Genomic DNA, 72,089 nt, shown 5'->3' with positions numbered 1-72,089 from the left:
GATAATGCCGGATTTTTGATTTAAAAATAAATACAATTTACTTATCAAACTTCGGAAATTCATATCTTCTTCATACGAACTCCGTTTTCGACGTTCTTTATATCTACGGAAAGGTGAGACTACGCTCTACAACTTTCGTTTAGACTCCGTCGGCTAATTTTAAATTTATTTTTATTATTTATTTTTAATAGGACGCGACAGAAAAACTTCGTTATAAATTCATAACTTCTTCGTTTGACGTCCGTTCTCGCCTAACTTTTCATCGCTTCGATACCAACAATGAGATCTTCGATTCTCATTTAGATTGCTTTGGCTAAAAACCGCTCGATCTCAAATCGAGTATTTCAGGCTGCACACCGTTAAGTCGAAACTTCGATAAATCATAACTTCCTCATACGAAGTCAGATTTGGGCGTTCTATATATATTCGGAAACCTCGTTTCAACTACTACAACATTAACCAAAGATATTAAGTTTATTTTACACTTAAATTTTGACGCTTATTTTTATTCTTAATTAATCAGACCACATAATTAACCAATTAAGCACAAAACACATAATACTCAAATAATACATTCTTATTATTTCAAAATGGGTTACAAAGGTTAACCTAGACTATTACATTGCTAAAAACGGCAAGCCCGGAAACATAGGCGTTACAATTCTCTCCACCTTAGAATGATTCCGTCCCCGGAATCACACATCAACAAACAAATGCGGATAGCGACCCATCATGTCACTCTCCGTCTCCCAGGTGAGATTCGGCCCATTCGTGTGTTTCCATCGGACAAGCACTAACCCAACCATCTTGCGTCGCAATTTCTTAGTCTTTCGGTCAACAATTGCCTCTGGTTCCTCAATCAACCTTTTGTTCTCATCAATTCTCAATTCAGAGATTGGAATTATGTCGGGAACTTCTCCCGTGAACTTCCTCAAATAACACACATGAAAAGTGTTATGAATTCCATTCAGTTCTTCTGGTAATTCGAGCTTGTAAGCTTGGTTCCCAATCCTCTGAAGAACTTTAAACGGTCCAATAAACCTTGGACTCAACTTTCCCCTTTTACCAAATCTTATAAGTCCCTTCCACGGCGAGACTTTAAGCAAAACCGAATCCCCAACCTCAAAAGTTATCGGTCTCCGCTTCTTGTCAGCATAGCTCTTTTGGCGATCCTGAGCTGCTAACATTCTTTCCCTAATTATTTTCAACTTTTCAGCAGTTTGATGAACCATCTCCGGTCCCATAAACTGCTTTTCCCCAGCCTCAAGCCAACAAGACGGCGTACGACACTTCTGTCCATACAAAGCTTGGTAAGGTGCCATCTTAATGCTCGAGTGGAAACTATTATTATAGGAAAATTCTACCAATGGTAAATGTTCATCCCAATTACCTAGGAATTCCATAGTACATGCTCTCAGCATATCTTCAAGTGTTTGTATCGTTCGTTCGCTCTGACCATCAGTCTGCGGATGGTAAGTTGTACTTAAACACAACTTGGTACCCAATTCCTCTTGTAGACTTTTCCAAAACCTCGATGTGAAACGGCTATCACGATCCGACACAATTGTTAACGGAACACCGTGAAGCCTCACAATTTCCTTCACATAAGAATTCGCAAGCTTCTCCATAGACCATTTCTCCTTGGCCGCTATGAAATGCGCACTCTAAGTGAATCGATCAACGACCACCCAAATCATGTCGTGACCATTCTTTGTTCTGGGCAGTTTAGTGACAAAATCCATAGCAATGTCTTCCCACTTACCCATAGGCACAGGCAAAGGTTCTAAACTCTCGTACGGTTTCTGATGTTGTGTCTTGACTCTCGCACAAGTCATACACTCGGCCACATACTTTGCAACATCAAGCTTCATCGTCGGCCACCAGTAGTAGGGTTTCAGGTCCCTATACATTTTAGTGCTACCCGGATGAATCGAGTACATGGTCTTGTGAGCTTCTTCCATCAGAAGATCTCTGACTCCTCCTGTCTTAGGTATCCAAATCCGATCTTGGAACACCTTCAGTCCATGACTGTTTACACCGAACACCAACGTTTTGCCCAAACGTTCCTCCTTTCGGTCATTCTTCTCAGAAGCTTCGCTCTGAGCTTTCTTTATACTTTCCAAAATAGTCGAGACAACTTCAATTCTCAACACTCTTGGCCTTTTCCTTTCAGGATTGACTTTTCGACTGAGAGCATCAGCAACAACATTAGCTTTACCGGGGTGGTAAAGTATCTCGCAGTCGTAGTCCTTAAGTAATTCTAGCCAGCGTCGTTGCCTCATATTCAACTCCTTCTGATTAAAGAGATATTGGAGACTCTTATGATCAGTGAAAAGTCTGCACTTCGTGCCATAGAGGTAATGCCTCCATATTTTCAGAGCGAAAACTACCACTGCCAACTCCAAATCATGAGTCGGGTAGTTCTTTTCATGCTCTTTCAGTTGTCGAGACGCATATGCTATCACCTTTTCTCTTTGGGTCAAAACACAACCCAATCCAACCCCAGACGCATCGCTATAGACAGCGAAGTCTTCAACTCCATCGGGTAGAGAAAGTATCGGTGCCTCGCATAGCTTCTTCTTTAGCTTCTCGAATGCTTCCTTATGCTTCTCACTCCAAGCATAAGTAGCTCCTTTGTGGGTCAAAGCTGTCAACGGAGTAGCGATCGAAGAAAAGCCTTGTATAAACCTTCGGTAATACCCGGCTAATCCTAAAAAGCTTCGGATCTCCGTGGGACTTTTCGGTTGTTCCCACTTCGTTACAGCTTCAATCTTTGCTGGATCAACCATTATTCCTTCTTGGTTGACCACGTGACCCAAGAATTGGACTTCACGAATCCAAAAATCACATTTTGAGAACTTTGCATACAGCTTCTCCTTCTTCAAAACTTCTAACACTTCTCGCAAGTGTCTGCCATGCTCTTCCTGGCTTTTCGAGTAAATCAGAATGCCGTATATGAACACTATCACGGATTTATCAAGGAAAGGATTGCAAACCCTATTCATCAAATCCATGAATGCTGCCGGAGCATTGGTTAGTCCAAACGACATAACCAAGAACTCGTAGTGTTCATATCTAGTTCTGAATGCAGTCTTCTCGATATCTTGCTCTCTTACTTTTAGCTGATGATATCCTGACCTTAGATCGATCTTCGAGAAATAGCTCGAACCTTGCAATTGATCAAACAGGTCATCAATCCTCGGCAACGGATATCTATTCTTTATTGTTGCCTTGTTCAGCTCTCGGTAATCAATGCACATTCTCATACTTCCATCTTTCTTCTTTACGAATAACACCGGAGCTCCCCAAGGTGATGAACTAGGTCTAATGAAAACTTTGTCTAATAACTCCTGAAGTTGCATCATTAGCTCCTTCATCTCCGTCGGTGCTAATCGATAAGGTGCTTTTGCTATTGGCGTCGTTCCTGGCAACAAGTCAATATGGAATTCCACTTGTCGATCTGGTGGTAATCCAGGAAGATCTTCGGGAAATACTTCCGGATAATCACACACCACTGGAATATTCTGCATCACCTTCTTTTCTTTCTTAGCATCGATCACGAATGCTAAATATGATGTACACCCCTTGGTCAAACATTTTCTGGCTTTCATCAATGAAATGATTCTAGAATTCACTCTGCGTTTATCTCCATACACCATAAACGAATCTTTCCCAGGCGGGTTTACTTTGACTATTTTCTTCTTGCATAAGATTTCGGCGTCGTTGGCGCTAAGACAATCCATTCCCAAAACGATGTCGAAACCATTAAGTTCGATAGGCAATAATTCCTCGTGGAACTTATTCCCATTCAGATCAATTAAGATGTTTTTCATGCGATAGCTAACAGGTACAAACTTGCCCCTAGCAACTTCGACTAATAAGGCATTATCTAGTCTAACAACAGGCAAAGCTAGCTTTCTACCAAATTCATGCGATATAAAGGAGTAATTGGCTCCAGAATCAAATAAAATTTGGGCAGGCAATTCGTTAACGAGAAAGGTACCTGAAGCGACATCAGCTTCATCTTTCGCAGCTTCCAGTGTCATCTGGAATGCTCTCGCCTTTGGCTTTGGCGGAAGGTTAGGTCTAGCTGCCACCTTCTTCTTCGGGCAGTCCCTCGACATATGACCCTCCTCACCACAACCATAGCAAACTTTCTTTGTGAGGGTACACTCATTGGCATAGTGCCCTGGCTTTCCATACTTGTAGCATGTGTTTGCCACCTCACATTTTCCATGATGCTTCTTCTTACATTTGTCGCACCATTTCGCTTCACCTCCACTTCCCCTCGAACCAGACTTCGAGAACTTGTTTTTCTTGTTGGACCCTGAAGTTCCATCGAACTTTCTCTTTTAACCAACATCAATTCTTTCCAGACCCTTTTCCTTCTGCTGGGCCTCCACATTCTTAGCTGCACGAACAGCCGTTTTCAGAGTGGTTGCCATTTTGACTGTCGGACCAAAGTCGGCAGGCAGTCCATTAGCAAACCTCTCAATCTTGGAGAGTTCCGTTGGCACTAGGTACGGAAACAACTTCATCTTCTCAGTAAATGCAGTAGCATAGTCATCTATGCTCATCTTCCCCTTCTTTAAGTTTTGAAACTCATTGTTCAGATCAATCAGATCTATCTCTGAACAATACTGCACCCTTAACTGTTCCAAGAACTCCTCCCATGACATTTTCAGGGCTTCTCCTCGTGGCATAGTATCTGCCAACAACTTCCACCAACTCAAGACTCCAGTCTTCAGTTGTCTAACCGCAAAGACGGTCTTCTGTTTGTTGCTACAGTCGCAACTTTCAAATACCATCTCCATCTCGGAGATCCAATCCATTATCTCAACAGGCTTCGGGCTCCCAGAAAGACTTGGCGGTTTGGCGCCCAAGAAGTTCTTGTACATTCGCCCATCCTTGTTGTTTCTTCTTTCTGGATTGTTCCTTCGTTCTTCTTGAGTCCCAACTTGACTCATCATGCGACTATTGTTCCCTTCCTCCGATTGCTCGGGAATCAATTCGGGTTCCTCAATAGGTATGATAGGTTCATCCCTATTATTATGCAACATTTGTCGCATCTCCGCCCTTTGTTCGGCTAGCATAGCCCGAATCATGGCTTGCACCGCAGCCATTGTTATTGGTTCTTGTGTTGCTGCTACAACAGGTATTTGCTCAATCACTGGCGGTTGATTTCTGTTTTCATCCGCGTTTCCAACGCCACTCCTCGTTCACACCATTTTTGATCTACACACCGAATAAGGTGAAATTAGATCCTCATTCACGATAGATATTCAATTCATCCTTATTACTCCGAAATGTTTACATGCTAGTTCTAATATCGTAGACGCACGCTTAGAATCCTACTCACATAAGGTTTCCAGATCCGGTCGGCAACAAACCATAGATCCGAACAAATAATATCATATATGGCAACATATAACATTTAGCACATAAAGCATTTTAGGCAACTTTCCTAAAATAAACTAGTGCTCGTGTCTAAAATTCAACAGACACACATCTCAACATTCCATTTAGCATTCTAAGTTTAAGTCTAGAAATCCTACAAATTCCTAATTCGCTTAAACTAATGCTCTGATACCAACTGTGACATCCCCAAAATCACGGCCAGAAAAGACCGATTTTCATTTATGCTTTTAAATAATTTCAGAGTAAATCCTTTTGATTTGAAAGAGTTGCGGAATTTGTTCCCAAAACAAAACATGATAAAATAATATTTATCAAAGCATTTCATCAAGAGATGCATTTCATTATATATTCAAAACTCGGTATGTCATGTTCTAATACAGACCATGAAGCATAAACGATAAACATTACAAGTCATTCAACAAATATATACATATACAGACTTGTAAACAAAACAACAAGATGATCCATCCATCTTACGCCCTTGTGCCACTTCCTGTAATACAAATAAAACTGAGTGGGTCAGGCTTGGGAGCCTGGTGAGCATATAGGGTTTTCAACCCACAATAAATAAGTTATATTTAATTTCACCAACCAATCACTATCCCGATTACCCATTCCCGTTATCCTCACTTTACGTCCCTAAAACAACAACTATCTCAAGGGACCTAATCTAGGATTTTCATCGGGACGGACATCACTGCGAAGGGGTTTCCTCAACAATAGATATCCTAAAGGCAACCATGAGGGGGATAGAGTACACCGGTGAACACATCGTTCACAACACCTACAGGTTACGAACCTGCTAGCGTTCCACTGGACTGTCTAGAAAGAGTCCGTGGTCGTTATCCATACTCCGCTGAATAACTAGATCAACAACAACAACAACATCGAGGCCTCTCATCTGTTTATTACACACCAACTATCTACCCATGTTCTACCCAACATATTAGTAGATAAGAATATATTTTCATACATAGTTTAAAACCTGTATATCATTTTCATTCAATATATATTCCACATAACAGATGAGGCATACCACATAACACGTATTCCATAGAAAACAATTCAGATCTATGAGACAGAATAAAGTGAATATCCATTCACGCATACAATCACCAAATATACACATAACAAGTATATCATACAAAATACTTCATAGTTACTCGTTTAGAAGAAAGTAACTATACCCTCACACATATAAACCACAATTTACTTAATACACTCAAACCGCACTTGTATTATTATCGTGTTTCTGAAAGGTAGTATACACTCACTTGATCAGAAGATGATCGGACAGCACTACGACTTGCAGAAGTAGTAATCCACAGCAGATCTGGAAGATCTCCACAAAAATCGAGCTTCTCGCGGGCAGAGCTTCGGCTCAGGAACCGCACTTCTCGGGATCTTCGGGATCTCGGGACTTGCCTCGGGGCTAGAGAATAATACCGGGGCTTCGGGGTATTTCTGGCACGCAAAACGATGCAAAACGGGAGAGAGAAGAGAAGAAATTGGCAAAATAGTCGGCTGCCTTCGGATCCCTTTTATAGAGGCTGGAACCTCGGAGTACGCGGGGCGTACTGCAGTACGCAGCGCGTACTGCTTCCCAAATCGTCACTGCATGCGTCATCCGAAGTGTCGACACTCTCGGAGTACGCGGGGCGTACGTCGGATCGGACTGGTGACTCCCCCTTCGGATAATGCCGGATTTTTGATTTAAAAATAAATACAATTTATTTATCAAACTTCGGAAATTCATATCTTCTTCATACGAACTCCGTTTTCGACGTTCTTTATATCCACGGAAAGGTGAGACTACGCTCTACAACTTTCGTTTAGACTCCGTCGGCTAATTTTAACGTTATTTTTATTATTTATTTTTAATAGGCCGCGACAGAAAAACTTCGTTATAAATTCATAACTTCTTCGTTTGATGTCCGTTCTCGCCTAACTTTTCATCGCTTCGATACCAACAATGAGATCTTCGATTCTCATTTAGATTGCTTCGGCTAAAAACCGCTCGATCTCAAATCGAGTATTTCAGGCTGCACACCGCTAACTCGAAACTTCGATAAATTATAACTTCCTCATACGAAGTCAGATTTGGTCGTTCTATATATATTCGGAAACCTCGTTTCAACTACTACAACATTAACCAAATATATTAAGTTTATTTTACACTTAAATTTTGACGCTTATTTTTATTCTTAATTATTCAGACCACATAATTAAGCAATTAAGCACAAAACACATAATACTCAAATAATACATTCTTATTATTTGAAAATGGGTTACAAAGGTTAACCTAGACTATTACATTGCTAAAAACGGCAAGCCCGGAAACATAGGCGTTACACTGTGTACCATCAAACGCCGGGGCCTTCGTTTTATTGAAGTCCCGGTATTGGAAAGCCCTGTCGGCTCCTCCTCCAACCCCTGCCGCGGTTACAGCCAAAGTGGCTGCAGCGGCAGCTGTCTCTGCTAGAGTTGTATATCGCTCATCAAAATACTCAACCATCGCGGTCTTAGTCGACCCAAACATCTCTGGCAGTTGCGCTCGGAACGTGACAACAATGTCGTCGTGCATGATCTCCCTGATCCTGGCATCCAACTCCTCGGTCCCTATCTGAACCACGGGCTCAGGTGCTACCGGCACCTCCAACCCTCTGTCTCCCGACCCTGATCCTGATCCGGATCCCGAAGCAATACGTCTCGTCACCACCATACTAGAATATATATACATACAAGTCATCAGATGAATAACATAATGTCGAGAGACCAAAACCCCAAAAACCCCAGGGGTTGTGATTTCCTTGCTACGCGTATGGGTCCTGTGCTTTCAGTAGTACGGGTCCCATACTACCTTCCACACCTACCCATATTTATCTCAAGTATCATCACAACGCCCTAACAATATCATCAACATAGGAATGCGCCCAACCCTCACTTCTAGGGGAATACCAAATATCTCGCATCTAGCCTCACCACTTATCACAACTCTCACATCCATGAAACTTCCATCATCCCCTACAGCGACGGTGCACGCTAGCTGCACATAACACTGGACCCCATAGACTTTCGAATATCTAATCCTACACTAAGGTCGAATCATACATTCTCAGGCTATAAGATCTTGATTATACACAGTCATGATGCATACACCAAACATCTACAGATATCATGTCAATTCTATATACAAGAAACCCTAGGCTAATAGGCATCATATAATCAGGCAAGGCTATCATGCGATTCCTGAAGATCCCTAGCCTAGCACTAGCATGCTGTTATAACATATCAGAATATCAAATAACCGTATGGTATTTTGGGGTTCACTTACAGGCTCTGGCTGATCGTACCCTCAGCATCCTCCACCCTTATTTTGAAAACCATTTTAAAACTTATGTTCCGAAAATCTCCTTGATTTGAGACTGGATTCACACGAGTGTTCCTCCAGTTCACTCAAACCAAGGCTCTGATACCAACCTGTAACATCCATAAATTTTACGCCAAATTTAAACTTTTTCAATCATAAATAAAAACCGTAAAGCATCGTTTACAAAATGTTTTCAAATCAATTTCCATCAGAGTGTCCCAAAAATCATAACATAAGGATGAGGAGCGGTACGGTCACGCCTTCGCCTTTCCATGGACTCCTGAAGTACCTAAAACAATAAACTGAAAACTGTAAGCCCGATGGCTTAGTGAGCTACCCCCAAAATACCAATGCCACACTGGCAATACCATAACAGTAATAATCAATCAATCATCATGCATACTGGGCCATCGGCCTGACTGGACCGCCCTACCGGGCCTACAGTCTGTCTGAATCTATCCCGATCCTCCGGCATGACTGGTCCGCCACGTGGGCCTACAGTCTCCCCGGACCACTCATAGGGTATGTTGGCCTTCAGCACAAAGCAGGACCGCCTCAACTCAACCAACAAGCAAATAACCATGTGCGCATAGCTATCATATACTGGCATATACAAACATCAAGCATATCTATCTCACTAATCATAATCATAGAATTCTCCTGTAACTAGAGTACCAACCTATCAGGTCACTAACACACCAATCCCTACGGATCATAAAAGCATAACATACTGTCTACCTCGATTCCGACTGTAACGACCCAAATTTCACGTCCAAAAATTTCGTTTTAAAAACATTACTTTAGAAAAACATTAATAGTTAAAAACATTGTTTGATCAAACCATAACAAAACGTAAGCCATGTCTAAAAGTCAAATCATACAATCATCAAAATATCAGAGTATGAATCCCAGAGAATCTCATAAGTGCGGAAACCCGTGTATGTGCATGATGTGCCGCTACCGCGCCGGCTCCTTCCCCTTCGACTGAGAGGTACCTGAAACCAAAACTATAAACTGTAAGCACAAAGCTTAGTGAGTTCCCCCATCGTGCCACATACCATACAAACAAATAACACGCATACTGCCATGCTATTCTAGGGTGCCTGACTACCCGGTACGGCCATTCTGGGGTGCCGACTACCCGTGTCAAGCCATTCTGGGGTGCTGACTACCCATGTCAAGACATTATGGGGTGCTGACTACCCATCGGTCCTAACAACCGATCCTCGGGGACTAGTCCCCTCCTACTACCACTATCGCATATAACATAACAAGCCAGCATGCAAACATATCATCACGTACTGTCAGACATTTCTGGGGTGTCTGACTACCCTCCGGTCCTAACAACCGAATTCTACTATTATCACATATAACATATCATGCTAGCATATAACATATCAGGTAGTAGCAACATAGATGATATCACAAAGACAATCATCTAACATACGACTCCTACTGGTGGGTCGGCATTGTGGCCGTAGACCCACCGCTACTGGAAGGTAACTCACCTCGAATAGGCTGCTGGTCTGTGTGGGAATTGACTGTCTACTGCTGCTGCTGCTAACATCCCCCGGCTATAATTTCCACAAGACGATCAGTCAAACATCGCTAGATGTTCTTAGGGTGAAATGACCCTTTTACCCCTTACCAAGTCAAAACCAGGTCAAAGTCAACTTCCAGTTGACTGGACTCACCGAGTCCTGCGAGCAACTCGCCGAGTCCATCCCTCACTGATCCGGTCCCACTCACCAGGTCCCTCTTTTCACTCACTGAGTCGCCCTTGACTCGCTACCCGGGACTTTGGGGCCGACTCGAGTCCCAACTCGCCGAGTCCTGCGAGCAACTCGCCGAGTTCCTCGAGCAGATCCCCTGCTCGCTTCCAATCCACACCAAAACGCCCCATTCGAGGGTTTGGGGGTTTCGGGACTACGTTATACAGTTAATTTTGTGCACAGGTACGAAGGGTTGAGCCTTCGATGCTTAAACCCCTCGTGTTCTGTGGATGTTCATATTACTCGCCGAGTTTGAAGAACTACTCGGCGAGTTCCAGGCAATCTTCATAGGTCTCGCCGAGTTTGTTCATCCAACTCGCCGAGTCGACGACCATCTTCATAGAACTCGCCGAGTTCCACTTTGGGACTCGCCGAGTCCTTCGACCCATTTCCTGAGTAGGCCAGATCTGGGACATGCAACACTTCCAGACCACATATCCATGGTCCTAGGGCTCATTTACCACGTAAAGTTGTAAACTTTACGTGCATACATGGCCCTATGAGCTCAAACATGCACTTCCAAGCTATACAAGAGATCCTATACTCAACGGGGACTTCCACTACCTCAACCACAGAGACTTTATGCTACTATGAAGTCCAAAAGGTTCAAATCTGAAGTCCTTGCAGAACATTAGCCATAAACACATAGAGATTTAGGTTCTTAGGGCTTAAAACCTCTTTTCTTAGGGATAAAAAGGGGACTAACGAGCTAAAGATCAAGTTAGGGTCTTTTCTACCTGAATAGAAGCCCTTCACAGAGTAGATTCCGGATCTTCTTCCCTTCTTACACTCTTCAATCTTCTCCTTCTTCTCCCAAGCCCCAAACCACCTTCAAAATGCTAACAATCACCCACAAGGACACAAAGGAGGCTAGGGTTTCGTTCTACAGGTCTCTAGGAGTGCTAAGGGAAGTGGAGGCTGGGTTAGATCGATTAAATAGGGTGCAAACACCCGGGTTAGGGTTTAAGTCCAAACAGGGTCTACTCGCCGAGTCTATCGGACCTACTCGTCAAGTAGACCGAGTAGATCCCACGTCTAGTCCCGCTTCTACTCGGCGAGTCAGTCCTTCAACTCGCCGAGTCCAAGGCTAATTATGCAAAATAAAGAGATTTAATAACCAAGAATACATACCAGGAATCAGGTGCTACACCGACCTAACAAATCATAACCACATGCAACATACCATAATAATAACAATTAAAGGGTCGGCCTTGGTGCCGTAGACCCTATCGATATAGTGAGGATAACTCACCTCGCAGATGTCGACATGAAAGGTAAACTCCAATTCTTGGATCACTTGACACATGTTCCACCACCTCCAGAAGATGATGACTGAGATAAGAGCTGATTTCCACACTCCACTTGCTCCAATACCCTTCTCCTCTAAGCCTTCTCACTCCAAAATCCTCTTTTCAAGCTTCAATCACACAATGGTACACACACACGTATTAGGGTCTTAAGGGCTCTCAAATACTGCAAGGTGGCCAAAGGAGGCTGAGGCTCCTTTAAATAGGGGTGCAAACCCTGGGATTTAGGGTTTCATCTGCCAGCTCCTACTCGTCGAGTCCCAAAGTGAACTTGTTGAGTAGGTCACTTAACACGCAGTCCCACCCCGCTGCTACTCGACGAGTAGGTCGACCGACTCATCGAGTACGGCTTAATCCAATAATTCTTATGTGATTAATACCTGAGAATCGGGGCGTTACACCAGTTCTTCCTACCATACATAATAACATATTGTGTGCCAGGAGCCACCCCCTTTTCTTTCATGCATAATGCCTAGGGCTAACCCCAAGGTCTTCATACCATTCATAATAACATATTGTGTGTCAGGAGCCGCCCTCTGGTCTTTCATGCATAATGCCTAGGGCTAACCCCTAGGTCTTCCTACCATTCATAATAACATACTGTGTGCCAGGAGTCGCCCCCTGGTCTTTCATGCATAATGCTTAGGCCTAACCCCCAGGTCTTCCTACCATTCATAAACTAAATAGGTCGGCATTGGTGCCTTAGACCCATACAAACAGTGAGGAGACTCACCTCTCATTATTGAAGACTAGCTGAACACTTCTGGCTGCTAACCAGCAACTCCTGAACTGTTGATCCTTCGGCTCCCCGAACTATCAATACCCAAAATAACACTTAGACTACAATACCCTCAAAAGTCAAACCAGGTCAAAGTCAACGTTACGAGTTGACTCAACTCGCCGAGTTGACCCACCAATTCGTCGAGTCCCACAATCCACACATAACTCTCGACTTCGGTCCTACTCGCCGAGTCTTCCTTGAGCTCGTCAAGTTCATCTTCAAACACGTCGGGACCCTTGTTCAACTGACTCATCGAGTTCACCTTTGAACTCGTCGATTCCATCTTCATAAGTTAGGGATATTGCCTTAGACTCGCCGAGTTCGTTCCTTGAACTCGTCGAGTACGATGATCTTCAAGTTTATAATGAACCCAACTGGTTGAGTCCTCTACCAACTCAACACACACCCGCTATCAGAAGGGTTTTGGGCAAAAAATGGCCTGGCTCGCCGAGTCCTAAGAGCAACTCGTCGAGTCCTCCTAACTCCAATTATATTCAAACGATTTCATTCAAACACAAGGCATCCATGACCCAGATCTAACCTTCTAAGGTCGAAATAACACGCAAAGCCTATGCCTTTACATCCATGCATGGCCCTTTTCGCTCAAAAGGCCATAATAACCTCTTTAAAGCTTGCATGAGGGTTCCAATGGCATAAAGCTTGCACCTTTATGCCTTAACCACTCTTAGGGACCCCATATCTGAAAGGATCATTTCTTGGGACATCCTTTTCCCATAGATCAAGCTCCATGGACCAAAACTCTCATAAAGTGGACATAAATAGATTTAAGAAGCTATAAGTCAAGATGAAGACTTGATTACCAAAAAATGATGGAAATAAGATGGTGTTGTTGGATCTACAAGTTCTTCCTTGAACCTTCAATCTCCTTCTTCTTCTTCTTCTAGCCTCCAAGAACACCAAAACACTCAAGAATGGCTCACACACTCACCAAATGATCTAGGGTTTTGTGGGTTAAGTTCTGGACAATGAGGGTTGGGAATGGAACCACGACGAGGAGAATAAGATGCTTAAATAGGGTGCCAAGTCCCGATTTTAGGGTTTCCCAAACCCTGACCAACTTGTCGATTCGGTCCTCCGACTCGTCGAGTAGGTCACTTAACCCGCGAACCGGAACGCGCTCTTACTCGTCGAGTCACCCCACCTACTCGACGAGTCGCCTTTTGATTTTGAGGTTTTCCTTTCCTTTCTAGGTCTTCTGAATTCGGCGTGTTGCACTTTACCATAACGAGATTTGCGATCCATTTTGGGAACATTACTTCCATGAGGATATCGGCGTTCACCATATCGGCCACCTCTGTGTTTAACCGAATTACTTTCGGGCGTGACATTAAGGTTGTGTTCTATAACCTGTCGATCAACGCCTATTAGATCGGATGGTTTCCAAGCGAAAACGGTGGAATATTGCTTTAGGAGTACTACCAGTCATGCCCTGGTCTCGTCTGATAGGTGAGCGCCGATTTGCAGAAGATGTTCTGGATATTCCATGTTTATCTGGTGTTATTCAGTGGAAAATTCCTCCGTGGACTTCTTTGGTACGCATACAAGCTTCAGGGCGGCTATGATCTGGTGGTAATGTTGTGCCCTAGTGTTTGTGGCAAGGACCATCGATGATCCCTGGTGTGTGTGATGAATTTAACGATGCCATGGATCATCGATGGTACGAGGTGTAGTAAGGAGATTGTCGATCGTCCGAGCAGAATATTGTGTTCTGTTGGGTACAGGATCATAGAGAATTTGATTTTTCTTGTGATTTGATCCCTCTCAACATGACTGACCATCATTAAGGGCAGCCGAATTGTGCCTAATGGCCACAAACTGTGTCCGGTGAACCCTATCAATGGCCCACCGGTTGGGGGCTGTAGCCCCTCCTTCCACACATCTGGTAATTGTCTAAAACAATGCTCGTAGAGTATATCAGAGCAACTACCGTTGTCGATATATATTCGATGGATCTTCATGTTATGAATAAATCCAGATATCAGGAGCAGATCTTGCGGATCCTAGTTCAATGGTCTGGGATCGCTGCTTGAAAAACTGATATTGAATAGATTTCTCGAGAGTACCTCTATTCCGTCCCATGCTTGCTGAGTTGTGTTTCTATTACGAGGATTAGAGATAGTAAGTACTTCCATGTCGTTATGTGGAGGTCCTTGCAGCAAATCGGAATGCAATATCGTCGTCTGAGGCGATGAACCATCCGACGATAACTACCGGAAACTGCTCTGGAGTACTAGCCTCGTAACCGATGAGATCTGTGCCATGAGCACCTGGATTAGGATCTGTGACTTATACTCGTTGTGATGTCCTCTGGTTATCATCACCGGTATTTGAAATAGATCTCCTACTGCAGGTGTAGGTGTTGTCGGGCTTAGATCCCCCTTTTGCAGAGAACCAGCGTCGTTTATTGGTTGTATCACTCTGAGGATACGTCTGGATGGCGCCAAATGTTGTAACATGTTCAATAGGGGTTTGGATGCCAGATGATGGATCTATCTTAGGAGTTTTCCTGAGAACACAACACAAAGAAGAATCGTTAAAGGACGTCCGGTTGTTCTCCCGGGGTGTCGCTCCGACGAACAAGTTAGTTTTCTGAGGGAAGTAATTTTAGGGTAATATTCGTGTGAGAGAAGATGGATCCCTTCCTTGAGGCAGAAGAGATCCTTTTATACCTGCTTCTAACGGATCGGGGGGACCTCGTCCGATGAGCATGAGACGTGGCCTCCTCTGACTGGGAGGATCACGCCCACGTTAACTAACTGCCTGGTGACGTCAGTTATGGGTGTCTCCTAAGCTTTCTGTCATGTCCTGATTGGTCGTGATTGAATGAGAAGATCCCAGGGGATATTCATCCCTTGTGAAGGGAAACGAAATGCCACCACGGCGTTAAGCTGCCTTGGCCAAGACCGGGCCTTAGCCAAAGTCTTGACGAGATAATGTCTCGTTTATGATTTACATTACATTTAATTTCATGGTAACTTTAACACCAACCTATTAAAGAAACCTGTTTGTGTTGGTTATTATATGCTAGCGTTTTACTTATTATAAGTCAAATACACACCTGTTTATGATGTTTTGGATGGGTCAAAGTGAAAGGACAATCACTTTTTTGGCCGCACTGAACGACAATTTATAGGATCAATTATGTTTAAATACATAGCATTCCATGTTGAGATATTCTAACAAGGATGGACCCATACCTCAAGATCTGGAAATCTGCACAGCCCAAGGACAAGTACTTTTTTGTCAATTATAATTTTTCCCTTACACTCCAATTTACTCCTTATTGAGGGCCCACCATTGTTTTGACCAGATGTACCAACCACACCTTCATATTTGACCTGTAACTTGATTTTGTCATTCTTTGCAAAATAGAGGGCCCTCATATATTGGACCGCATGTAAAGTCATGAAAGTTTTTACATCTTTTTTGTCTTGAAAACTTGTACCACTCTAAAATGCTTCTTGTGAACCTCCCCATGTGAGCATTTACTTAACATGCTCAACTCTTTAAGCATCCTCTTTCTTTCATCTTAATAAAACCCTTCAAACTCATATACGTTGGTGTCTACAACTTCAATCTCGCCATCAATATTTGGAGCTCATACCTTTAAAGTGTTATCTTCATGTATCCCATGCTCATCATCATCCACATGCAGCTGAAATTCACATATATCCACATCTACATCATAATAGAGGTTTGAATCATCTACATTGAAATCACTATCATCACTATCCTTGCCATCCTCACCAGTTCCATATCCACTACCATCATTATCCTCATTATCCTCATTATCCCTTTCTCCTTGAAGATAATAATATGCATCAAATTAAGCCAAAACGGAATGATCTTCTAAGAATGACTCATAATCATCTACCACATTACTTTGGATCCCATCATCATCTTCAAACCTTGGACCTTCTATATTCTTGAAGTTATATTCTACATGATAGTTTGGCTCTTGCTCATCTTCCATACCTTGGTCGACTTATGTTATCATTAGAACACCTTTTTCCACATATGTTGTCTTAGGAACACCTCTTATCCACATACGTTGTCATTGAAACACCTTGGTCCACTTGGCTTGTCATTTGGTCACCTTGATACATTTCTAATATACTATGTACACCTCTAACTTTTGCCTCAATATCAACATTAATTACATGACTTTCTTAGGTAGCATTTGATATTATATATGGTACAATACAGTTATCATATCTTACAGCTTCATCAACATCAGTTACTTGTGATTGTGTTACTAAAATTTCTTCACTTACAGGTTCATTCAAATCTAGTTTTCTACTACAAGAACCTATTTCTATTTTAGATGGTTTTCTTCTCCTAAACTCCGGTGAAACAGTTTCAGGTTCCAATTCCTCAATCACAACCTTGGATGGAGACTTAAAATATGTAAAAACCCTTTTCTTTCCAATTTAAATATACACACTGATTTGTCTATGTTTAGGGACATATGTGACCATTTTTAGAACATCTTGGTTATTCTCTAAAGGCATTGACCCATAATCGAATGGGACATCATGGATACAGTAATGGTAGTACAATGTATGTTCATTTTGGTATACTAACTCTTTAACCATAGCATCAAGGTCATGTACTGAAAAAAGGTATGTATCAATGAATTTAACATATGAGACAATGCCATCTACATATTTTCTACTTGAGGGCTTGGTGAACAATCCACTATAATGTATCTTTAAACGTGAAGTAGTTGGGAAATCCTACTGCAATCACAAATAAGAAGGGGTAAACACATTGTGAGTCTTTGATGAACACATTATAAGGAAAAAAAATAGCTTCTTTGATGTAAAAGTGTATCGTATTCAGCTTCTAAGTCAGTCTTTTTTTTTTTGCTATTTTCATCGACATTTCAAACACAGATAACTATTTTCCTTCGTTTGATTGAAACCCTAAAAAGCTTAAAGTTGCTCCGTTAATCGGAAGTTGGGAGGATGAAGGAAAAGTAGATTTCTTGGGAGAGGGACAATGTTGATAGGACGGAGAGGAAGAAGAGAGTACGTGGGGCAAAATGATCAACATCATTAAATGATGGGAGCTTAAGTGAAATGACAAAAGTACCCTCACATGTTTTGCACGTGATGGCAGTTAACGACTATAATTTGACCGAGTAGCACAAATGAGCGTCCATTAAAAGTTTTCAAACCACATGATCATCGCTGAAGACAAAAAAATAAATAAAAATAAGGACCGAACTCGGTTTTTTGGGAACTGTAGGGACCATTTATGAAGATTTTCCTGAATTATATTATTGGTTATATTTAATATTGAAGATTAAAGATAGATAATGTAAAACTAATTAGCTAATATTCTATTTTAAAAAAATTATAATGTTAACTATGGTGAATGTTTGTGAAAATAATTTTTTTGTTAAATAAAAGTTAGTTGAAACCTTATATAACAAAAGTAATAATTGTTTGAAAAATCAACCATTAAATAGAGACCACCTTTAGGTTGGTAGGAGTAAAACTCACTCAATCCGCTAAAACATCAGTTCCACATCAGCTTTTTCATCTCCTCTTTTCTCCATCTTTCCCAATTACAACACATGGAAAGAGTATATTTCTTAACCCACTCAATTAAAAATATACAAAAAAACATATGGTATAAGCATTTATATACGTACCTAAAACATGAGAGAGTAGAGAGTGAATCTAAAGAGAGGAAGATATTAACGGGTTATGTAACCCGCAAATGAGGCCAAAACCTCAACTCGCTGATGTTAGGTATAATGCTCTCCGAGCTACCACCGCTGCCACTACTGCCACCTCATCTCTTTGTACCTCGTCCATCGTTAGAAATAGAAAATAAGTTTTGCTGTGCTATTAATAAGTGTACCTCACACCACCTTTTCACAATTAACCACTTACTTTCAACAAGCCATGATTTTTTTTATTGTGCAACCATAACCTTTCTCATATCATCCCACTACTTTCCCAAAACTCCTGATTCTTACTTTAACAAGAGAATTTCACTGCACCACACCATTCCCTCTAGTCTTACTTGCATTGCATTGCAATCACATGAAAACCCTCTCAAATTCATTAAACCTTTACCTATTATTCATGATCTTACTTGAGATCATGAACTCATGACAACATTTTGTCCCGAGATCACGTATCATTAACTGCGGATATGTAAGAACATTGGAAATTGGCTATCTTCCGAACTCTGAATTTGTGTTAATCGCTAAACCACCACCTGTTTTGCCGATGAATTTCAATGAACAGAAGCATCATCTTATATACACTCATCGTCGATGGAATTTCTAGCTGTTCTTTACAAATATTATTTTAAAACAATTGTAACAAGTCTAATTGCGTAGCTTGTTTGTGTAAAACTTAGATAGATATACATAGAAATCACTTATACCAATTTCTATCTAGGTTGAAGATACGTAACAGATAAGTGATTTGATGAACTCCATTCAGGATTACTAGATGAACAATCTGCTTCTTGTGGTCTTCTTCTTTCTGTATAAAAACCCGGTTGTTTAGGTTCAGGTAACGGAATTTGACTACCTAACATAACAACCACCAAAGGCATATCTGGTCTATCTTCAGGATACTTTTGCACACATAGTAAACCAATATGAATTGCTCTGTTCACTTGTGTTTGCACATATGAACCCTTAATAGTGTCATCCATCAGTTCCAATTGCTTCCCATTTTTATACAGCCTCCATGCCTGACCAACATATGTCATGTTAATACATAAAAAAAATTGAAATATTTAAAGACTTTTACGTGTTGAAATTTGAAACTTACGTGTCCTAAAAGATTAAGATCATGATTTGCATGACGAAATCCTCTATTTTTCTTTCCGTTTATTATCTCTAACACCAATACACCAAAGCTGAAGACATCAGATTTAGTGGAGTAAATCCCATCAATGGTGTACTCTGGTGCCATGTAGCCACTACAAGAAATAAAATGTACAAAAATCAATTAGTTTTTTATTATGTGTAATTAAAGATTAAAGGTTTATCGGTTTATATAAGTTCTTACTATGTTCCCATTACTCTTCTTGTATTTGCTTCTGTTTTACTTCCTTCCATACTTCTTGCCAAACCAAAGTCTGAAATTCTTGGATTCATATCTTTATCTAACAATATGTTGCTAGCTTTTAAATCCCTATGAATGATTCTTAATCTAGAATCTTGATGAAGATACAGAAGACCCCTTGCAATTCCAGTTATAATAGTGTAGCGTTTTGACCAATCAAGTGTCTTTCTTTTTCTTTCATCTGTTCAAATATTATCAGCCATATTAATATTTATATAGTGACGTTAATAGATAATGTTAAGAATAGTGGTGAGGATTAAAGAGAAACACACCAAAAATAAAAGAGTTCAAGCTTTTATTGGGCATGTATTCATAGATCAACATCCTTTCATCTTCTTCAATGCAACATCCTAAAAGCCTCACAAGGTTTCGGTGTTGAAGTTTAGCAATACATTTAACTTCATTCTGAAACTCGTCTAGTCCTTGTTTTGATTTTCTTGAGTGTCTCTTTACAGCAATTTCTATCCCTTCCAATGTTCCCTGTAAATCATGATAATTTTTATATAGTAATTCTAAAGAGATTTTGTAGAAATCAAATCATTTATAAACTGTGGATTTGGTAGAGTTTCTTAACGAGTAAGGAGTTGTTTCTTTTAACTAAATGGGCTTAATAAGTTAAGCACTTAATATGTAGACATTAACCGTTTACCTATTTCTCTCTTTTTTTCCCCTCCAAACTACTTCGACGTTAAAAATGATGAATATTGTTAAAAAAAATTGAATATAAGAAGTAAAATTGTCATTTAGTCTATTTCAGATTCAGACAGTTTATTCAGTTTAGAAAAGAAACAAACCTTGTAGACAGGCCCATAACCACCTTCTCCGAGCTTACACTCATCTGAAAAGTTGTTTGTTGCATTGGCTATTGTGTTGAATCCAAACACCGGCAATTCCCAATCTTCCCTCTCGTTATCAATAGCAAAGTTGATTTCACGAACAAGATTAGTTATTCCTGTGGAGATAAATTATTATAATTTTTACCGAGAAAAGAAAAAGTTAAAGGTTTTGAATAGGGTTAATGTCATTAAATAGTTACCAAGTTTTATTTTTGTTTCATTTGTGAAAAAAAATGATAAAATATAACTTGTTTGCAAGTTTGACTATAGATTTGAGACGTGTCAACAAATTTGAAATGATTTCATTAAATAGTAGTAACTAATTTTCAGTTTTGTTCCACCTAGGCACCTCTATTTTTTAAAAGGTTTGACCACTAATGTTTATTTTCTTGTTCAATTGTTATAAAATAATCTTCCATTGTGAAAATTGTGTACCACAATATAATCAATAAAATGGGGTTTAATATATAAGATGGACAAAATGACCCTAAATCCAACATGATAGACGTTAGATAGAGAGCATTATGAAAAATTCCACCACCATATAAAAAACATAAACAATAATGATTTTTATTATTATTATCAAATTTTCATCTATTTTCAACCATACACTCTAAGCATTCCATAATGGGTTGATTATTAAACTTCAACACATCTCTACTATTACAAAAATCTTTTCTCAATATATTTAATTATTATATTTACATTTTTCTACCCTTTTATATTTATACTTTTATAAAACAAAAAAATTAAATTTAATTATAAAAAATAGAAGTTTATAGTAAACCTCTAAAGGAATTACCTTTCTTCTTCTGCCTCCTCTTGTAGAAAACAAACAGGCAAAATCCGAGTATCACAGCAAATCCCACGAGCACCGGAATCACTATAATCCTAACTTTCCTCTTCGCTTCAGCATTCCTATCTGTCACATAATGAAATTTAAAATTTCAATAAAAAAAATATTAAAACTCAACCAATAAAAAAAAAATCAAATTCCAAATTCCAATCTTACGTAATTCCGAAGCAGCCATTCTCACAAAAACATCTTGCCCATTTTCACCATAAACCCTAATATCCATCAACTTATCAAACCAAATCAAACACCCACTTCCTGTTCTAACATCGATACTCGAATACGCTGTACAATTACAATCCCTCAAACAAATCCTCTCACATTCTTCAAGATTCATACTCACATTATACCGAGTTTTTCTCGTGTCCGGCAACTTCACTCCGGTCATCCTCACAAACCCATCGCCGCCGTCGGCACAGCCCAGCTCAGCTTTCCTCACACACCCATTTGACCAATCTGCTCTTTGCCATTCATCCGGGAACCTCGGAACAAACCCTCGCATACACCCACAAGCTTGATTCTCACGAATGTTGCAAACACCATAAGGACCACACAATCCATATCGATCACAATTATCCATTTGTGCAGTCAAATAAAGATCCCATACTTGCCTTCTTTCGATCCATATGAGTCGCTGAATCGCACCACTTGGATTCAAAATCATTCGGGAAATTGTGAAATTGTTGACAAGCTCGTATTTGTAATAAAGTTCCCTTGAATTCAGCTCGAATCCGAATGTGTAGATATCATTCTGTTGCAAATTTGGCATCCCGCTGAATCGTAATCCGTTCCATGGACCAGAATTGAATCTCACTTCTGAACCTGCTCTTAGAAGAATCTGCGGGTACCCTTCGGGATCGAACCCGTTTGTGTATTCACCTGCTGAAGGATCGGTTTCGGTTTTCCATGCTACGAGGTTCTTGTTTATTCCTCTTACAAAATCAATCCCGAATTTCATACTTGGAAGAAAGGTATTTCCGGGATAATCGAAGCTTTGCCATATGTAACTATCCGGATTTGTATCGCCGGAGTTTCTTATCATAAGGTTTCCGGTGTCGAGAAGTTTTGCTACCGGATTATTTCCGGTTTCCGACGAGTTTGACGACCAGATTACGTTTTTTGTGCGATTAAGGAGTGTGAGAGTTCCGTTATCGCTGAGAAACAATACGCCGGAGGTGTCGTTGAGTGGGGTTTCTCGATTGGCTACCCATACGACTGTCGTGACGCTTATTTTGTTGTACCATATTCCGAAATACCGATTACTTGAAGTGTTTGTGGGACTGAAAAATCCCATTCTGAAGGTTTCCTCGTCGGAGATGATGGTTTGGCCGTCGGTGAGGTTGCGGTTGACAGTGATGGTGCTTGATGATGAGGTGGCGAAGAGAGTTGAAACGGTGGCGATAAACAGGAAGAAAGAAAAGGCTGCCATATTGATAGATGGGTGATGAAATGATGATGATTCGTTTTTTTGACAATTACAAATACTTGGTTTTGTAGTTTAAATAGTTGACTTTATAGGATTTGGATTACCATAAATACCCCTCGTGACTAAGTTCATTTTTAAAATTAGCTTTTGCGTTTTTATTTGAAGGAGAGTTTGCATATGGGGCCAAAATAGACTTTTAAACATCCTCGGATCTTCTGGTTTTGGAGGCAAAGACAACCCTAGCCAACTGGTTTTAACTTGAATTAGACTCCATAGGTTATACAATTTTTAAGTTACGACAATAAAACGATAATGGAACATGGCTGAGTTGTGATATACAAAATTGAGAATAGGAATTGAATAACGTGTTTGATTATGATTTAATATGTGTTTAATGGAGAATGGGTGATTATGATTAAATGCTATAAACCTTGTTAAAATGCTAATGGAGTTGAGTATTAGTTGATATGCAACACTTAAATATTTGGTTTTTTTTGTAATGATTAATATTAGGTATTTAATAGTTCGTGGGCTTTAAAAGTAAAGTTTTATATGTATTTAACAATGATGTGTGATGTGTTAATGATGATGTAGCATGTTTATAGAATTCTACATTCTATCGAGTTCAATGGATTATAAACGTCTTAAGTGGCTATATAAGTATATGGTAATAAGTGATAAGTAAATATAAGCGAAAAAACCATATTATTTATTGGAATTTATAAGCAATGGGGATGTTTATCATGATTTGAAAAATGTTGGTTAAAATAATATATGTTTGGTTATGTAATAATTCAGTCTCCTAGTTTCATATTATAGGTAGATGACAGAATGATCGTAAAAATTGGAGTTTTGTGAATAATGAACATACAGAAGTGGAGTGTAGTAAACCCACGTCTCATTGTCTATTTTTTTTTTTTAATCTTGACGCGTTCCCAAAGGCCAAAAAATGAAAAAGGTTTACAAATATGAACATGAGAATTTAAAAGTGAGGCTTTGAATAATTCAAACCAATTTCAACCATTGAGCTTTTCTCATCAATTTAAATCCATTTGACTTTTCAGAGTAACGTTCCACCGTTTGACTCTCCATATCAAACCAATACAATACAATATCTGTAAAGATTTTCAAATCGATTTTACATTTTAAATCAAAAATTTGTCCTTGAAAGTCTATTATGGTGTCTCTCTTTTCATATGTAACATAGTTTATGGATTAAATTCATTATGTAAAAAAGTAGAGTATTTTAAACTAATAGGTAACAACATTTTTACCTCAACCCAGAACATTGTACTCTTAAGTCTAGGGCATTTTGGTCTTTTTCAAGAGTAGTGGATGACTTATGGTGAAGGGCACTAGACTGTTCTTTGGCATTTGTGGTTATGAGATTATGACCGACTTTTTTTGCATGTGGCTATATATCGGCTTGAATTTTTAAATAGACTTTTGATGACGACATATGTATACATGCAAGATGTTATGTACTTTTCAACTTAATAACGCGAACTTCAATACGTGTACATGAAATCATGTACAGCTTGATATAAAATTTTTGTATCATTTTGTATTTGTAGTAAAAAAAACTTAAATTTGTTATATCAATGCATCTATTAAAATAATCACTGTGATATAACTTTAATTTGAAATTATGAAAGAAAATTGTATGGAAAAATAGTGTGATGCTTGGTGGTGTTTCAGACTAGGGTATGTTCGGTATCCAAATTTTGAAAGCATTTTGATAATTTTTGTATCATTTTGTATTTGTAGTAAAAAAAACTTAAATTTGTTATATCAATGCATCTATTAAAATAATCATTGTGATATAACTTTAATTTGAAATTATGAAAGAAAATTATATGGAAAAAATAGTGTAATGCTTGGTGGTGTTTTAGACTAGCGTATGTTCGGTATCCAAATTTTGAAAGCATTTTGATTTTTTATTTTTATATAAATAAAAAGCTCAAATTTGGGAGAGAAAAAGTTTGTACAATAATACGACATTTTAACTTTTATTTAAAAAAAAAAAAAAAAAAAAAAAAAAAAAAAAAAAAAAAAAAAAAAACTTTTAATCCAAAAGTTTTTTTTTAACTTTTATATATTAACTTTTAGTTTTGGATTTTATATAACTTCAGTTCTTTACGCATTCCAAAATCTTAAAACTATTTTTGACGAACATTAATTTATGCATAGATACAAACTATAATTTTTAATTTTCGGTTTTCAGATTTCAGCTATCAACTTTCAACTGTAGTAATTTTGACATACATGTTTTACACCTTATAGCTTGTGGTTAGATGATTGCCAATGGCTCATTTTGATTGGAGGTGGTGGACCCTTGCTTGCTATAATAACACCATTTGCAATAACAAGTGGTTCATGTATTAGCCCCGAATTACCGGAATCGGTTTTCCAAGTTTTTGTCAAATGGTTTGAAAATATCGAAATTGTTGGTGACATTCTAGAGAAATGGTACATATCAACAGAACATTCTTACATTAATTATTTAAGAAAATCTAAGTCAAGCATATAACTTTTCTCTAACGTTATTGATTTATTTTGTTTATTGAAAAGCAGTGTTCATTTATATTTACTTTATTAATTAAAGTATGTTATCTTCCATTAACATTTTAAATAGGGGTGTTCGTTTGGATGGATCGGTTCGATCCGATCCAATTAAGTAAATCCAAATTGATTTCGGTTTTCAAAATGTGGATCCAAATAGTCCAAACTAAATTCAAATCCGATCCAATTACAATTCGGTTGGATCGGTTTTTATAATTCGATTTTCAAAAACCATAACATTTTAAAAGGACATAGAATTATAATATAATCTAATTTTACAGAAGAAGCAAAAACAAATTATTTACTTGTGATTTAGAACTTATAAACAACCACTAACAAGACATCATAGCTTATTATTTAATAGATAAAAAAAAACGTTTGAGAGAAATATTAATGTCTTTTATTAGGTAAAACTTTTTGAACTTATTTAAAAAAATTTATAAAATTATTAAATAATTATAAATCTATTGAAAATAAATCCATAAGAAATTGTTATTCGGTTTTTTTGGACTATTCGGTTCTTATTTTATAAACCAAAACCAATCCGAAATCCAAAATAATAATTCGGTTTTATTGAAAACCAATCCAAATATCCAAATATCCGAACCAAATTGTCCAATCCAAATTGTCTAATTGGATAATTCGGTTTTATCCAAATAGTGAACAGCCCTAATTTTAAACAGTCATATTTGAGATATCGTTTGAGGATAATCAATGTTCATCTGGTAACCTTGAATGATGAGGGAGCAAATGTTACAATAGTAAGATCCATCGTGTTCCAATATATATCGACAATTGAGTCGATCGAATGTGAAATTTTTGAACACCAACAAGAAGAATTCTTAATTAATTATGTTCATGGGGTCACGCGTGTAGCCACCTTGTATGTCTCCTTCACCTGCAGTGTTTCCACATCCTCACTAATCAATAAAAACTCCATAAAAATGTGTGTGTTTTTTTTTGCTTTAACCTCAGTTGAAGTTATCCATGAAAATGATGTTAACATACAAGCTATTATATTTTACTTTTTCTCTTTTAAAGCCATTGTATTTTGAAAAAAAATAATAATAAATAAATAAATTTACACCGTGACCACTGACCACTATGGCCGGTTTTACAGGTCATCATGATTAAATGATTTTTTTTCATTAAATTAACAATTTTTTTTCTAATTTGAATATAATAATAACTTTTTGTGTTTGTGTGTGTGTTTTTTTTTGTTAATATGTGGTATTTATTGTTTGAAAGATTTGGAACATTTGGAAAAGTTGTTAAATTAGTGTTATTTTGTCCTTCTTTTCCTTTTTTCCTTTTCTGTATTTTTATTAGAAATGGATCATTGGTTCTCACAGTAACAAATTTTTCTAATTTGACAACATTGTTTTGTCCTTCTCCTTTTCTGTATTTTTTTTTCTAGAAATGGATCATTGTTTCTCACAATAACAAATTTTTCTAATCTGACAACTTTGTGTAAAATAACATGTTTATATGGTTTCTTTTGCCTAATGTAACATTTTTTAATTTAAAATAAGATGTGTTACGATTTAGATACTTTAGTATTGAAGTATTTTTTTAGTGGATAAAATTGCAAAAATGGTCCCTATGTTTGACAAAATTATGCGGTTTTGGTCCAAAAAGTTTGACGATGCATCGGTGATCCAATTTTGAATACTGTGTGTGGTTTTGGTCCTTATGGTTGGTATTTTTGTGTGCTTTTGTTCCATACCCTACATGAAATGACAAATATGCCTTTTATTACTTCTTTTTTAATTTATATATATATATATATATATATATATATACATATATATATATAGAGAGAGAGAGAGAGAGATAAAGATAGAGGTAAGTTCAATTGAGAAAATTTAAAATGTTAAAAATGAGGGAATCATTCTTGGTCAATCATTTATTTTGCTGCAAAATGCTCTGGCGTACTAGGCCGACGGTGGTTGAGTAATACTTATATATGAATATTATATATGTGTATTCATATATGAATACACCGCCTCCCTCCGCCACCAACCACCACCACCACCATCTCCACAACCAACCACCAACAACAACTGCCACCAACCATCGTCGTGATATTCGTATATGAATAATCACTTTCGTTATACTTATTCATATATGAACATATGTATTCATATATGAATATACGTATTCATATATGAATATGATTTGTTCAGTCGTCCCGGTATACTGGAGCGTTTAAGCGACAGATTCGAAATTAGTGGCCCAGATTCATTCTCTCGTTCTTAACCTTTTTTTCTCAATTGAACCCTCTCATATATATATATATATATATATATATATATATATATATATATATATATATATATCACCCTCTCTCTCTCACACACACACATACAAACATGCACTCTCTTTAAACTCCGACCAACAAAGAAACCATCACCACCTCCCCCCCCCCCCCCCCCTCTGTCACTCATAAAAAGACACCACCACCAACGAAAACAACAACAACAAAAACTCACCATATCATTCTTTCTCACACTCTTAAAATTGATGTTTTCTTCCCAGAAACTATATATCAAAGCCACGATGATAATTAGAATTGTCATCACCTAATTCCTCGTCTCTTACAGACATAAATACAAACATGTAGAGTACAGTCTGATTTTATGTGCATCTTATTTGGTTCACAACAACATAAACAATGAAAGATCCAAACTCATTTCATAATCAACGAGAAAGGGAGTGGCAGAATGCCACCCTTGTTTATCCATTCTAGCCACCATAATCAGTCGTCTTCATCATCCATTAGCCTCAAACCCTTGGTTATTATCACACCATAACGTCGCCATAACATCCCCCTGTTTTCATATCGTAACTTAATAAAATATGTAAGAATGGGCTTCAGGAAACCACATTCATCATACCACCACCACCACCTGTCGGATCTACATCACCAAAAAAAGCCCACCTACCCCTCCCTAATTTTCGGAGAAGACGACCGATCAACCTTTCTCCCCAAATCAAAATGAAATTCAACACCATACCACACCAAACCAAAATCAAGAACAAACATGGAACCTGCAAAAAATATCAAAACCTGCAAATCTATTCAGGTCAAAAAAAAATAGCCCCCCTCTAGATCCAAAAATAAAAAAATAAAAATAAAAAAATGGTCTCCGTTGATAAGGCGTGACAAACACCGATGGTGGGGAGATTATCGACGGTGGTTTTCTGGTTAACTGGTTGTAACATCCCATTTTCACAACCAAATATTATCGACTGAGGTAGTCCTTCAAACCACGGAGCTTATTCAGCAGATAAGGCATAGACTTCAGACATATCAAAGTCGGTAGAAGAGCTATGACGACCGACGTCGATCAGAGTTGGAGTTCCAGTTCGGCAACATGGTACTACTGAAGGTCTCACCCTGGAAGGGTGTGGTACGCTTTAGGAAGAGGGGAAAATCGGATCCTTGGTATATTCGATCGTTCTGTGTGATCCCTTGGGTTGGCTGGGTGGCCTACCAGTTGGATTTGTCGAGTGAGCTCAGCCAGATCCACAACACTTTCCATGTTTTGTAGTTGCGGAAGTACGTGTTAGATGATGAGGCAGTGGTTCCTTTAGATGATATCTAGGTCGATGAGTGCCTGAATTATATTGAGAGGCCGGTAGCGATAATGGAGAGAAAGATGAAGGTCATGTGCAATAATGAGATGACTTTTGTAAAGGTTCAGTTGCAACACCGGAGAGGCTCCGAGTGCACCTGGGAGTCGGAGGCGGAGTTGCGGGAGCATTATCCTAAGTTATTCACAGCAGCTGACTTCGAGGATGAAGTCTAGTTCAAGTGGGGGAGAATTGTAACATCCCAGTGTTGAGGTATTTTCAATTTTAACCCTATGTATGAATAAATATTGCATTTTAATCCTTGAGTAAGAAAGAATGTGAAATGGCCCATAGTAAAATTTTGGTGATTTTTGAAAAAAGGTAGTACGATAGGCATACGTTGTGTACGTTGAGCGTACTAGGGCACCACGTATGCAAGGTGTATGTGGTTAACCTTCAAACTTTAATTTTTAGGGTTATGCCCATGTATAAGAATTATTATCTCTCATTTCTCATTCCCTCACCAACCTCCATCTGATAAAAATGACCCCCAAGCTAACCATAAGTGAGAAGAGTGTGTCTTGAGCTTATCTGTAGCACCTGGTTCCTGGTATGTAAAATTTAACTAAGTATTTTGCATTTTTAGCCTCAGACTTGGCGAGTTGTATGCCTGACTCGTCGAGTAGAGCCGGGATATTGAGCACGTTTAAGTTGGCGACTCGGCGAGTCCCCGCTGTCTGATGAAACCCTAATTTCAAGGGTTTGCACCCTATTTAAACCACCATATGCGCCCCCGAGATCGCCCCCTTCACCCTCAGAGCGACCTTAGCCAAACCCTAACCTTCCCCTTTGAGATTTGAGTGTTGGTGTGTGTTTATTTGAAGTTTTAAAGAAGAGAAGGAGGAAAGATCAAGTAGAAGGAGGAGAACAGAAGTTGTGAGCCCATTTCAGAGATTAGTAAGGTAAAACTCGCCCCCTTCTTCAGTTTCTATGGTTGAACCTTCATTAGAGCATCTTTAAGACTTTTTGGAACCATTTATTGGCTTGGTTGTGGTTTAGGGGGACTCCTTGGTTCGTTTAGCCTTCATATCTGACCACATATAAGCTCTAGGGGCTCAGATCTACAACCTTTATGGGCCATTTGCATGAGCAAGCCTAGATCTACACTTCTAACCCCATTAAAGTCCGTAAATCGCTTGAATGAGCATGCATGCACGTAAAGTTGGAGACTTTACGTGTAAAATCAACCCTAGGAACCTAGATCTATGAATGGTATGCACTGGATTCAAGCAGAATCGAGTGTACAGTTTTTGCATGCATACGACTCGGCGAGTCGTTCTTCTGACTTGGCGGGTCGAGTCGCGAGTCCCTGATTTTCCCCCCTTTTCGTGTATGCTGAGTAGCAGTGAGTCATGGGTGGACTCAGTGAGTCGGAAGTCAGACTCATCCATGGAGGGACTCGGCGAGTCAATGCCCTGACTCGGCGAGTCCAAGGAAATCTTCTTGCCTCAAGAACAGACTCGGCGAGTTGTTCATACAACTCGGCGAGTCTCAGCGTAGAGTGTTCTTCGGGTGAAGATGAACTCGACGAGTTATTCATACAACTCGGCGAGTAGGATGAAGGACTATTGGACATCAGTTTAGAAGGAAAACTCGTCGAGTCAATGCCTAACTCGACGAGTAGAGACGGGATTAAGGACAATCGAATGGATAGGGACTCGACGAGTTGGCGAGCCAACTCGGCGAGTCGAGTCAACTGGAAGTTAACTTTGACTTTGACTCTTGGCTTGGTTAAGGGTAAATGGTCATTTTACCCTAAGGACGGTTAGCAGTATTTGACTGAGTGTTTTATGGGAATTACAGCCGGAGGATTTCCGGAGCAGCAGCGGCAGCAGACAGACAGTTCCCATGCAGATCAACAACTACTACGAGGTGAGTTACCTTCCAGTAGCGGTGGGTCTATGGCCACAATGCCAGCCCACCAGTAGGAGTTGTATGTTAGATGGTTGTCTTTGTGATATCATCTAGGTTGCTACTATCTGATATGTTATATGCTGGCCTGATATGTTATATGTGATAGTAGTAGAGTTCGGTCGTTAGGACCGAAGGGTAGGTCAGACACCCCAGCTATGTGCTGACAGTATGTGATGATATGTTTATATGCCAGTATGTTCTGTTATATGTGTTAGTGGTAGTAGGAGGGGAGAAGTCCCCAAGATTCGGTCGTTAGGACCAAAAGGGTAGTCAGCACCCCAGAATGGCTTGACACGGGCAGGACGGCACCCCAGAATGGCCGCACGGGTAGGTCGGCACCCCAGAATGGTCGTACCGGGTAGGTCGAGCACCCCAGAATTGCTTGGTAGTATGTATGTTATGTGGATATATGGTATGTGGTGTAGTGGGGGAACTCACTAAGCTTCGTGCTTACGGTTTTCAGTTGTTGTTTCAGGTACCTCTTCTATCAAGGGGAAGGAGCCGGCGCGGTAGCGGCGCATCACACACACACACTTTTGTTTTCCGCACTATGAGACATTCTAGGATTTGTACTCTGACATTTTGATTGATTTCATGTTTTGGTTTTCAAACATAGTATATGTTTATGAAATGGATTGATCAGACAATGCTTATTTACAAATGATTTTACTAAATATTGATTGAAAAATGAAATTTTTGGACGTGAAAAATGGGTCGTTAATTTATCCTTGTGTTTTGTGGCATTCTTGAAGAAGAAGAAGTTGGTGAGAAGAACTTGGAGCTTGGAAGCAACTTGGATCTGAGATTATACCCTTGCTAGCAACCTCCTGGAGGGGTCTTGAGTCATAAAATGTTGTAGATCTAGCCATTTCTTCATTTAGGGCACTTTTGGTCCCAAATATGGTGATTCTTGAGCATGGCATGCTCTTAACCAAATATGTCGTTGCAGACCTTATGAGGGGTCTTGAGTCATAAAAATGTGGTTTTGATGCTTAGTTTTGTTCCATGCATGCTATAGAAGGTCCTAAGGCATTAAGATGTTGAGATTGTGTGTATTAAACATTTAATGGACATGCAAAGTCATAAAGTTGGAAACTTTATGACTCTTAGTGGTACTTTGGCCTTGGATCCGAAATTTGGACGTGAGAGTTTAATGTATTAAGCTCTTATTGAGGAAATGGGGTTCTGAGCGTACGTCGTGCGTACATGGTCAATATCGAGTCCGGTCAAGGCTCGAGTACGCCTCGCATACTCGGCTGAGTGGACCAATTTGACTCGTTGACTTTGACTTTGTTCAGGGTTGACCAACTCTGACTTAAGGGTATTTTGGGTATTTTGAGTTGTAGTTTAGCCTTGGTCTCTATTTGTTGAATAGGTGATCTATGGAGCCGGTATTTGGAGCAGTGTATCGTTCAGCTTTTCATCAGACTGTGAGGTGATTTTCCTCACTGTACTTATGGGTTGAAGGCACCAAGGTCGGCCCATTGGATTAGATATCCTGATTTGTTGTGTGCTATTATACGGAGTTATGTGGTACTGGTTATGTGGTTAGACTAGTAGATCTATAGGACTACTTGTGTTATCTGTTATTGATTGATAATGTTATGCATTGATATGTTATGGTTTGATGGGTTGAGGCGGACTAGTGGATAGATTGAAGGCCACGATACCCAGGGCGGTCTGAATAAACTGAAGACATGCGAGGCGGACCATTCAGGTCGAAGGCCCAGAGAGCGGTCCAGATAGACTGTAGGCCTGATGAGGCGGTCTAGTCATGTTGAAGGCTTTGTATGCATGTTGTTTGTTATGTTTATGTATTGGTACTTTGGGGGAACTCACTAAGTTTTGGCTTACAGTTTTAGTTTTGTTTCAGGTACTTTTGAGGACCGTGGCAAGGCGAAGGCGTGACCGTACACATCCTTGGTTTTATGTTGTTGATCTTGGGAAACTTTGATTTTTAATAATGTTTTTGGAAACAAAGGTTATGTAAACACTTATTTGTAGTAAATGGGTTGTTTTGAAAAGTTTAAATTTGTTGTGATTTTTGTGGCGTTACATTAAACGAAAACAATCCTCTTGGATCTTCTAGGCTTACTAAAGTTAGACGCATTTTTGAACAAGGAAAAAGGCTTCAATTACAATTCCTTGTAGAAGATTTAGGTTTCAAGTATCAATCCAAAAACTTTTTCCCCATTAAATCCCATGTAACTTTTTACAAAATTTCCCTCAATTTTTAAACATCATTTCATTTATCCATAAACCACTTTATTCAATGAAACAAAGTTCGTTCATTTTATATATTGTGAAAGAGGCACCAAGGTTGTGCCAGATAAGCAAGAATCGTCAGTTGGATGTAGGCCAGAACCGCCAAATCGACGTAGGCGAGAGTATATTCCTTTAGTAGATCATGGCTCAAGGTTGCCTTATATGAATATTATGGTGTTAACACAAGTTAAAACAAAAAGGTATGTTTCTTTTTTTACTTAATTAATTCCTAAATTTTATTACAAATTTGCTATTGTCACCACTTGTTGTTTTGAGTCCCTCATCAAATGGAAATAATTGGTGGCATTCGATGATCATTCTCTTCAATCTCAATGGAAAATGTTAGGTAAAACTTTACATAATTCCTCCTATGTCGCCTCCTTCCCGCCTCTTTATTATTTAAAAATATTACAAACCTTAATCACATACCTTTTTAGGTTGCAGGAAATACTTTCATATTAAGTTGAACCCACCATCCAAAGTAGTAAGCAGAGAAATTAAAGAGCAATGAAAGTTGGGTTAGAAGTGGAATGCACATGATACCTTTTTAAATTGTAGGGAAAACTTTTTTAAATTTCATATTCAATTTCTCACCCTGACATACCCCATGAAACTCTATGTCTACCTCTGAATCAACTATATCATCATGGAAATGTTTGTTAATATATAAAATCATTATTTACGCAAAAAAAATGATTTAATTTAGTACAGTAAACCTTACAATGTGAATATATATATATATATATATATATATATATATATATATATATATATATGTGTCTTTATATTGATTTGCTTCAATGGTGTTGTTCATGTCTTATTTGGAGCTGGTTTAAGTGTAACAGTTAGTATTACTCGACAAACAACTGGAGCTAATGTATAAATTTCACTAAACTAATTTATAAGCAGAGAATTTTAGCAATGTTGATTCTGATTCCAACTAATTGATTGGTATCAAAATAAGTAATAAGAATCGGAAAGAATTTTATGACAATTGATTGTTTTGGTTCCTCTGCTATAATACAATGTCAAAATAAAAGAAGTTGAAATACATAAACTCGTCATGCTCTTTTACTAGAGAAGGTATATGTGTGCTCTTTTACTAGAGAATGTATATGTGTGCTCAAGTAGATGTAGAATGTTACTACTATTTTTTTTTTTGAACAGCTGAATATATTTAATGAAAAAAAGGGGAAGAAAAAAAGCTCTAGCAAGCAGCTAGAGCAAAACAAGAATTACAGAGTAGAGATCAAAGTTGGGTTTTGAATCCATAATTTCCACATAACATGAATTTATGATTCCTATGAGAAACCCAAGAAAAAGAAAATGCCACTACATCGTCAAATATCATATCCTTCCTAGGTTTAGACGTGTCAAAAATAAACTTATTACAAAAACGCCATATGTACCACCAAGCAGCTTTAATAATCACATTTATGACTTGTTTCTTGACCGAAGGCAACACCAAATTTTCCAAAAACGAAATCAATTATGTGACCGAAATAAGACTAGAGAAATCCACTTCGCATCAAACACCTAGACGGTTAAAAATATCTTTAGCTAGCTGGCAACCAACAAACACATGATTCACAGATTCCATAGACGTTGAGCAAATCTGGCAATTAATCGATTAAATCCTCAAACCTTTCAAGGAAAGGTTCTCTCTAGTCAGTAAACAATCCAACAAAATTCTCCAAGAAAAAATATTAACTTTTATAGGAAAGATATTACTCCAGGAGGTCACTGTAGCATTAGAGGATAAATATGCATCATCAATAACACATCGGGTTTCCGTGACGGAATAATCAACATCCAATGCCAAGTCCCAAATCCAAGTACCCGGTCTGTCAATAACTTTCACATTCACTAATAAATCAATTCAAGATGTTAGGACTCCTCCTCCTGGATCACGAATCCAACTCCAATTCCAGCCAACATGTCCATCAGCAATGGTGCAATCAATATTCGTTTCTAGAGCAGCCAACCTAGGAAACTTAACCATTAAGGTCTCATCCCCAACCACACATCCTTCCAAAAACGTATAGAAGTTCCATTACCCAAAGACCAGTTGAGAGTGTTAAAAGAAATAACATGTTTCTGATGTAATTTATGACAAGTAGTAACCATATTAGCCCACACCCCTTTCATTGTAGGTTTCCTTCCTTGTAAATCGAAACCACCACTAACATCATGAATAGATTTAATTACTTCAACCCACAAAACATCGGGATACGCCACCTCTATTTCAACAATAATGTTTCATTAAAAGCAACATGACTATCAATACCCAAGCCACCATTATTTTTAAAGGCCATCACAGTTTTCCAGTTCACCCAAGACAAAATTAATAAACATGAGTCTCCCTCTCATATAAAACATTTTAGCTTTCTACTCATTTAATTTAGATTTGAATTTATCAATTATCGGCTCCCAGCTTTTAATATGATTCATATAAGCCCCGACTGGCACCCCAAGGTATTTAAAAGGAATAGGTTCAGTAGTACACCCAGCTACCCTCGCAAACTTGTGAACTTCCTCCTCTTTCATTCCGAAACCATACATTTTAGATTTATGAAAGTTTATTTGAAGGCCTGAAACTTCATAAAAGCACTTGAGAATGGTGACCAAGTTATTAGCGTTCTCTTTAGACCCATACCCGACAAACATAACATTATTTGCATAAAGAAAGTATGAAACATACACATTATTATTACCCACCAGGAGAGGTTTAAAAAGCTTCATATCAACCGCATCACCCATATTTTACTACTATTATCATCTTCCTTTCATATTTTCATTCTCTTACAATAAAAAGACTTTAAAAAGCCTTATGTTTTGCTTTATTTTATAAATTCAATTGATAAATAATGACCAAAAAATATTCTAACCTATCCAAACATGTACCAACTGTGTACGGGTCTTCATCTAGTTAAAGGTAAAATAAGATATGATTAAACGTATGAGATGTTAAATATATTAATTATAAAAATATATTGACTAGTGACAATGTAATGGTAAATAAAAAAATAAAAAATGCTCCTCACGATAAATGATAATTAGCTATAGAAAATGGGCTTCCATTTAAAATGCTCTAAGAAATAGTTATTCACTTTAATAGTGAATCTTTTTGTAATACATACAACCTCTGAAGTTGTTTTAGAAACAACAATTGCAGTTTTGCTTATCGTTATTACTAACAAATCATATGAGTGATTTAAAAACAATAACCCATGAAGAAACAAGCCAACAAGATTTTATATGCCGCTGCGAAAAATATATTTTTACCATATTCAAAAATATATTTTAACATATTAAGATGGTGGATTCTTTGCAATATTTTATTCATATAGATATCATTGTCCATTAAACAAACTTTATTAAATTATCAATTCCGTACTTAACTAATTTAGTACTGAAGAAAAAAATAAAATAAAATAAAAAATAAACAGCCTTATCATTATAAACAAGTTTATTCAATCAAATTTGGTTATTTCTACAAATAATATAGTTTTTTAATCATATATTGTGTAATCATTCTCTATTACAAAAATCCCTAAAAAATGGAAAATATATATTTCAAATCTACTTACCAGTAAATTTGACAATGAAGTGGATTTTGACCATGATTTGATCCAAACCTACATGGAACATATAGTTTTGGAAGTAGTTTTTTTATTTATTTATTTCACGTTAATAATTCATACCCACTAACTCTTATATTAAAAGGGTCGTGTATGTATTATTATTGATCTATCCCGTATAAATTTTATCATTTTACATTTATATTTTATATTGCTTACCATCTATTTTTAATTCTAGTCTAAAGTCTAAATGCCAAAACTCAAACTATGTTTCCTTAAGATTTGAGATGCCCACTTCTAAGCTTCTAATATTCTTTCAAAAATCATAATGTCATTTCATTTATATTTTATCAAACAATAATGTTAAACAATCAGAAGAAATTTTGCAATCATTATTCTCTATCATTATAATAGACAATCAAAAATCAATCGGCAGTTACTATAATTCATTTATTTTATTTCATAAATGTTATTTTAAATAACAAGCTATAGTAGACATTTTTTTATTCAACAAATGTTTAAAAATTAAGGCTCCAAGGAGTGGGTCTCGGTACACAGGTCGCCAAGGACGCTGAAGACCGCCCCTGACTTGCGCCAAAAGGGTCACCAGCCATGGCTCGCGTGCGCGCTAGAGAGAGAGAGAGAGAGAGAGAGAGATTTGGTGGTTGTTGGCTTGTAGATGCAATAATCCCCCTCTACAATCGTTCTCTAGAACCTACCTTTCTTCAATAATGGCGTCTCTAATCTCCATCTCAAACAAGTCTTTTTCTCTAGAAACAACTCAAAGTCTCGCTTTTGCTTCCTGATTCACACAACCGGATGAGTGGTTTTGTGGGAATAGCCTTCTTTCACAAACTTAAGAAATGATAATAGGAAATTGATAGACGTAAGAAGTAATTTAAGAAAAAAAAAAGAATTGGAAATTGGAGATCTAAAAAGGTTTTTCAAGAAAGATGAGGAAGTTGGATGGTTGTTTTATAAATTCCTTGTGATGTTAGTGGTTTTTATTTCTAGATAGTAGTTGTAATTTTTTATAATAATATATATTTTTATAAATTATGTGTAGATGTATATAAAAGTGACAATTTATTATTAACAAAAATGTTTCTTTACCTTGATATTTTTGATGTGTTAACAAAATAGAAAACTATGTGTTGTTACAAAATCAATATATTTGTAAATTTTTAAGCATGTCCTTTCCCATTTAAGATTTATTTGCCCTTCTATTAATCCTTGTTAAAATAAGGTAAATTTGTCTATAAAGTCTAACTAGTTTCTTGATTAATACTCAATTGTTTGTGTTTTATAAAAATATAATGTATTTAAGTTTAAAAAAAAATTTAAAAAAAAAATCTAATGTGCTTGGGATGCTATCACTCCTTATGAAATGCTAAAGAAATGAGGCTAACGAGGTGGCACCATAAAAAATGATGTGCCAATGTACTAAAGATGCTATCAAACTTAAGTAAAATGTGTTTGAGTATTCAAATAAATAAATAAATGTTACAAGAACGAGTTTGGATATTTGTTGATTTAGTAGATATGGATATAGATTTTATTACTCAATACCATAGAAGTTACATACCAGAATTTATTAAAAATGTTTGGATCAATACCGATTTTTTCCAAACATGCTACAATACCGGTTTTGGGCTATCAAGGAGCATTTTAATAGAATTTCATATATACCCTTATTAAACGTCAAAATATCATATTTATCCAACCTAATATCTAAATATCATATTTCTCCTCCTTAATCTTATAAAATATCATATTTGTCCAAATATATATTTTTAATATTTTAAAATCTCTTTTTATATATTAAGATCATTAAAATTGAAAAAATAAAAACCAAATAGACCATATTACCCCTAACTTCTAAATTGCAGGAAGTTCATCTTCTAGATATGTTGTTAACTTCTGGTGGCGTAATGTCAATTGCTAGTTGCTCTTTTATTTTGAATTTTTGCTTCTTTAACAATAGGAAAGGGGATTAAACTATGAGTTCCTGTTTGATTTTGTATTTCTTCAAAAGTGAAAAAAGAAAAAGTTTAAATAGCTATCGCCGATTGATAAGCCGATTGTTACCAATTGCAATTTTTGTTATATGTGGTTGTGTGTGCTACAATGGATAAAGAAATTGAGTGTATTATAATATATTTTGTGTGTACAGGTCAAAATTTGACTCTTTGTGTTTCATGAGTTTTTATTTTAAAGAATGAACACAGTGTAACACTTATTGTTTCCGATGGTAAACTTCAAGTTAGTTGTTTATGAAGTTTATATGATTTAGAAGTTAGGGGTAATGAGGTACATTTAATTATTATTTTCAATTTTAATAATTTTAATATATTTAATAAATGGTTTTGGGCAAATATGATATTTTAAAGTTTAAAAAGGTTAAATATGATATTTAGATATTCGGTTGGGCAAATATGATATTTTAACGTTTAATAAGGGTATATACGAAATTCTCCCTTTAATACTAGGTGTAAGACTCATGTATTACATGGATTATTTAAAAAAAATAAATATAAAATTATAACAATTTGAAAAGTTTGAATTTATGAGAAAAATGAGAAATTTTTTGAATCTACCCTAATAATCTACCCTAATAAATAAGAATGATTTTGCCACATGTCCTTCTCTCATTCAATTTGTCACATGTCATTTTGTCATAATTTAAAGATATATTTATTTTCCACTTGTCATTTATTTCATTTTCCATTTCTAATATATTATTAATTAGTTTTAATAAATTAAACCTACAATAATGATATTAATTTCAAATTTTAAATTTTAAATTTTAAATTTTAAATTTCAATTTCAAATAAATTTACAGTTTAAACCTTTGTGTTTAACATTTTGTTATAATTAACTTGTTTAGTATACGAGTCTGATAACTAAACAATAATTTTAATTTATTTATTTTTTGCATGTTTTTTTTCTCATAATTTTTTTTATTTCAAATTTCAAATTCAAATAAACTTCTTTTTTAATCGTTTCTATTTAACATTTTGTTTTAATCAACCCGTATAATATACGGGTTTCACAACTATCTACCCTAATAAATAAGAATGATTTTGTCACATGTCCTTCTCTCATTCAATTTGTCACATGTCATTTTGTCATAACTTAGAGATATATTTATTTTCCACTTGTCATTTATTTCATTTTTCATAATATATTATTAATTAGTTTCCATAAATTAAACCTACCATAATGATATTAATTTTAAATTTTAAATTTTAAATTTCAATTTCAATTTCAAATAAATTTACAGTTTAAACCTTTGTGTTTAACATTTTTAATAATTAACCTGTTTAGTATACGGGTCTGATAACTAAACAATAATTTTAATTTATTTATTTTTTGCATGTTTTTTTTTTCTCATAATTTTTTTTATTTCAAATTTCAAATTCAAATAAACTTCTCTTTTAATCGTTTCTATTTAACATTTTGTTTTAATCAACCCGTATAATATACGGGTTTCACAACTAGTTATTAAAAATAATGAGGCTTTAATGTATTGAATAAATTACATATAAAAACCCTTTTTAATAAATACTTTACATATATATTACCTTACATATTAAATGTGAAATTTTAATTTAATAAAATGAAAAATACAATAAAATGACAAGTGGAAAATAAAAAATTTAAAAATTATAGAAAATGCCATGTGTTCAAATGAAGGAGAAGATAACATGTGGCAAAAAACCTTCATTTATTATAATAGATTATAATAGATAATAGATGAGAAATTTTTTAAATTATTAAAATTAATGAGGCTTTAATGTATTGAATACATTACATATATAAACCCTTTTTAATAAAACCTTATATAGATTACCTTACATATTAAATGTGAAATTTTAATTTAATAAAATGAAAAATACAATAAAATGACAAGTAGAAAATAGAAAATTTAAAAATTCTAGAAAATATCATATGTTCAAATAAAAGAAAAAAGGACATGTGGCAAAAAAAAAATCTTCATTTATTATAGTAGATTCAACATACAACTTAAAAATTCCAAGAATTGTATAAGACTTTGAGGCATAGTTTTTCTTCCTCAAAAAAACACAAAGGATCCAAAAAGATTTTAACAAAAAGACTCCTAAAAAAATGAAAGTTTTCAAAAGAAAACCATCCAAAAAAAAAAATTAAAAATAGAGCCTTAATAGCAAAAAAAAAAAAACAAACAAACAAAAAAAAACAAAATGCAAAACAACACAATCATTTATTTTATTTACTGGCATTCAAATAAAACTCTTATATTTTATTCATATGTCTTACATTTTTCAATTACATTTCATATTAACCCAAATATCTTTAAGAAATTATCAGTTATTTTGTGACATTACATTTATCTTTTTCGTTTTTTTAAGTTAACATGGAAACAAATATATGTGAAGTTGCTACTTAACATAAATAGTGAAAAATAGATCACTTGCTCAACAACAATTTACTCAAGCAAAAATAAATAACATCACTTATTTTTTCACATGTGAACCTAATAACGATCAAGATAAATGTTATGTTAAAACAACGGTAACTTCCTTAAAAAAAAGATATTAAGGTAAATCTTAAAGGTAACAAAAAAATATGTGGGTTTTTCTGCATACAAACAAAATATAAAAGTTTATCTAAATGCTGGTAGATAAATCTTTGTGTTCTTCTGCATTTTGCCCACAATAAACTTAAAATCACAATGGATATACTGAAGTTTTTTTTCAAAATGTCAATTGACTTTACCTTGAAAAAAAAATAAGTAAAGTGATGGCTTTTTGAGTAAAAGATTGAAAATATAATAGTCTTTATGAAAATCTATCCCCCAAAATAATCCAAAAACCAGTATGGAACCTTCAAATTCAACAATAACAACAATCTTTGAGGATACATAATCAAAGACATAGTTATATTACATTCAAGTATTATGTCACATAGATCCAGTTAAATAACTGATAATAGACACAACATACTCATCATTAAAAAAAAAAAAAAAAAAACTAGCATGAGTTTCTACCTCATCATATACGACATCCATTCAAATCCAAACACTAAAAAATGACTAAATCCCACCTCGACTTTGCACACTGCAATGCCTTCTGGTCATCCTGCATTTGGTAAAATCAAATCCCAAATAAATTATTCAAGAACACCTTCAAATCCTATGCAAGATATATACATAATGGGGTTTGCTTAATGGAGCTTAAAAGTTCATAAACTTATATACACACTGGATCTTGTAATATATAAATGGATTGATTCGATTCGATTTTTAGTCCTTACCTCTAAATGAAAGATTCAAACAGAGACCATTCCATCTATGTTTCTGTCATAAACAAGATTGTACAAGATTAATTAATTGAAAATCGCCTACAGATGCTATCAGATTGGTCTTTTATTTGTGGGTAATGGTGGAAAGATGTTCGACGGACTCATTCATACCTTAATTTAACTAAATTAAACAGTAGAAACACAGAAAGTGAAATTGGTTAAGAGAGAAGGTAAAAGGGGAACTAACATTTTCGTTCATCGGTTGCATCATGGAATTCAGGGTCATCTTCCTCATCATCGGCTGTTGCAACCGACACCACCGGCTCAACAGCAGCAGCGGGATCTTTCTCATCGGGATATCTCACAACCACCACCGGGCACACACAGTGACGGACACAGTAATCGCTAACACTCCCGAGCCTCCCATCGCTTCCGCGTTTTGTTGCACCGAATCCTCGGCTTCCCATGATAACCGCACTTAACCCTAGTCGTTCAACTTCCAAACAAAGCCTCTCCTTCATGTCATGATCTTTCACGATATGGATCTTATACGGTATGTGCGCGTCGACCAGAGGTTGCGCTAGGGCAGCGGATTTCGTAGTGGTGAAAGTATCAAAATCATCTTCGAGCTTCTGCTGTGATTCCTCATTGTCAGTGTCGACAATGGAGAGATCAACGGAGCCCCAATCAGCGCCGTAAAGGACGGATGTAGGACGGACATGGATCAGGATGACGGCGTCACCGGGGCGGAGATACTGGTGGACGGCCCACTTTACAGCAAAGGCACTCTCGTCGCTAAGATCGACAGCGATGCCTATCCTGCGTTGTGCGCCGGCAGTGGGGGTTTCGGTGGCGGAATGATTGGTAGGACGGAAACGAGGGGATGATGACTTGACTTTGATGGCGGCGAGCGACGGTAAGTCGGATTCCGGTAGGGTTTTCTGGGGTTGCATAATTTCGGAGTGGAGAATTAGGGCTGTGGATCGTTGACAGAAGGTTGAATTGAGAATGTGCGAATAGATCGGAGATGTTTTGGGGGGTTTTAACGAAAAAAAAAAAAAAAAAGAGGGGTTTAAGGCAACTTATTCGGGTCGGATAAGATTTTGACGTGAAAACTACGTTCCGTCACCACCCTTCTTTGATTGGTTTTTCATTATTTATTATTAAAAAAAAAAAAGTACACACTTTATATTTTTAATAATTTTAATATAGAAAAGTTATAAAACATAGTATTCAATATTTTTAAACTATTCAATTATTTATAAAAATTATTCTAGACCACTTAATGCAACTAGATCTAGATATTAACTTGGTGTAATAACGAAAAAAATCCACAACAATATAAGAAGTGGGTGTAAGAGTTTTGTGCAAATTTGTAACCGACTCATAACGACGAAACCATAAACGTAAGAATATTAAACACATAAAACATAAAACTTATTGAATTTGTGTTTAATTTTGGTTTCTAAACATAATCATAACTGAAAATGTCACTAGTTTTTCCGTTACGAAATATCAACAAAAATCTATTTCAACTTTTAGGTTAGGTTCAATCGTGTCGGCAAGATGATCTACACACAAGTTGTTAGAAATGAGGGTTGCAATATCAACAATAACATAGATAATTTTAGTATTGTATGTGAAAACATTTGTCAGAAATATGATTTTGACCTTATAACTTGGGTTTGCATAAAACCAAATTTGGTATAATCCAAAGTTTTCAATGTGGATTTCAAGCAAAATCTGAGATTCTTAACACACAATATCATGTTACATTTTATGTTCGTGAGACAAAAAAAACTTAAAACTTATAGAATAACGATAGCGAAAAATAATTATGCAAGAACCAAAATCTTGTATCTATAAATGAACGCCAACCATTTTTTATTAAAATTGGAGGGAAAGCCGCGTCTGCTGGCAACAAATGATTCAACAGTTAAATTTTTGGCAATAAACTATTGAATGGATATATCCGTTGCACATTGATCATATTTCTAGACTTTGGACCCTGAAGTGATGCCCCTTGGAACTTCAACAGAGGCTTTGTCTTGAAACTCCGTGTTCCCATTCCCAAAACTACTTTAGTTTATCTGAATTGCGCATCGGTACATGTAAGTTCACATTATAGATAAAATTAAAATCAACTTGTCGTAATCCCAATTATAATAAGTACCAAAATATTCAATTAACAAAACCATTTTCGTTTAACATTTTCTATAATGAGTAAACCTATTTTTTACAACATATTATTATGCAACTTTCTTATAGAAAAAGGTAAACATGTATACCATGAGTAAACCTATTTTTTACAACAACATATTATTATGCAACTTTCTTATAGAAAAAGGTAAACATGTATACCATCATGATAAGGTATGCCTAACTCAAACATATATCATGAGTCATTTAGTTGTTTATAAACCTAATTTGTAATTGTCAAATGGGAACCTTCCAAGTGATGCCACGATGTTGACCCCGGTGGAAGTAGTCAAGGAAGGTAACGAATATTCTAGTCTCTAGAGGAATTGTACGAAACGCCTTAGACTTCTCTTTCTTAATTATTTCATATACGCGTAATATAATTTTGGAAAAAACTTCCAATTTTTAATAAATTATACAAACGAAATTGTAAAAATAACAAACTTTAGAAAGGATTTATTTTTCGTAATCTGTAATAAATTTAACGTGTAAACCAATCTAAAATTATCTTAAATTCATGTTGTTCCAAAAGAAAATTATCAAAATTCAATGCCTCTTTTATACATATGCAAATAGTGATTTTTCAAAGTTTTTGAATATTCAAATTATTGTGGGTTTGGAGAGTGGGGTTTTCATTGTGGGACAAACTGTTTTAAAAGTTGCATCATGCAAAATGGCAAAAAAACGTACATGGAAAATCAACACACGTTTATACTTTTTGCATTTGATACTTTCGGTTTCCTTGCGCCATAAGTTGTGGAGCTACTCAATAGAGTCTAACGGGTCATGCATATTAATGTCATGACCCCAAGATCTATAGATGTTTTCAAAAGAATTAGATTTGTCATTCAAAAAGGGGTTACGACACAGTTTGTTGTTGTTTACCCACTATTTCTATGTAAAATCTTCTTCTTTAACTAATTCACAAATTAATTTTTGGTAAAAAAAAAAAAAAATTGCAACTACTCAGATAATCAAACGAAACAATTGAAAACACTAAGTGTTTGGAATCCTTATTTATAATTTTTTTATTTGTTTATCCGGTGTTAATAAGAGCTTTAATAAAAACGTATGGATTAGCTTATTCGGTACTAAAATGTAAGAAACTAATAAGTTATTTTCAATGTTTGACAATTTCTATTTATTCACGTAAAATGTCCAAAAAATACTTTTGGATATATGTTTATAAAAGTATAGGGTTATGACCAGGTTATATGGTAATTTGGTTTAAATAAGTTATAAATTGTTTTACATGAGTTAGAAGATATTGACTTGTAAAAAAATATTTTTTTTTCATGTCAAATCGTAGTAAACTAACAAAAGACTTAAATAAACAATCTCAAACATCCCTTTAATTTAAGGATATTTATGATTATTCTTTTTGATATTCAAATATAAAATAAATAAATTAGTTAAAGTTCATTGGTTTGTAATATTGTTTAAGCCGAGGTATTATATCGATAAAACAAAAATTGTTTAAAATCAATTACCTTCAGATACTATGGGGTGTTTTTGGCATTGCGTTTCAGATATACTATAAATAACTCCTAAATTAGTTAAAATCCATTGGTTTGTAATATTGTTTAAGCTGAGATATTAAATTGATAAAACAAAAATTGTTTAAAATCAATTACCTTGAGATACTATGGGTGTTTTTGGCTTTTATGATTATTCTTTTTCATATTCAACTATCATTAACTACTTCCACTTATTTATTTATTACAAAATCCTAATATTCCATATCTTCATATAACATTACATTTTCAAAGAGAAATCAAATATCTCATATATTTTTTTTTTATATTTATCTTCTTACTCATTAAATCAAAACAAATATTAAAATAAGAGTGGATTAAAAGAGACAGAACTAATAGTGTACACTAGTTGTAATCTTATTTGAGTAGGAAAATATTTAATTTTTCATTTTGAAAATCTATCACTATCACGGTTCCAGCAACATCATCCAAATACAAAAGTAATTTGCACAGCTATAATTTGGTAACTTTTTCTATGAATAATAACAAGTAAAAAAAAATTGTATAAAAACAGACAATTTTATCAGAGTACAATAATCTAATAAAATACTTAAAAAGTAAAATATGATAATGGCAAAAATGAAATTTGGATGCTATAATACAACAATAAGCAAAAATACATTGTTATTTTTGCAATTAGCCCTAATAAGAATATATCTACAAATTATCTCACTTTTTTCTAAATAGAATTGAAATTACATTTCCAAGATAGGATCAGCAAATGCGACTCGCTCAGGGAGAACAAATGATGCACACAACATCCATTTTCCTGGGGCAACAAGACGTACTTTATGCATTTTTACTTCGAATGCCACTTCCGATAATGCAATTCTTATCCGCTAATTAACACCACCAATAAAAAAAAACAAAAACATACATATTAAAATTTATCAACAAATAATTACTCTTTTATGTAAATCGTAACACAACGTTTTCTCACAATTTTATTGATTTAGACACTTAATTGTTTCAACCGTCATACTTTTTTCTATTTTTTTTCAAATTTCCTAAAATACCGGTTTTGATATATGAAAAATAAATAACGTAATTTTCACAATTTTATCAAATTAACCCAACTATTGTTTTTTAATGGGATTATCGCAAAAAATAACCACCATATAATGTAACATTTAACAAATTAACCACCTTTTTTTATATATTACCACCTTGCGAAATCACTTTATATTAACAATAGGTTTCAAAACGCTACAAAAAGAACTTTTTTTTAATGCAAAATGACATCATCATTTTGCAAAATATTAACATTTTTGCGAGAAAAAAAAAGTGAAATATAAAAAAAACAGTTAAGTGGCTAAATCAATAGAATGGTGAAAGTACTAGTGTGTATGTGTGTGTTATTTAGTATTTTGACCTAAATTTTATATGTCAAACCTCATGGAAATCGAATTCTGGATCTTCAGCTTTTGAGAATCCATAGACATGAATTTTTGGCATGATCAACTCTTTGTTCAAATCCATATCTCTAAATATTCCCTTAAATGCATCTGCCAAATTCAAATCAGCAAAAATAAATAAAACTCCAGAATAAAAATATTTAAGAAAAAAAAAAAAAAGATTTCTGTGTTATTTGTTATAACTTACCAAGATACTCGGCTGCATCTTTGGGAAGATTCATGACTACTTGTGTGATAGTTCTTGAACTTTGACTCTTGAAAATAGCATCAATGAATCTTCTCCCATCCATGTTAAATACCTTCAAATTTTATATATATATATATATATATATAAAGATGTTACTTTAAATAATTCAAAACAGAAAAAAAAAAATGTGAAATAATTAGATACAAACCTCAATTTTTCTTTCAAGTTTGTTGAGGACGCAATTTTTTTCAATATAATCAACAGCATGAGGATTTAAATCATTTGCATAAACATGTTTAACTTTTTTAGCTGCAGATATAGCCAAAGGGCCAACCCCAGCAAACACATCACCTGTTTCATAATTCAGATTATTCTCATCTTTCATCAACAAAATAAAAATCATAAATATTTAATATGACATCAGCATCTCTTCTCTATAGGTAATAAGATCAAGATTGAAGAAGAAAACATACAAACAACATCACTCCTTGTAAAAGAATTTAAAAGCCTTTGCCTTTCTGTTGCCAATTTTGAGCTCCAGTACCTGCATAATGTACAAGGTTCAATGATGGTCCCTGTTCTTTCTGATTTTTACCATGTTTAGTCCAAAATTGAATTTTTTTTTTTTTGGTCATATTTGGTCCTTATTTCAGGGTTCCATTTTTGGTTCCTCAAACCTTGAAACAAGGGCCACAATTAGAAAGACACAAGGACTAGAATTGACGAAATCATTGACATAAGGACCAAAAGTGTATTTTTTTTAAAATTTGGACTACACATTGTAGAAATCAGAAAAGCACAGGGAACATTTTTGTAATCTACTCTAAATGTTATAAGCTTTGATTAAAAAAATAGGAGAAATTTGGAAATTTGATACCTATGGTATACATTTTCTTTTGTACAAGGGCAAAATCGTCATTTCAAAAAAATTAACAGCTGAGTAGTTAGATTAACGATCCAGGCACTAAAACCTATATGAAACCTTGTAATAAGGATCAAAACTGAAAAAATAAACATTGCGGATGAAAACTGTAAAAAGTGCTATACTCAGGGACCAAAACTGTGATTTACTCAAAGTTGGGAGTTAATGAAGGAAACAAGAGAATGATTTCATAAAGAAAACTTACACTGTTGCCAAATCAACATGAAAATGAAGTCCATTTTCTACTACTCTTGTCACAAGAGAATGATTTCCAGCCAAAACTTCAAGTGACATGGTTCTAAAGTCATTATTAATAGAATCAATCTTGTTGACAACTGTTTGTATTTTTGGCTTGTTTTTGTCCAAAACAACCTTAGCTATTAGATTCTTGTATGGAAGATGTTCTTCCCTCAAGTTTAGGTGGATGATATGGCCCACAGTCTCAAAGGATGAAGGGACGATTATACCCTTTGGAAGCAAAGCCTCTAAAATCTGCAGTTTTTGCATAAAATAAACATGATTCAAAACATTTCAAGATATAAACTTTATTAAGGAAGTCACATTTAAACCTATAGTGCAGTATTGGGGAAAGAAAGGGGCAGAAAAGTAAATTTAGTTGGGAGTTTTAATGGTCAATGGATACCTCATTCATTTGCCAATAACTGTAATACAAAGTCAGCTTGCATCTCACAAGTTCAAATGGTGATCCCGTTAAGCATGCCTGAAGAAAACAGATGATCAAACACATATCATAAGTTCATGAATCAGGTTAAGTAAGCTGGAATGAATACCTTAATTGCTTCAGGCATTTCATCGAACGACTTATATGCATGTTTCTCATCCAAAAGCAATAACCTTGTTGAGCCTTTCCATTTCCCTAATCTGTACGCATCGTCTCCAAGTAACCCACTCAAATCCTCCCCTTTCTCATGGTCGCTCGCATGATTCTCCACGACCTCGTCTAGTAAATAACATTCGTTACTTTTATGCTCTCTGATTTGACTCGGCTCCTTTTTAGTCTTCCTCTTTGGCCTCGACAACTTAGCCAAATTCCTGAATTTTTCATAACCTCTCGAATTGAAAGTTTTTGCAAGCTTATCTCTGTATAAGACTGGACTCAATGGCTCCCCATCTCCCTCAGCTTTTCCGTAAATTCGTCGGTTCAAAGACTCTAAGGGCTCACCGTCATTTGAGTTGAAATACTTCTGTAATTCACCATCAATTTCGTCTCCAGGAACCCTAGCTATGTTCCGAATCCGAGGCCAGTTCAAGAGATGGCCACGGAGTTGGCTTTCGAGGGCGTAGCATCGATCGGCGGAGACCCGAATTGCAGAAGTGTCAAAAACACGAATAAAACGGGTTTCATCGAATATACTTTCGTTATCTTGCTGTAGCGATTTGGGTTCCACGGAGGGTTGGTGACCTTTGGATAAAGAAGGCCCGTAAGGGTGAGTTTCATCAAAGGTCACAGAAAGGGAATGCGCAGCGGAGACGACGGCGATGCGACGGAAAGAAATGGTGGTGCTGGGTTTGGAGAAGAAAGGTGTAAGAGGAGGAGAGAGAGGAAGTGAAAGAGAGGAAGATGGTCGGAGCATGAACTTGGTGAACATCGAACAGAATATGATTTTGCCGGGAAGATTCAATTGCGAGGTTTGGAATTCACATGGTAACGGGAAGAAAAGAAGCTTTTTCAGTTCATTGTCTAAAATATATAGTGGCAAAAGTTTGTGGGGTCATGATTATAGTTTTTTAGACAACTTTACCATATTACATTTTATAGTTATAAATTTCGTAAAAGTTAATCAATTATACATGAGCCACTTGTTTTAATTATTTAATGTTTTTATATAGAGAAAATGATATGGGGGAGAGATGATTTTGGACATCTTTTGGATATTGTTCTGGTATTCATAAGATTTGAAATGTTTGTTAACTTCAATCATTTTGTGTTTTAGGACATGTGTTGTAGGTGATGGTCATGACGAAGCTATGGGAAAATAAGGATTATTTTAAGTAGTGTTTATCTTATTTCATTTTAGGGGATTAACTTGGTATATAGTGGGTTGTGGGTACAATGATATCTAGGGGCGGAACATAAACATAACGATTAGGGGGCCGGAATTAAAACTTTGAAACAAAATTACATAAACAAGTTTTGGTTCTAATGTATGATATAACAAAAGTATAATAAAAAAACTAATATAAAGACATGCCTAAATTTAATTCGTAAATTAATAATTAATAAATTACCTATTATTAATTTTTTTTTCTGATCATAATAATGAAATTTTTTATTTTGGTTAAGTGGTGGTGGAGATTGAGGACCGGAGCATCAACAATTTGGGTTGCGATTATTAAGGGTATACATAATTTGAACTCAAAAGCAGATGACTATTATGCTAATAAATTAATAATTGACTACCAGGTACTTGAAAAAAATATTGTCGGGTATGTAAAGAGCTGAGAAAAAAGAACATAGCATTTGAGGACGTTTTATGTAAACGAACAAATTCTGCAGTTGAATCTTGGACCTGTAGGCTGACTTTGGATGGCATTTTTGCTGTCAATGCGCTACGGAAAATTTGGGACAGGAGCTTACCTATTTCTGGGAGGAAATTCGAATTGATTCGTGAAATTTCAGTAAATGTGGTTTGCTTTATATGGAGGGCATGGCTAGGAAAAATTCCAACAAAGTTAGCACTAGTAAAACGTGGGGTCTCCGTGGGAGATATAAAATGTAGTCTTTGTGATGAATGGGAGGAAGATTCGGATCATGTTTTGGTTGGGTGTGAATATGCAAATGAAGTACTGAGTTGGATCTTTAAATGGTGTGATGTGATGATGCCCCCAATCAGAACAGTGGTTGAGTTGCTGGATTTTGCCAACAATTGGTCGAATAATCAAAGTAAAAGGAGGTTGCTATTGGGGATTTGTTATGGTGTTCTTTGGGGTATTTGGAAACAAAGGAATAACAGAGTGTTTAATGATTCTAAGATCCCCCCCCCCCCCCCAAAGCTAAATGTGCTGATATCATTCAGTCCACTTTGTTCCTATGGATGAAAAATAGGAAGGAAAACTCAAATATGGTGTGGCTGTAGTAATTCATTTTCATGTTTGTAATCTGTCAGTTTTAATTCTTCTACTTGTACTTTTTCTGCAACTTCTAATTACTTGCTAGATGTCTGTTTATCTATTTATTTTATTTGCCAGTTCAAAAAAAATTTACTTCCATATTGTAATAATAGACTATATATTTATATTTTTATCTTTCTATTTACATTTTACAAATAAATCAACAAATAATACTAAATAATAAGCATATTGAATTACATGATTCTACATAAATAATAAACTTTAACTAAGGCCTTATGGTATACTCATAACGAGCATGTTCGTTAGGGGTATTTGTTTGGATAGATCGGTTTGATCCGATCCAAACAAGTGAATCCAAATTGATTTCGGTTTTCAAAACATGGATCCGAATAGTCCAAACTAAATTTAAATCCAATCCGATTTGATCCAATTACAATTCGGTTGGATCGGTTATTATAATTCGATTTTCAAAAACCGAAACATTTTAACACGACAAATTATTATAATATTACTAAACTTTGCACAAGAAGCAAAAGCAAATTACTTAGTTGTGATTTGAAATTTATAAACAACTAATAAGAAGATATATTATAGATAAATATTTTATAGATAGAAAACTTTTGAGTGAAAATCCATATTAATGTTTTTTTATCGGGTGAAACGTTCCTATTTAAAAAAATAAATTACAAAATTAATGATAAAAAAAACTATAGATATATATTATAAATAGATAAATAATAAATGTTTATTCGGTTTTTTTGGACTATTTGGTTCTTATTTTATAAACCAAAACCAATCCGAAATTCAAAATAATAATTCGGCTTTGTTGAAAACCAATCCAAAAATCCGAATATCCGAACCAAATAGTCCAATCCAAATTGTCCAATTGGATACTTCGGTTTTATCCGAATAGTGAACAGTCCTAATATTCGAGGTCTATGTGGCCACGGACAAAAAATGTGAACATCACCCCATACTCTTAGTGGTGGCTAGTGGTGGAAAAATACGTGGTCAAATGTGGTGAGGGGAACGAACAACAACATCCAATAAATTTTTTTCTCTCTCCATGTCTCTCTATCTCTCTGTAATGACCAAAAATTTCAATCAATTTAAAATTTTCAAAAACAACCCGATTTCATTAAAGTTATTACAAAAAGGTTTTCAATACAATTTATTTTAAGTGTTCCCAGAATCACTTCACGACAAAAACATGAGAAGCGGTACGATCACGCCTTCGCCTTGCCACGGTCTCCTGAAGAACCTGAAAAACATTAAACCACAACTGTAAGCCCGAAAGCTTAGTGAGATATCCCCAAAATACCAACCACATATAACATACACGCATAACATGCCATAACATATCCGATCACAGAACAACCATGCACTTCGGGTCTACTGTGGGACTGGTCCGCCGCACCGGCCAATAGTCCACCTGGTCCACCCTCCGAGTCTAGCCATATACCTCGAGTCTACAGTGTGATTGGTCCGCCCGCACCGGGCCTTCAATCCACCTGGTCCACTCTTCGAATCTAACCACATAAATCGAGTCTGCAGTGTGATTGGTCCGCCCGCATCGAGCCTTCAATCCACCTGGTCCACTCTCTGAGTCTATAGTATGACTGGTCCGCCCGCACCGTGCCTTCAGTCGGCCTGGTCCGCTCTCCGAGCCTCGGCACGTCTGGTCCGCCCTCTTGGGGCCTACAGCCTATCCGGACCGCTCGCTGGGCCTTCGGGACAACCGGTCCGCCCTGGGTATCTTGGCCTACAGCACAAAGCAGGACCCGCCTCAACCCAACTCCAGTCCAAAAAACCATGTGCACCTAAACATCCAATCATACAGCAATTCACAGTCAACAAGCCGATCAAACAGATCACATAACATATCATCATCCTAACCAGGATATCGACCTAACCGGTCACTAGCATAGCATCACCCTACATCTTGGGATATCTATCTCAACCAGGTCTCTAACATATACCATCCTAGCTACCAGGATGCAAACATATCAAAGCAATAACATAACAACAAATACCCGGATCTCAATCCGATAAGGGCCGGCCTTGGTGCCTTAGACCCTGTTGATATAGTGAGGATAACTCACCTCGAAACTGCCGACTGAACATATAACCCAAGCTGCTCCGATTACTGATACGACCTCCACCACTAGACAACCACCAAGGCACTGAACTCAAAACAATATACAATAATTACCAAAATGCCCCTGGAAACCACTGGTCAACCCTTGGTCAAAGTCAACCCCTGACTGACTCTACTCGCCGAGTCAACCCGATGACTCGCCGAGTCCCCATTCTCAGAAATTCCCCAAACCGCGACTCAGCTCGCCGAGTCACCCCGAGACTCGCCGAGTTCAACAACTATGAGTCCACTCACACACAACTCACCGAGTCATCCCCTTGACTCACCGATTCACGGCTCAACCAGAAAAGATTGGGACTCTTCGACAAGACTCGCCGAGTCCAAGAACAGACTCGTCGAGTCTAAGGCTATCTTCAACCTACTCGCTGAGTTGTTCTTCCAACTCGTCGAGTTCCAGGCCATCTTCATCCAACTCGCCGAGTTGTTCTTCCAACTCGTCGAGTCCCAGCCTATCTTCAAGCAACTCGCCGAGTCCACCCATGTGACTCGCCGAGTACCACCGGGTCTGAATCCATACAGAGGCTTTCCAAGCCATGCAGATGATCCAAACCATAGATCTACCCTTCCTAAGGCCATCCATCACGTAAAGTGGCAAACTATACGTGAATCCAAGGAGATCTAGGCACTTTGCACTCTAGGGCTAGGGTTTGGGACAAAATAGCTCCTTCAAACACTCATCAACAGGGACTTTATGACATATAGGACAATCACAAGCTCAGATCTGAAGTAGCATCCTCAGATCCAAGCTTCTATCTCACTTTAGATGTCATACCAACCACCACACATGAACCCATGAAGAAAATAGCTTAGGGAAATGGTTCCTTACCCTTGGAATGAGCCCAACCAACTGTAGATTGTTGTTTCCCCCAAGCTTCCTGATACAAGCCTCCAATCTTCAAGCTTAAAGCACCAAATACCCTTCTCCAAGCTCTAATTCACTCAACAATGGTGTTTTCTCACGAAATCAGGGCTTCTGGAACTCAAGGGGTGATAAGGAGGCTGGGGAGGAGACATAATGTTCTTTATATAGGGCTCAACCTCCGGATTTAGGGTTTTCTCCACTCATCACCAACTCGCCGAGTCCACCCATGCTACTCGCCGAGTTGGTCATTTAACACGCGACTAGAGTCGCGACCCTACTCGCCGAGTCCACTCGTGGACTCGCCGAGTCGCTCCTTCCCATTTTACTCTTTTAGCCCTTCAACTTTACTCTTGCTATTCCGGGATGTTACACTCTCTCTACCTCTCTCTACATTTTAATTAATTAAAAAATTTATATTTTTTAATTCAAAAATAAAAAATAAGAAGAATATAGTGGTGGGTATCCCATAGGTTTAATGGTTGAATGTGGTGATTAGATGGCACCCACCACTATAGTGATTAGTGGTGGGTATAATGGATGACCTAATAGGTAAAAGATATATATTCTAGTTCAGTAAGAACTACCTATAAACTTTATAGGGTGTTGGCCTCTTAGGCGTAGTCATAATAATTAATGAGGAAATATTTTGTTCTCTTCTATTATCTTTTGTATGTGTTTTATGACCATCGAGAGAAAAGAAAGAAATATAGATACAAAGAAAACAAAAGACAAAGAGACTACTTGCAGAAGACGACGAAGAATATACCTTTGAGAGGGAAATCGAAAACCGACTAGCATACAAGTGCACGACGGAGGTAAACTCTCAGCACTCCAGGCTCCGACAACCAGCGAAGCGGAGAGAACGCGTACAGTGTGAAGGCGGCGAACAATCCGACGATCAGAAAAGAGTACAAGACGGCAATGGTTTTGACGGACAACGTTGTTCTTCCGGTGAGTTTCAAGAAGGTTTTTTCCAGCGGCCGATATAAAATTTGGGGTTCTAGGTTTACACTTTTCAGTTTTCTTAAAAAGTTTGACTTAAATCGTTGTAAATTTGATTTAATCTTTGGGATTTTTATAGATTTTAATAAGGATTTATTTCCTTATTTACAGATTCCTAAAACAAATAAGGTTTGTGTTTTATTTGGTAGGTGATCTTCCGAAACTTTTTGTTATCGGTTATGTATTGTTTTAGTTAATATTTAGATTGCATAATTTTAATATATTAGGTATATATTGTATGTATGTATGTATTACAATGATTTGGACACCGAGGGAAGCTTGTCATTATGGTATTTCTTTTCCAACTTGATTATATAAATCTTAATTAGGAGAGCAAAAAGCGGGGAGGCCATGGGCCCTTCTGGCCCCTAAGAGGGTCAACCACTGATGATATCAAATTGGAGTGTTGTAATCTTAAAAGACAATGTATATAGATGCAACTGGTTTGAAGATCTTGGAAGAAATTCCTGACAATAAGAAATCGCCACTTGTTGGCAACTTCAAGTGATCATGGTGTGGTATTTTCTTATCATACAATATTCGTTAGTTTGTCGTCACTTCAAGTGATGGTTTTCAATTTTTCGGCAAATGATCACTTGGCTCGACCACTTGAAGTAACCATTTTGGGTTGTTTTCATTTAAATTGTTGAATTGCACTCATTTTAGGGCTAGTGCTTCATTTTTCTCTCCTAGGTGATTTTTGATGAATTTTCTTACTTTTGATCAATATTTGTACAATTGGTAAGTTTTGTCATCATCCTTTGACTGTGCAATATACAAGATATTATCCCTCTTTTATGGATATATACAACCTCTTCGGTTGTGAAATCATGTTAAATCTTTTGTCTCGCTATTGTTGTTTGTTTTAGTTTGTTAGACATTATTATATAAGTATCTTCGCATCCTATTTGTTCTGTTTGGTTGTTTCATTAAACCTCTTTGTAGGGATCAAATATCTCATTTACCTATTAAAATGATACTAATTACTTTGGTTGGAAAAATGGTCGAAAATATCCGACACAATTTCGAGGAAACTTACATTTTTTTCAAAAAAAAAAATTATTTATTTTGGTTGGAAAAAGGGTCGGAAATTTCCAACGGATTTTACTTATTGACAGTATTCTGTCGGTAAAATATAAGTTAGGGTTTTCTTTGTGTTGGTTTTTCATAAAATGGTCGGTGCTTCCAACTTTCTTTTTCTTTGGAAATTTTCGTAGTAAATTAGACGTCTTTCTAGTAGTAATATTATTTTGATTTATATCATTTTTGAAAACCAACATGGGGGTGTTGAGAAGGGCAAAGTGGATAGTTGCATTGGACCCAATTTTTTTATTATATTTTATATTTATTTATTTAAAAATAAAAAACGTATAATAGCAATAAGAACATTTTTATCTGGTTTGTTCTGAGCATTTAAATCCTCGGGACCGGCTCTGAAAACGTAAGATAGTACGTCTTGCTGACTAAATTACTAAACCAAAAAGTGTTTTATATTGGACGTACTATTGTATCATAACTTTATCACGGTTTAAACTTTAAACTTGGAAACTCAATATTTCCATTGTCATTTATATCAATAGTCCAATATTAAACCGGATATTAATAACAGATGTGCCTAAACCAAAAAGGTCTCCAATAACCATACTTACTGAAAATAATAAGTATGAAATATGCAAATCCACTCACGATTCTCGTAAGTCTACAATGTTATAGTTAACATACCTATCCATCATAAAAAGAAGATAAAAGAATTTAAAAATTATCACTCACTAAAGAGATTTACATTCAAACAATTGATGAAAAAAGTACCACAAGTTCATTCCAAAAAAAAATGACTTTTCTATCTTCATTAGTGAGAGCATATCTCTCATATTGAGACTGTAACATCCCAAAAATCAAGGATAAAAATCTTATTTCTATTATAATCAAAACATATAGATGTAACTTGATCCAATATTTAAAAACATTTATAAGTAAAACAATTATCAGAGTTAAATCCCAAAATCACATATTGCGGAAAACACATGTGTATGCGCTGCAATCAAGTCGGACCCCTTGCTTTCGAACCGGAAGTGCCAGAAACCAAAACCACAAACTGTAAACACAAAGCTTAATGAGATCCCCAAATACCACATACCATACCTACCAAACGAACCATACATGTCATACATAATCATGAGCCATACACGTAACATACATAAAATTTACGCTAAATTTAAACTTTTAATACTAACAAAAGAGTCAAATAGTAATTGTTTTTACAAAACATTTCCAATTCTTTTATCATCAGAGCGTCCCAAAATAGATCATGAGGATGAGGAGCAGTACGGTCATGCCTTTGCCTTCCCTCGCTCTCCTGAAGTACCTGAAACAATAAACTGAAAACTGTAAGCCCGAGGGCTTAGTGAGCTACCCTCAAAATACCAATACCACACTGGCAGAAACCATAGCCATAACGATCAATCAAACATCATACATACTGGGCCATCGGTCGGACTGATCTGCCCTACTGGGCCTACAGTCTATCTGAATTTGTCCCGAGCCTTCGGCATGACTGGTCCGCCGCGTGGGCCTACAGTCCCCCCGGACCGCTCAGAGGGTGTGTTGGCCTTCAGCACAAAGCAAGACCACCTCAACCCAACCAAAAAGCAACTAACCATGTACGCATACTATCATATACTGACACATACACATAGCAAACATATATATATATATATATATATATATATATATATATATATATATATATCTCATTTACCATCAATCATAGAGCTTCACTCGTAATTAGAGCATCGACCTAACAAGTCACTAACATACCAATCCTTACGGATCATAAAATCATAACATACTATCTATCCTGATTTCGATCTAACAGATTAGAATCATATGTAGCATACCATGACAACCGATCTAACCGATCTCTAGCATAACAACCATCCTAAACAGGATGAATTCTAACATAACAATAATATAACACCCGTCCTAAACCAGGATGAAATCTAACATGGCAATAACAAAGCAACCATCCTAAACCAGGATGTAAATCATAAAGGGCCGGCCTTGGTTTCATAGACCCTATCGATATATTGAGGATAACTCACCTTGCAGATGTTGATTCGAAATGCAAACTCCAACTATCGGATCACTTGACTCCGGCTCCACCACCTATAACCATAACACAATATACTCATAAGTTATCACTCTTATGAGACACCCCATAACCTCTTAGTGATTCCTGATCAAGGTCAAAATCCTTAGTCAAGGTCAACAGTCCATGTTGACCTCAACTCGCCGAGTACACTCGGCCACTTGCCGAGTCATCGGAGTGACTCGTCGAGTTCCTTCGAATCCTGATCAATCCTTAAGGCCACCCGTCAAGTTTCCTCCTTTCCACTCGACGGGTACACATGCATGCATATCCTAGGGAAAAACCATCCGACTCGCCGAGTTGTTCTTCAACTCGTCGAGTTTTATGGTGATCTTCATCAGACTCGCCGAGTTGTTCATCCAACTCGCCGAGTTCAATGACCATCTTCAAGTGACTCGCCAAGTTCATTCTTGCGACTCGCCGAGTCCATACAGACTTGTTTTGAGCCATGCAGTGGCTCCAAATCACAGATCCAAGCTTCTAGGGCATACTTACCACGTAAAGTTGCAAACTTTACGTGCATGCATGGTTATAAAAGGCTCCAAATGTCTATTTTAAGTTCTTAATGGAGCTTCTAGTCCAAGAGGGACTTCAACCACAACCAATACAACAACTTTATGACTCTAGCATCCAAGGAGGGTCCAGATCTGAAGTTACAACTTCAGATCTAACCCATAGCTCAACATCCCAACTTGAAAATCCATAAAAAGCCCTAGAACTCAACAAAAGGGAAGAAAAGGAAGTAATAATGGTACTTTGATACCTTCAAACGATACTAGCTGAGGTAAAACCCGCTTCCCACTCCTTTCTTGCTTCAATTTCCTTTGCACTCTTAGCTTCCTTCCTCCAAGATCCTCTTTTCCAAGCTTCAACCCACACCAAGGCACACACACACGAATTAGGGTTTCAAGGGCTCTCAAAGACTATAAGGAGGCCCAAAGGAGGCTGAGGCTCCTTTAAATAGGGGTGCAAGCATCACAAAGACAACTATAGCTCAACACCATGCAAGCATCACAAAGACAACTAGCATACAACCTACCATTACTAACAAAATAACTGCCAAAGTTCATGCTCTGGTCTTGCATACAATTTTCCAGAATCCGCCTCCTGGTCTTTCATGCAACTGCTAAGGGTTTCCCCCGGGTCTTTCTACAATACATAAACCAAATGGGTCAACATTGGTGCCTTCGAACCATAGAACGGTGAGGAGACATACCTCGAATGCTGAAGCTCACTACGAGAAATCTCTAGTTGTCGCCCAAATGACCTCCCGAGCTATCCATACTAAAATAACATCCAATTAGCAATTGCATTCCAAACTATAGTCCATAATCCAAACCTGGGGTAAAATAACCATTTTACCACTGACCCAACATGAACCAAAACTGAGGCCCAAGCCTAAGACCAATAAGGCCCCAAACCGAAAGATTCACAAAGGCCCACTAATGGCCCAATTTTCCAAATTGGGCCCAATCCCCATGTGAGCCTTATCCTAAGCCCAATAATTCCCTTAGACTAATAAAAAATCTTAGACGGCTCGAAAGACCCAAAGCAACAAGATGGCGCAAGAGTACGAAGCCCAAAAACACACTAAGCCTCAACCACGTCAAACGTTAGGCATACACTCAGCTACGCTGGGCATACCTAAGGAAACATGGATCGCGACCAAAAGATGGTACACTAGGTGTACCATCAGTTACGCGGGGCATAACCGCAATTTCTCCAGAACTCAAGACATGTCTTAAGGACCCAATGACCATCTTAACTCATTAAAACCCAACTAGAACATGTATGGACCATCTCTAAGCATCAAACAAGCATTTTTATGAACTTAGAACCTCAGAAATGCTAAGAGTATCAACTCAAAGCTCCTAGAGTGGTGTCCAACCACTAGATCTCACCCATGAGATCAAAATGGGAACAAAACACACATAATCTTAGATCTCAACTTCTAATGTGCAAGTTAAGAACTTTTTACCTTTAAAGAGCTAGAAATCGAGCAAACAGTCGAGATCTACAAGCCTTCCCTTGATTCACCACCTTACATAAAGCTTCCACTCTTTGAGTATTCACTAAAACCCACCAAAGAAGCACAAAAAGAGCTCATAACACTTTTGGATGGGGCTAGGGTTCGAGATTTGGTTGGAGGACAATGGAGGATGAAAGAGAGGCTAACACCTGGGACTTAAGGTGTTTAAATAGTGAGCCAACCCTAAAATTTAGGGTTTTGGGATCCTGCACATTACGTTGGGCGTAGCACCTGTACACTGGGCGTACTGCTCAAACACCCGCATCCACTTTCCAATCTTACGTTGGGTGTACCCCAGCTTATGCTGGGTGTACTTAGCCGAACACGTGCATACCCTCCTTGCATGCATGGGACCATTTCACCAACTATTTCCATTAGGGGCCAATTTACCAATATCTTCAAAATGCCATAACTTCCTCATATTAGGTCCATTTCCAATGAACCTTATATCCACGGAAAGGTGGCGAGAAGCCCTACACTTCTAACAACACACTTAAGCCTTAAAACCTCCCAAACAAAAACCAAAATCCATAAAAGACCGAAATATCAAATTACGATTATACCCCTGACCTCCAAAGACACAATCGAACACTTGGGTCACTTAGACCATAACACCCACACTCAATAAGAGCCAAATTCTTCCTTTCCCAAGGTCCTAAGCCTCATGACCACTGAAGATTGGGCCACAGCCCCGAATAAAGAAGCAAATCCGAAACCGAGTATTACAGAGACTGAGGGTGTGGCATAACTACAGCAGTTGTATCAATACCATTAGATAAGTCGCTAAAAAAGAACATATATTCTTCTACTGACTTATCATGTCGCACCAATTTCATTTCATCACAATCTAGTTTGTTAATCTCATACAGATGTTTTGACATGCGATCTATCACATAAAGATTTTCACCCGAACTTATGAACTTTGAATACATATAGAATGACATCAAAAAAACTAAAACTCTTAGGTTTCAAGTAATGTCAGTTTGGGTGTTGGAAAAAGTCTCAATTCATATATGCACCTCGTGTGATAAGTCTTATAGGTGTTTTAGGGTATATATATTCCCCTTGCATGCATGTATATCATGGATGGAGACATAGTTGGAGACATATTTCCATTTTCGTTTATTCGTTATAAGAAACTGTATTTTACAAGAGAATATATCTAAGATGACAAATGCCCACTTAGATATTGAAGGTTAAAAGACAATGATATTCTTAGAGCTTTGAGTTAAATGAATAACACGGTAAAACGAGTAACAGGGAAATGAAGTTCATGTTTGGTGATGGCCGATGGGATTCACAAGCCAAAAATCATGAATTTTCTTACAAAACAAGATCAAGTAACCACAAGTTAATCTAATACATGTCCTCTCAAAAGAGTGAGGAATGGTGGTTTTGAACTTTAATTCTTCCTTTAAAGTCTACTAGGTAGACTTTGTTCTCTATATTAGAGTTATAAATACATATGGACATGGGTGTTTTAGATGCCATAAAAACGTTCCTTGTACACAATGTAAATGATCTCCATGAATTGCAAACCTCACTAAATGAAATACATTTAATAACGCCAAGTTGCATCATAACAAAAAAAAAAGCACATCATGGTTAAGATCTGAACGATGTGAAATAATAGATGCATCATGATGGTTGTTTTGGTTTCGTCGCATACTTTTTTCCCTTGAGCATTCCTACACTGTCAAATAACATAAGCATTTGAGAATTTGCTAAATGTAATTTCCTCATAAGATTATAATAGTTATAACATATGTACAAGCACTACCCTTCTAAGATTATCTGATTTAACAACAATATGTTTGTTACAAGTAATGAGTAATGAAAACATTATATTAATAATCTTAGAATCCCTACACATGTGACATATGAACAAGCAGTACAAATTATGTTACTTTAGCGATAAGTATAATGATTAATCAGTAATTTTCAGAAAATTAAACAAGTATTTTGGACTTATTAACGATAGTCATGACTTTCTTTGACATAATAGGACATAGAGTGTTATATTACTATATTTTTGCCTTCTTTTTTAACATGTGATATTCTCTGCCCGGAAACAAATTATGTTACTTTAGTGATAAGTATAACGATTAATAGGTCACCACAAGGAACCGATTTCCATACGTATACACGTAAATATATTGTATATTGCCTAAGGAGAGTTCATGAAAAATTATAGGGAAGTAAAATTAACTTAGGTCCCGTACTTTTTTTTATGAATGCCATGATGTTATAAAACATGCTTAATACAAATATAAAATACATAAATATTGGAGGATGCTCCTATCTAACCAAAAATTAAAGAGCAAACAATGTGATTATTATATCTAAAAGTGGCTCTCATAAACTGTAGGAGTTTGATTGTTCTAAAACAGTTAAGATATTAATAACGCAACAGAAAATAATGATTCATATTTTATAACCCCAAGATGCATATCCAATTTATAAACAATAATCAACAAAGAAACCACATATTTTGAATAAAACCTTGCCCTGTAGGGATCTTTGGGTCTTTTAACGTAGGAGATGATAATTGTGATATATGAATACTAGAGAGTAGAGAACGTGATGTGTAATGACCTCCCCCACACTTATGTTACACATTGCCACCAAATATTGTTTAATTCATAATTTTTGCATATGGACTCTAAATAACGCATCATTTTCACCCACATTCATATTTTAGCAATAAAGAATGTTTTGAAACTCACATTCATATTTTAGCAATAAAGAATGTTTTGAAACTAAATGCTCAACGCATTCTCACATGGCAGCACATTCTTCATGTTCTCAGCACATAATCAAGAGTTAGAGCGCATTTGGTCATGGTCAGGAGTGCATTTGGCTTTCTCCATAGAGTGGAGTACATTTAGCATGCTAGGAGTGCATTAGCTAAATGCTCCAACCCTAATCCAAATGCGCTTCAATTTGTCATTCAATCTTTAATTCTTAAGTCACATTTAACAAAACATATTCATTATCTCATGCATCACAAATATAGAGCTTCTAACTTCCATAGTGAACCTTGGGATGATCCAACTAAGTTAGAAGATTGATTTGCATTATCATGTATTTTTTTTTGAAACGGCAAATAATATAAATATCTCATATGCCTAGAATTGAACCCATGACCTCCTAGTTAGTTGTTAGATTAAAGACCTCCTTGTTAGCCAAGTGGGCTAGACCCATGTATCTAATATCACAAGGTTAGGCATCACCTATGTTGTTCATATATTAACTTTGCTATCAAACCTAGTATCCCTCATCTACATGTGGCCGACCACTTATTATGATTTTTAAAAACATAAACCAAGACAAGGATTTTCATATACGCTTAAATCATGTTTTGAACTTCAAATGTTTAATGGCTCTGATTGATCGGGCGGGTTGCCCATATACAATGTGGTTTGTCATCTGATTTTTTGTCATTACGGATGATTTCTTGATCACATGGAAATCAAAGTAATAGACAATTTTTTAAAGATCATTCATTGAGGTTGAATATCGAGCTAATGTTGTTGTCGCAAGTGAAGTCATATGGCCACAACAATTGCTTTCTTATTTTGGCATTACAATTCAAGACCACAACACTTGCTTTGTTATTATGGCATTACAATTCAAGACGAGCTTTGGTTTTTTATGACACCAATTATGCCATGAAAAATTGGCATCTTGATTATCATTTGTTCGTGAAAAGTTATTGCACAGAACTATAAAGTTTTTTTTTAAAGACATAGACCTATAGAGTTGATACTTATATAAACAAATTTTCAATTAATTAGTTGACATATTCACAAACACAAAGCCACTTCATCGATTCAAGATGCTACCAATTATGACCAAGATGGCTCTACACAGTTCTTTACAAGTCCATATTGAGGGAGATATTTAAGCAACAATTAAGTTAGTTAGTGGTAGTATTAACTTTGTTACTTGTTAGTTGGTTTGCTACGTATAGGTTAGCAAGTATGACGCTTGTTTACGTGTGTGTGTGTGTGTACGATTTAATAGACGATTGCATGTAATAAGAAAATCATTTTAATCTTCATCTCTTAAACTCATTCCATTTCTACACTTACAATAGATATGCCTTATGTTTGCATGTTTAAGTAATGTAAGGAGTTCCCATTATGTTTACCAATAAAAAAACGTGTTTAGTAATATAGTTGCTTCTTGCCAAAAGATAATATTTTAAATTTCGATTAAAAGTTACATTCACAATTAACAGTTTTAAAAGTTCAATTTTACTCTTACTTTAATCATAAATTTCCTAATTATACAAAATTATTTATTACTTGCGATACATACTAATAAAATTCCTCAATTTGACTTATATCATTTAACCTAATATCTATCCAATTTACTTAAGATGATAAAAACTTCAATAGAAAACAAAATTATTACATGTCCAAAAAATGAATAAAAAGAAAAGAGTAAGCAACAAGTCGTCATTATTCACTATTAATTATTACATTACCCCAAAAAAGAAACAAACTGGAGCAGGTGATATCTAGAACTCAGTATAAAGCAAAAAAACATGTAAAAGGAAACAAAAAAAATCTTACAAAGTATCCACCTACTTTACAACCTACACCAAATTTTCGTTGACCCTTTTATATAAAAAAAAAAAAATCAAATCTTATTTTTTATATACAAAAAAACACATACAATTTTATATATTAAAAAAAAAATCAAATCCAATTACCAAATATCAAAATCAACATACGTCAACATTTAACCGTTGCAAGACAAAATCAAAATCCATCAATCCATCATTTCATGAATATAATAATTGTGGAAAAGGATTCCAAATTTTCTTCCATTACAAAATGAAAATCAAACTAATCATTTTTCTGTGAATAGTTTTAGTTTTTATAGATTACACATTTTTATACACATTCCGTACAGACTACAAACTGATCTGATATTTTTCCTGTAGTGTTACCGAATCGGACGAGTCCTATCAAGCAATCCAGCCATGATTACTTTTTTCTTGTACTGGTCCGAGTCAAAATCAAGAAACTCGGTCGTGGTGGGTACTGAGTTGACTCGTTTTAGCCTGGGGCGAGGCACAAAGTAAAACGAGATTGATGTCCAGAGAATGGAGAAGAGTCTGCCCCAAATCACGAGTACAATTAGGCTAAGGAGAAGAAATAAACACCAGTGGATGCTTCCATTTTTGATCTTATCGGATTTGGATGAAACCGAAGTTCTCGAATCCAGTCGGGATAATTCCTTTTGATATGAGGAAGGTCTTGAAATGGAAATGATGGGTGTATCTATTGCAGAAGATACTTTTTGCTCAAAGGATGATCGAGAAGTGGAGTTCATACGATTTGATTTGTTTGAGATTGATGAATTTGATGGAACAGAATCTCTGTTATCGACTGAATCTAAACGGGATGATGATTTTTGGTCAGAAGACCATCGGGAATTAGAATTAATGGACGAAGAGGATGAGGTAGAGGCTGAGGAAAGAGTTGTTCGGGAAGAAGATGAGAATAGATTTGAATGACTACAAGAATCATCTAAATCTGCACATTCCTTACTACATGCATTAATGTCTTCAAATGATTTGCCGATTTTCTCGCTTGATGAAGAAGACGACTCGCTCGTATCTGAAGCGATCGAAGATTTGGAAGAACTTCTACGAATCTTCTTCTTCTTCGTCTGTCGGTTTGAAAATGAAGATAAACATCAGTCAATTCGTTAAAAAATTGATTGATATAACAAAAGCATGAAACTATATATCGTTTCAGAAGATACAGAAGATGAATGTTCAAAGACTCAACAGAAATGATCAAACGTGGATTACTCTCATTAATTCTAGAAATGCGGGAAAAGCCAATACGATTGCGCTGACTTCTATGAATCGGTTAACATAATTGAATAAAAAAACAACCAATACGACGCGGTTTATGAAAGCGATTGAACATTGAAGAACTAACCTTCATTGAATCAAACAAAACGGCTTTAAGTACACGAGAGAATCGTCGTCGAGGAGACGGACGTTTCACAACGCAATCACCGCCGCTATCGGCGACGCCACCGTTGACCATCTTCCCCTCCGGAAGCAACTCTTTCCCTGTCAAAACCGGTTTTCCTAACCGTCCGTTTTTGGTTTCCAGGCCATCAGATTTATTACCAGATGAAGACGCTTCGTCGGCGGCGGAGGACCGAAAGCAAAACCTGAAAACCTTGCTTCTCCCTCTCTTCTTCTTTCTCTTATCATCCGCCATAGCCCCAGAGAGAGAGAGGAGAGGGAGAGAGAGAGAGAGTGGAATCGATCGAATTGTTAGGGTTGCATGTATTTAGGGAAAGAAATAGAAAGAGATAAAACGTTGATGAGAAATCAAAGTACAAGAGCGAGAGTGGCCGAAATTGCCGCTTCTTCGTCTTCCCCTTTCTTTACAAAATCCCCCAACTCCCAGTCTCCCACCACCCCCAACCTCTATATTTAAATAACTTCGATGTAAGTAATATTGCACACATATTACCCCTATACTATACCATTATGACACTTTTGGTCATGTATTAATAAATAACAACATGCTTTATCTTATCTCTAGTTGATCAATTATGTTTCAAACTTTGTTATTAAAGTCTAAAGTCATTGCATTTTCCAAAAACTATTATGTTAGGTAATGTCAACAAAGAACATGTACCATGTTAAATTGCCTTTTTTTAAATGGATTGGGTTTTTTGTAAGTTTTGTGAAAAGTTCAATGATTTTATATAATATCTATATCACATTTTGCTTATTTAGGTAATGTTAACACTCATATATGAAACATGCATAATTTAGACATAATCATAAGACGTGCTAAAGTTGTTACGTGACGGAAGCATAAACAAAATATATGTCTATAATGCTAATTTTAAATATATGCAAGTAACCATCGTCAGCGGTGTTACTAGACAGCTCATTAAAAGCTATTATCAGTATACTAAGGATTTTCAAAAGATAATCTCGTACGGCACCGCATACATTCTAGATCTTTTCGAATTTACTATGAGGGTACACAGCATGCCCAAAGGATGCATCCGGGAAGGATGGTTACCATTTTAGGTGTCCTAGTACCAAGGGTTTTCCTCTTCGTTATCCTACTTCTTCTCTCGTCATTACATGGTTGTGTACAATCTTGCTTTGATATCTTACATTTTGATGTGGTTGACTAAATGGGAAAAATGTTTGGACTAGTGACTCAAGGAAGAGAGATGATGTTAGGTATCAAAGGGATGAAAATGATTCATACCCACCAATCTTACAACTTAAATTATCAAAATCACAGCACAAATTCTCCACATTCATTGTATTGTTTTACTTGCCGCAAATTATAGTTCATTTAATTTTTAACGTGTTAGCTTGACGGATGAAGCTTTATAATTACCAACAAAAGAAAACGTGCACAAAAGGGGGATATAATTGGATAAGTTATTGTATGTGACGTGTGATTCACACACTAAAACCTTGGACCTTGTTTTTTATTTATTTCGTGTCCTTTTGCTATTTCCATTTGAGGTTGGAGGAATTTTGACATACCGGTTATTTATTGGTATGCGAATATCGAATTCAGAGTACCAACTAGACTAGAGGTGCAAACGAATCAAGGTACTCGTAAGCTACTCGGGATCGACTTGTTAAAAACTAGACCTGAGATCGATTTTAAACGAGCTCGAACTTAATATTAGATTTGTTTATTAAATAAGAGTGAGCTCAAGCGTTTGTTCCTAAGCTTGATTAGCCTCGAAAGCCTAAACAAGCTTACATATGTATAATAATAATAATAATAATAATAATAATAATAATAAAATATATTTTTATTTTTATTTACTAAAATAAATACGTATTTTAACAAATGTATATTTAAGGAATTTTGGTATATTGTATACAAGTTGAGCCCAAGTCCATATAGTTCTTCATGAGTCGATCTCGAGCTTCATGCCATAAATGTAACACCTGTGGTAATGTTTTTTCCAAGTTTAATTTATTTTAATATAAGTTTTGAGGATTTTGGGGTGAGCCACGACGCGGTGGTTAAGGCCCCACGACATGGCATCGTCTAATTAAGAACGCGGAGCCGCGAAGCACCACGATGGGGCAACTATTTTGGTGAAAAACCTTAGATCTCCGACTTTGTGCTCTATTTAAAGACACTAACTCTTAGGTTTGCCTCATTTGGCAGCCTCCACCCTTTAAAATCATACATCATCCAAACCCTAGCCTCCATATGTATGTTTTAAGTGCGTGAAGCCATTTTTTTGAAGGTTGAAGGAAAAAGGAGTCCATTTTGGTGCTTGTGTGCTTGGTTCCAACTTAGATCTTGCATCTTCATCACGTTTCTGGTTTTTTGGAGGCATAAAGTCTTCACATTGCTCATTAGTTCTCTAGATCTAGTTCTAAGTCATTTTATGAGCTTTTTGGTCCATATCTTCTTATTCTTGGAGTTTGCGTGAACTCCATAACCTTTGTGTGCCTTATTCGACTTCTAGACCATGGTGGTGGTTAGAAAGGGGACTTTCAGGACTTAGTTTAGTGTCCATGCAATGGGTGCAACCATTAAGAGCTTAGGATTTAAGATATTGGCTTATTGGTATGTCATAATGGATAAAGTTGGAAACTTTATCCATCAAGACCTTGGGAAGGTTCAGATATGAGATTTGTAGTTCATGAAGTTAAGGGTTAATATCTTAATATGTTAATATGTAAGAGACCAACTCATGGGGTTAAATGCTAAAAGTTTAATTCATTAATCTGTGAGAGACCAGTTCCCACGATGTGGCAGTCTGCTTGCCACGATGTGGTGGCTGGTGTCACCATACATGTTTTGTCGTGCAGCTGCCATGATGTGGACGTAAGTTGGGGCTGACTTTGACCATTGACTTTTTGACCGGGTTGAATTTTGGTCAACTTGAGGGTTTTACGGAGTAAATTAAGAGGGTACTTTTATATTGATGATTTGATGATTCATAGTACGAGTATTCATTGTTAAAGAGTTGTTGTGTTAGTCTTCTATTTATGAGGTCAGTCTTCTCACTATATCATGTATGTTATAGTAGGGTGCATGCTAGACTAACTGAGTCCTATTTGTTGATTATGGTTATGTGTATTTATTAAGTTGTTGATAACTCCAGGAGTGTTGATAGTCCGCAGGGTTGCTGATAACCCATAGGGTTGTTGTTAGCCCATAGGACTACTGATAGTCCTCAAGACTGCTGATAGTCCCAAAGTTGTTGATAACCCATAATTGTTTATTATGATGTGTTGTATGTGATATTTTGGGAAACTCAGTAAGCTTCATGCTTACAGTTGTGGATTTAAATGTGTTTTGAGTACTTCAGATGATTGTGGGAAGGTGAAGGCTTAACTATACACACTTATTGACAGCTTTTGTGATTTTGTATTATTATGATACTCTGGGATGATTGCATTTTGATACTTATGGTTTTCTTGACTTGGTTTTATGGAAAAAAATGTTTTATATAATTTAAAAATAAAAAATTTGGTTGTGAAAAATGAGACGTTATAATAAAGCTCAAAACGAGCTGAGCTCGAGCTCGGGCAGAAAAATATTAAATGAATTTAGCCTGCTTAAGCTAGACTCGACCCGTTTGCACCCAACTACCAACTTACAAATGAAGTGTCTTTGATGCAATTTTTCATGTCTAGTTGGGCTTTATGGAAGTATTAGAATGAGATAGTTTTTAGAACACCCAAGCCAATGAAAATAGTTACTAAAAATATACAAACTAGCTAAAAACAAACAGGGAAAATTTCATACATGTCCTTGCAAACATTAACAATTACGTCTATATTCTTTCAAATTTCCTAATTACGTATATATCCTTATTAACCTACCAAACTCACATTTATATCCAATTTTATAATTTAACGAGTTATAAATCAATTTAATACTAGAAATTATATTTATAAATAAAAAATACATATAAATTTACCGAAATACCATTTACACATTATATCCAAAATTAAATTTTATTCTTTTTTTTGCTAGAAATTGTTTATGTTTTGAGGGGGAAATTTAATCCCTCAATCGATCAATCATCCCAAAACCATCGGTCTCCATCACCTTCCCTCTTAGTCGTTGTTCATTTCTTCTGTTCGTTTGTTATTCCTTAATTTATACCGAATTTGTTTCACAATCGAAGCCTTTCGATTTGTGGGGTGCAATCGAATTGGGTTTTTGATAATCGGGTACAACCCGCCAAAGATCTTTCAAATAATCGAAGTATTTGATCTTTGTGGATTTCATTTCGAGTTTGGTGCAATGACATCTTTAAAATCTGTTGCACGAACGTATTACTGTAAGGAGTATTTTAAGAGCTCAAATGGTGATATATTTGAAACCATCGAAAAAGACAATCATCCTTGTTGATTCTGATTACTCAAAAAAGTTTCGAATTAGGAGAGATAGCATTGCTGAAACTTTATTCTCTTGTAAATTGATTAAGTGTTCTGGATGTGATAAGGTGGAATTAGGTTTGCCTGGAGACGAAGAACAGCTAGACCTTAATGTGGCTAACCATCAAATTAATAGTTGCGATTATGGAGTTGTAGAAGTTTTGACCGATGAAATCGAAGAGGAATCCTTGATTTTTGGTGAGGTTATGAGGATCTTGTTGGACAAGAATTTACATTATTAACTTATGAAAGATATGGGAATAGCTTCAAAAGGATGTTAGAGTGATTGTAGCAATCGAATACCCCCAAGACATTATTGTCTAATCTGCAAGACCATATCGACAAAGGGTTGTACTGAAATTTGCTTAGTACACACAGGTTATCACGCCATTAATGGTCGTCACACTCCTGGTACCTTCACAAATAAGCTCCATACCTCTATCATTAAGCATCATCTTTTTATCTTGACAGACCCAAGAACTAATCATGACGTCAATACTTAATATTGTTGGGTTGAAGATTTGTTCAAGGGTTGCGTCTTTGGGCTCGGCTATTTGTCTATTTAATTTGTATTCCGGTTTGGGCCTGTCCAACCGAGAGCCCATTATGTTTATTAGATAAGTATATGTTTGCATGCATATTAGGTTAACGATTGATCCAGAGCATAACGATAGTATTTACAGATTTCTTTGATCGTTCTTGTAAACCTACCAATCCTCTACAGTTGATGTTCTTAATCGAGCTCTTCTGAGGATTTTGTTTTAATCATTCGACACGTTTGATTCACTCTTGCCTTGTTCTTATTTTCGTGTTCTTACTGTTTTATATTTACTTACCTGTTTAAGATCTAATCGATCTTCAAAGATTAAAGTTTTTAATCTCATCAAATATCAATATTTTCATTCAATATTATTGATTTTTCAACTCTTTTTTGATGCTAAAGTAAAGTTAATGATCTTCTTTTTTACATCCAACTAAGGAG

At 36.3% G+C, this 72,089-nt stretch overlaps 4 protein-coding genes across 6 annotated transcripts; all 4 read right to left on the bottom strand.

Annotated features, from left to right (window-relative positions):
- Positions 1-17,073: 17,073 nt before the first annotated feature.
- Positions 17,074-22,944, bottom strand: LOC145061353 (G-type lectin S-receptor-like serine/threonine-protein kinase At4g27290). Of its 2 annotated transcripts, XM_079008796.1 has the most exons (9): positions 21,615-22,944; positions 21,405-21,524; positions 20,561-20,718; positions 20,039-20,246; positions 19,710-19,947; positions 19,470-19,620; positions 18,329-19,389; positions 18,150-18,232; positions 17,074-17,408 (listed from the first exon to the last, which is right to left on the bottom strand). In XM_079008796.1, exons 1-7 carry the CDS (start codon positions 22,882-22,884, stop codon positions 19,081-19,083), a joined length of 2,454 nt encoding a protein of 817 aa, XP_078864922.1. In that variant the 5' UTR covers positions 22,885-22,944; the 3' UTR covers positions 17,074-17,408; positions 18,150-18,232; positions 18,329-19,080. The 2 variants fall into 2 exon arrangements, with proteins under 2 accessions (XP_078864922.1, XP_078864921.1); XM_079008795.1 differs by having other exon boundaries at positions 18,150-19,389.
- An 18,768-nt stretch (positions 22,945-41,712) lies between these two features.
- Positions 41,713-43,175, bottom strand: LOC145062404 (universal stress protein PHOS32-like). 2 transcript variants are annotated; one of them, XM_079010012.1, is made up of 3 exons: positions 42,370-43,175; positions 42,135-42,177; positions 41,801-41,959 (listed from the first exon to the last, which is right to left on the bottom strand). In XM_079010012.1, coding segments are annotated over exons 1-2 (708 nt in total). In that variant the 5' UTR covers positions 43,076-43,175; the 3' UTR covers positions 41,801-41,959; positions 42,135-42,175. The 2 variants fall into 2 exon arrangements, with proteins under 2 accessions (XP_078866139.1, XP_078866138.1); XM_079010013.1 differs by lacking the exon at positions 42,135-42,177 and having other exon boundaries at positions 41,713-41,959.
- Positions 43,176-46,427: 3,252 nt separating this feature from the next.
- Positions 46,428-50,083, bottom strand: LOC145062774 (Met-10+ like family protein). The gene is made up of 8 exons (XM_079010366.1): positions 49,172-50,083; positions 49,024-49,101; positions 48,586-48,872; positions 47,932-48,002; positions 47,667-47,809; positions 47,459-47,570; positions 47,249-47,361; positions 46,428-46,695 (listed from the first exon to the last, which is right to left on the bottom strand). Exons 1-8 carry the CDS (start codon positions 49,988-49,990, stop codon positions 46,552-46,554), a joined length of 1,767 nt encoding a protein of 588 aa, XP_078866492.1. The 5' UTR covers positions 49,991-50,083; the 3' UTR covers positions 46,428-46,551.
- Positions 50,084-65,473: 15,390 nt separating this feature from the next.
- On the bottom strand, positions 65,474-67,103 carry LOC145063510 (uncharacterized). Its single transcript, XM_079011108.1, has 2 exons — positions 66,636-67,103; positions 65,474-66,357 (listed from the first exon to the last, which is right to left on the bottom strand). The coding sequence occupies exons 1-2, from the start codon at positions 66,924-66,926 to the stop codon at positions 65,629-65,631; spliced, it is 1,020 nt and encodes a 339-aa protein (XP_078867234.1). The 5' UTR covers positions 66,927-67,103; the 3' UTR covers positions 65,474-65,628.
- Between the last annotated feature and the right edge of the window lie 4,986 nt (positions 67,104-72,089).

Source organism: Lactuca serriola, chromosome 7, assembly GCF_051521515.1.
Source record: "Lactuca serriola cultivar US96UC23 chromosome 7, Lser_US96UC23_V15, whole genome shotgun sequence".
NCBI classification, from domain to species: domain Eukaryota; kingdom Viridiplantae; phylum Streptophyta; class Magnoliopsida; order Asterales; family Asteraceae; genus Lactuca; species Lactuca serriola.
This window is presented reverse-complemented; position numbering and strand designations above follow the sequence as displayed.

What these genes read in the sequence shown, in the direction of transcription:
- LOC145062404 (XM_079010013.1), bottom strand. Translation starts at nt 43,075, where the DNA reads ATGCAACCCCAGAAAACCCTACCGGAATCCGACTTACCGTCGCTCGCC.
- LOC145062774 (XM_079010366.1), bottom strand. Translation starts at nt 49,990, where the DNA reads ATGTTCACCAAGTTCATGCTCCGACCATCTTCCTCTCTTTCACTTCCT. An exon ending in AAATGCCTGAAGCAATTAAG is followed by an intron (nt 49,102 to 49,171) that starts GTATTCATTCCA and finishes TGTTTTCTTCAG; the next exon opens with GCATGCTTAACGGGATCACC. An exon ending in TACAAGGAGTGATGTTGTTT is followed by an intron (nt 47,810 to 47,931) that starts GTATGTTTTCTT and finishes ATTATGAAACAG; the next exon opens with GTGATGTGTTTGCTGGGGTT.
- LOC145063510 (XM_079011108.1), bottom strand. Translation starts at nt 66,926, where the DNA reads ATGGCGGATGATAAGAGAAAGAAGAAGAGAGGGAGAAGCAAGGTTTTC. An exon ending in TTTTGTTTGATTCAATGAAG is followed by an intron (nt 66,358 to 66,635) that starts GTTAGTTCTTCA and finishes TCAAACCGACAG; the next exon opens with ACGAAGAAGAAGAAGATTCG.
- LOC145061353 (XM_079008795.1), bottom strand. Translation starts at nt 22,884, where the DNA reads ATGGCAGCCTTTTCTTTCTTCCTGTTTATCGCCACCGTTTCAACTCTC. An exon ending in GTTATGGGCCTGTCTACAAG is followed by an intron (nt 20,247 to 20,560) that starts GTTTGTTTCTTT and finishes CATGATTTACAG; the next exon opens with GGAACATTGGAAGGGATAGA. An exon ending in ATCTTAATCTTTTAGGACAC is followed by an intron (nt 19,390 to 19,469) that starts GTAAGTTTCAAA and finishes TATGTTGGTCAG; the next exon opens with GCATGGAGGCTGTATAAAAA.